This window comes from Triticum urartu, chromosome 4, assembly GCF_003073215.2.
Source record: "Triticum urartu cultivar G1812 chromosome 4, Tu2.1, whole genome shotgun sequence".
NCBI lineage: Eukaryota > Viridiplantae > Streptophyta > Magnoliopsida > Poales > Poaceae > Triticum > Triticum urartu.
The window spans coordinates 13,815,562-13,885,366 of NC_053025.1; the positions used below are offsets into that span (position 1 = coordinate 13,815,562).

Consider the following 69,805-nt stretch of genomic DNA (forward strand, 5'->3'; position numbering starts at 1 on the left):
AGATCCTAATACAATGTTCATGCTCAAAGCTGGCACTAAATAACAATTATTGAGATTTAAAACTAATCCCGTAGGTAAATGTAGAGGTAGCATGCCGACGGCGATCACATCGACCTTGGAACCATTCCCGACGCGCATCGTCACCTCGTCCTTCGCCAGTCTCCGCTTATTCTGCAGCTCCTGCTTTGAGTTACAAATGTGAGCAACCGCACCGGTATCAAATACCCAGGAACTACTACGAGTACTGGTAAGGTACACATCAATTACATGTATATCACATATACCTTTCGTGATGCCGGCCTTCTTGTCCGCTAAGTATTTGGGGCAGTTCCGCTTCTAGTGACCACTTCCCTTGCAATAAAAACACTCAGTCTCGGGCTTGGGTCCATTCTTTGGCTTCTTCCCGGCAGCTTGCTTACCGGGCGCGGCAACTCCCTTGTCGTCCTTCTTGAAGTTCTTCGTACCCTTGCCTTTCTTGAACTTAGTGGTTTTATTCACCATCAACACTTGATGTTCCTTTTTGACTTCTACCTCTGCTGATTTCAGCATTGCAAATACTCCAGGAATGGTCTTTTCCATCCCCTGCATATTGAAGTTCATCACAAAGCTCTTGTAGCTCGGTGGAAGCGACTGAAGGATTCTGTCAATGACCGCGTCATCCGGGAGATTAACTCCCAGCTAAGTCAAGCGGTTATGCAACCCAGACATTTTGAGTATGTGCTCGCTGACAGAACTATTTTCCTCCATCTTACAGCTGAAGAACTTGTCGGAGACTTCATATCTCTCGACCCGGGCATGAGCTTGAAAAACCATTTTCAGCTCTTCGAACATCTCATATGCTCCGTGTCTCTCAAAATGCTTTTGGAGCCCCGGTTCTAAGCTGTAAAGCATGCCACACTAAACGAGGGAGTAATCATCAGCACGTGTCTGCCAAGCGTTCATAACGTCTTGGTTCTGTGGGATGGGTGCGTCACCTAGCGGTGCTTCTAGGACATAATCTTTCTTGGCAGCTATGAGGATGATCCTCAGGTTCCGGACCCAGTCCGTATAGTTGCTACCATCGTCTTTCAGCTTGGTTTTCTCTAGGAACGCGTTGAAGTTGAGGACAACGTGGGCCATTTGATCTACAAGACATATTGTAAAGATTTTAGACTAAGTTCATGATAATTAAGTTCATCTAATCAAATTATTAAATGAACTCCCACTCAGATAGACATCCCTCCAGTCATCTAAGTATAACATGATCCGAGTTAACTAGGCCGTGTCTGATCATCACGTGAGACGGACTAGTCAACATCGGTGAACATCTTCATGTTGATCGTATCTTCTATACGACTCATGCTCGACCTTTCGGTCTTCTGTGTTCTAAGGCCATGTCTGTACATGCTAGGCTCGTCAAGTCAACCTAAGTGTATTGCGTGTGTAAATCTGTCTTACACCCGTTGTATTCGAACGTTAGAATCTATCACACCCGATCATCACGTGGTGCTTCGAAACAACGAACCTTCGCAACGGTGCACAGTTAGGGGGAACAATTTCTTGAAATTATTACGAGGGATCATCTTATTTAAGCTACCGTCGTTCTAAGCAAATAAGATGTAAAACATGATAAACATCACATGCAATCAAATAGTGACATGATATGGCCAATATCATTTGCTCCTTTGATCTCCATCTTCGGGGCTCCATGATCATCGTTGTCACTGGCATGACACCATGATCGCCATCATCATGATCTCCATCATCGTGTCTTCTTGAAGTTGTCTCGTCATCTATTACTTCTACTACTATGGCTAACGCTTTAGCAATAAAGTAAAGTAATTACATGACGTTTATGTTGACACGCAGGTCATAAATAAATAAAGACAACTCCTATGGCTCCTGCCGGTTGTCATACTCATCGACATGCAAGTCGTGATTCCTATTACAAGAACATGATCAATCTCATACATCACATATATCATTCATCATTCATCACAACCTTTGGTCATATCACATCACAAAACACTTGCTGCAAAAACAAGTTAGACGTCCTCTAATTGTTTTTGCAAGTTTTTACGTGGCTGCTATAGGTTTCTAGCAAGAACGTTTCTTACCTATGCAAAACCACAACGTGAATTGCAATTTCTATTTACCCTTCATAAGGACCCCGTTCATTGAATCCGATCCGACTAAAGTGGGAGAGACAGACACCCGCCAGCCACCTTATGCAACTAGTGCATGTCAGTCGGTGGAACCGGTCTCACGTAAGCATACATGTAAGGTTGGTCCGGGCCGCTTCATCCCACGATGCCGCCGAATCAAGATAAGACTAGTAACGGCAAGCAAATTGACAATATCGACGCCCGCAACTACTTTGTGTTCTACTCGTGCATAGTAACTACGCATAGACCTAGCTCATGATGCCACTGTTGGGGAACGTAGCAGAATTTTAAAATTTTCTACGCATCACCAAGATCAATCTATGGAGTCATCTAGCAACGAGGGATAGAGGAGTGCATGTACATACCCTTGTAGATCACGAGCAGAAGCGTTCAAGAGAACGGGGTTGATGGAGTCGTACTCGACGTGATTCAAATCACCGATGACCTAGTGCCGAACGGACGGCACCTCCGCGTTCAACACACGTATGGTTGGGAGACGTCTCCTCCTTCTTGATCCAGCAAGGGGGAAGGAGAGGTTGATGAAGATCCAGCAGCACGACGGCGTGGTGGTGGAAGCGCTGGGAGACGGAGGAGTGTCACGGGAGGGAGAGGGAGAGGCCAGGGGCTTGGGTGCGCAGCCCTCCCTCCCCCCCACTATATATAGGGTGCCTAGGGGGGGCGCCGGCCCTAGGAGATCCAATCTCCTAGGGGGGTGCCGGCCAAGGGGGTGCCTTGCCCCCCAAGGCAAGGGTGGCGGCCCCACCCCTAGGGTTTCTAACCCTAAGCGCAGGGGGAGGCCCAAGGGGGGCGCACCAGAGCACTAGGGGCTGGTTCCCCTCCCACTTCAGCCCATGGGGCCCTCCGGGATAGGTGGCCCCACCCGGTGGACCCTCGGGACCCTTCCGGTGGTCCCGGTACAATACTGGTGACCCTGAAACCTTCCCGATGGCCGAAACTGGACTTCCTATATATAAATCTTTATCTCCGGACCATTCCGGAACTCCTCGTGATGTCCGGGATCTCATCCGGGACTCCGAACAACTTTCGGGTTATCGTGTGCTAATATATCTACAACCCTAGCGTCATCGAACCTTAAGTGTGTAGACCCTATGGGTTCGGGAGACATGCAGACATGACCGAGAAGCCTCTCTGGTCAATAACCAATAGCGGGATCTGGATACCCATGTTGGCTCCCACAAGCTCCACGATGATCTTATCGGATGAACCATGATGTCGAGGATTCAATCAATCCGTATACAATTCCCTTTGTCAATCGGTATGTTACTTGCCCGAGACTCGATCGTCGGTATCCCAATACCTTGTTCAGTCTCGTTTCCGGCAAGTCACTTTACTCGTACCGTAATGCATGATCCCGTGATCAATCACTTGATCACTTTGAGCTCATTATGATGATGCATTACCGAGTGGGCCCAGAGATACCTCTCCGTCATACGAAGTGACAAATCCCAGTCTCGATTCGTGCCAACCCAACAGACACTTTTGGAGATACCTGTAATGTACCTTTATAGTCACCCAGTTACGTTGTGACGTTTGGCACACCCAAGGCACTCCTACGGTATCCGGGAGTTGCACAATCTCATGGTCTAAGGAAATGATACTTGACATTTAGAAAAGCTACAACAAACGAACTACACGATCTTTGAGCTAAGCTTAGGATTGGGTCTTGTCCATCACATCATTCTCCTAATGATGTGATCCCATTATCAATGACATCTAATGTCCATAGTCAGGAAACAATGACTATCCTTTGATCAACGAGCTAGTCAACTAGAGGCTCACTAGGGACGTGTTGTGCTCTATGTATTCACACATGTATTACGATTTCCGGATAACACAATTATAGCATGAACAATAGACAATTATCATGAACAAAGAAATATAATAATAACCATTTTATTATTGCCTCTAGGGCATATTTCCAACAGTCTATGTATCCACACATGTATCAAGTTTCCGGTAAATACAATTCTAGCATGAATCATAAAGATTTATCATGACATAAGGAAATATGAAATAACAACTTTATTATTTCCTCTAGGGCATATTTCCTTCAGTCTCCCACTTGCACTAGAGTCAATAATCTAGATTACATAGTAATGAATCGAACACCCATGGAGTCTTGGTGTTGATCATGTTTTGCCCTTGGGAGAGGCTTAGTCAACAGGTCTGCCACATTCAGATCCGTGTGTACTTTGCAAATTTCTATGTCTCCATCCTTGACATAATCATGAATGGAGTTGAAGCGTCGCTTGATGTGCTTGGTTCTCTTGTGAAATCTGGGCTTCTTTGTGTTGGGGAACGTAGTAATTTCAAAAAAAATCCTACGCACACGCAAGATCATGGTGATGCATAGAAACGAGAGGGGAGAGTGTCGTCCATGTACCCTCGTAGACCGTTAAGCGGAAGCGTTATAACAACGCGGTTGATGTAGTCATACGTCTTCACGATCGACCAATCCTTAGCACCGAACGTACGGCACCTCCGCGTTCAGCACACGTTCAGCTCAGTGATGTCCCACGAACTCATGATCCAGTAGAGCTCGAGGGAGAGTTTCGTCAGCACGACGACATGGTGACGATGTTGATGAAGTTACCGTCGCAGGGCTTCTCCTAAGCACCACTACGATATAACCGAGGTGGATTGTGGTGGAGGGGGGCACCGCACACGGCTAAGAGATCAACAGATCAATTGTTGTGTCTCCAAGGGGTGCCCCTCCCCGTATATAAAGGAGGGAATGGAGGAGGGGGCGGCCAATGAGGAGGAGGTGCGCCCAAGGGGGGCAATCCTACTCCAAGTAGGATTCCCCCCTCTTTCCTAGTCCTAGTAGGAGAGGGGAAGGAAGGGTTGGAGAAGAAGAAGGAAAGGGGGGCTGGACCCCTAGTCCAATTCGGTTTGGGCTAGGGGGGGCGCCCCTAGCTGGCCGCCTCTCCTCTTCCTCCACTTGGGCCCATAAGGCCCAATAACCCCCCGGGAGGTTCCGGTAACCTCCCGGTTCTCCCGTATTTATCCGATAACCCCCGGAACTCATCCAGTGTCCGAATATAACCTTCCAATATACATCGATCTTTACGTCTCGACCATTTCGAGATTCCTCGTCATGTCCGTGATCATATCCGGTACTCTGAACTACCTTCGGTACATCAAAACACAAAAACTCATAATATCGATCGTCACAGAACTTTAAGCGTGCGGACCCTACGGGTTCGAGAACTATGTAGACATGACCGAGACACGTCTCCGGTCGATAACCAATGGCGGAACCTGGATGCTCATATTGGTTCCTACATATTCTACGAAGATCTTTATCGGTCAGACCGCATAACAACATACGTTGTTCCCTTTGTCATCAGTATGTTACTTGCCCGAGATTCGATCGTTGGTATCTCAATACCTAGTTCAATATTGTTACCGTCAAGTCTCTTTACTTGTTTCATAATGCAACATCCCGCAACTAACTCATTAGTCACACTGCTTGCAAGGCTTATAGTGATGTGCATTACCGAGAGGGCCCAGAGATACCTCTCCGACAATCGGAGTGACAAATCCTATTCTTGATCTATGCCAACTCCACGAACACCATCGGAGACACATGTAGAGCACCTTTATAATCACCCAGTTACGTTGTGATGTTTGGTAGCACACAAAGTGTTCCTCCGGTATTCGGGAGTTGCATAATCTCATAGTCATAGGAACATATATAAGTCATGAAGAAAGCAATAGCAGTAAACTTAAATGATCAAGTGCTAAGCTAACGAAATGGGTCAAGTCAATCACATCATTCTTCTCCTAATGATGTGATCTCGTTGATCAAATAACAACTCATGTCTATGGCTAGGAAACTTAACCATCTTTGATCAATGAGCTGGTCAAGTAGAGGCATACTAGTGACACTATGTTTGTCTATGTATTCACACATGTATTATGTTTCCGGTTAATACAATTCTAGCATGAATAATAAACATTAATCATGAAATAAGGAAATAAATAATAACTTTATTATTGCCTCTAGGGCATATTTCCTTCACTTTGCTATTGCAATTGCGCCAGTATTATCACAAAAGATTGTCATTGGACCCGACGCACTAGGTATTACACCTAGATCGGATATGAACTCCTTCATCCAGACTCCTTCATGTGCTGCTTCCGAAGCCGCAATGTATTCCGCTTCACACGTAGATCCCGCCACGACGCTCTGCTTGGAACTGCACCAACTGAAAGCTCCACCATTTAATAAAAATACGTATCCGCTTTGTGACTTAGAGTCATCCGGATCTGTGTGGAAGCTAGCATCGATGTAACCCTTTACGACGAGCTCTTCTTCACCTCCATAAATGAGAAACATGTCCTTGGTCCTTTTCAGGTACTTCAGGATGTTCTTGACCGCTGTCCAGTGATCCACTCCTGGATTACTTTGGTACCTCCCTGCCAAACTTATGGCAAGGCACACATCAGGTCTGGTACACAGCATGGCATACATTATAGAACCCATGGCTGAGGCATAGGGAATGACTTTCATTTTATCTATATCTTCTGCCGTGGTCGGGCTTTGAGTCTTACTCAATTTCACACCTTGTAACACAGGCAAGAACCCTTTATTTGACTGATCCATTTTGAACTTCTTCAAAACTTTATCAAGGTATGTGCTTTGTGAAAGTCCAATTAAGCATCTTGATCTATCTCTGTAGATCTTGATGCCCAATATGTAAGCAGCCTCACCGATGTCTTTCATTGAAAAATTCTTATTCAAGTATCCTTTTATGCTATCAAGAAATTCTATATCATTTCCGATCAACAATATGTCATCCACACATAATATCAGAAATGCTACAGAGCTCCCACTCACTTTCTTGTAAATACAGGCTTCACCATAAGTCTGTGTAAAACCAAATGCTTTGATCACCTCATCAAAGCGTAAGTTCCAACTCCAAGATGCTTGCACCAGTCCATAGATGGATCGCTGGAGCTTGCACACTTTGTTAGCACCTTTAGGATCTACAAAACCTTCTGGTTGCATCATATACAACTCTTCTTTAAGAAATCCATTAAGGAATGCAGTTTTGACGTCCATTTGCCAAATTTCATAATCATAAAATGCGGCAATTGCTAACATGATTCGGACAGACTTAAGCATCGCTACAGGTGAGAAAGTCTCATCGTAGTCAACCCCTTGAACTTGTCGAAAACCTTTTGTGACGAGTCGAGCTTTGTAGACAGTAATGTTACCATCAGCATCTGTCTTCCTCTTGAAGATCCATTTATTCTCAATGGCTTGCCGATCATCGGGAAAGTCCACCAAAGTCCACACTTTGTTCTCATACATGGATCCTATCTCAGATTTCATGGTCGCGAGCCATTTGTCAGAATCTGGGCTTGTCACAGCTTCTTCATAGTTCGTAGGTTCATCGTTGTCCAACAACATGATGTCTAGTACATGATTACCGTACCACTCTAGTGCGGATCGTACTCTGTTTGACCTATGAGGTTCGGTAGTAACTTGATCTGAAGTTTCATGATCATCATCATTAGCTCCCTCTTTGTTTGGTGTAGGCATTACGGGAACTGACTTCTCTGATGTACTCCTTGGCCGCTTTGTCCTCAGCCTCGGCTAACGCCTTCTTGAGGGCCGCCACCTCGGTCGTGGCCCCTAATAAAACTCATGCCACTTTAGTCAGCACGAAACATTATCCTTCCTCAATTTACGCGCAGGTCACTGCATACTTTGGCTGTCCTCCAGCTACTTCTTCATGAGGCGGAGCTCTTCTTCGGCCCGCTCCAGGCTCTGCTTCAGGCCGGAGACCTCCACAATATGAGCGGCAGCAGCCAGCAGTGACACCTGTTTATTCACATAGACATCTTATGTTAGACTCATGCGAAAATTATTTTGATCCTCTGTTCGGCCTTTTCTTTCCGAACACCGAACAGAGCATCAGGGGCTACTGTCTACACTGTGATATCCTTTCTACAATTACATTACTTACCTCAAAGCCTGTTAAAAGGCTAGCACAGGCTTCAGTCAGTCCGCTTTTTACGGACTGAACCTTCTCGACTACCGTGCCCATAAGGACACGGTGCTCATCCACAATGGAAGCGCCTTGCAGCGCTTCCAGCAGATTATCCGGTGCCCCGGGTTGGACAGGGGTCACTGGCGGAATATGCTACCCTCTTCTTTCGAAGGAGGTTGCGTGCCGGATTCGGGAGCCGCATCGGTCTCCGGAATCGAGTCCGGCTGAGGGCCGGACCGAACACGACCCTCCTCGCCACCAGTCTCCCTGGGGATCGGCTCCCGCTGGTGTCCGGCGACGGAGGCATCGCCTTATGGCACCTCCTGAGCCTCTCCCCGGCCCGAGAAAGTCCTTCAGGACAACACCTCCGCGTTGTCCTTGGCCTTGGGGGAGTCAGCGGGCGGCAGTGATACACTGACCATCTCCTTTGAATCTAGCGAACCCTCTGTCGAGGATCGCAAGGAGCTGTCGCGAGCTGGACTGTGATGGCATAATTTAAACATATTAATATTACAAAATGGAAAGGCCAGGCATTTGGGCGTCCATAAGGTTTTTGGTACTTACGAGGCGGCCCGAGGCTTGGTCCGGGGCATCCGCTCTGGACTGCTATCGACATCCCACGCAGATTCATCCACAAGGGAGCCCTTCCCCTCTTGGGGGCCTTCGCCTCCAAATTTGGGGAGGCCCCCCTTTTCTTCCTTCCCCCTCTAGGGGGGAGTCGCTTTCTTCCTCCTCCTCGTCGTCATCTTCGGCGGCCGAAGAGCGAGTCCCGTCTTTGGACGTCACGTCCGAAGCGCCTTTTCGGCGAAGGCCACTCCGGCCCCCCTTGGCCGTTTTCTTGGCCTTCTTCTCTGGCACGTCATAAGGCGCCGGAAACAACATCTTCATCAGAAGCGGGGTCTCTTGGTCTTCGGGCAGCGGAGCCGGACAGTTAGTCTGCCCCGCTATGTCGATCCAGGCCTGAAAAAATTGATAGGAAAGCTTAGACTCCTTCTCAGAATATGTCAGTAAAGGCCATACCTTGAAAACATGAAAGAACTTATCGAATTAGCCTGGTGTTTTAAGCTGAGCCCGCGATCCTCGGTCGTAGGCGGTGGTGTCTCGCTGGCCTTGAAGAGCACTTTCCAGATGTCTTCGTGCGTCGTGCCGAAGAGCTCTAGCAGCGTCTGGTGCTTGGCCGGATCGAACTCCCACAAATAGCAAGTCCGGCGTTGGCACGGAAGGATCCGGCGAATGAGCATAACCTGAATCACGTTGACAAGTTTTATTCTCTTGGTTATCATGTTCTGGACGCACGTCTGGAGCCCAGCTAGCTCGCTCAAAGAACCCCAGGTTAGGCCCTTCTCTTGCCAGGAGATGAGCCGCAGCGGAGCTTTGGATCAAAATTCGGGGGTCGCCGCCCAGTTGGTGTCGCGCGGCTCGGTGATGTAGAACCACTCCGACTGCCACCCCTTCACCATCTCCACAAAGGAGCCTTCGGGCCATGTGACGTTGGGCATCTTTCCCACCATGGCACCTCCGCACTCTCCTTGTTGGCCTCTCACCACCTTCTACTTTACATTAAAGGCCTCGCAAACGACTATAAATACTGAGATGTTGAGGATAAAGTTGGGGGCTAGATCATGAAAGTCCAGCCCGTAGTAAAACATCAGTCCGCAGACAAACGGGTGGAGAGGGAATCCTAGCCCGCGGACGAAATGTGTGAGAAACACAACCCTCACATGGGGCTCTGGGGTAGGGACGATCTGTCCCTCGTCCGGGAGACGGTGAGCGGTCTCCTTGGCCAGGTATCCGGCCTCTCGGAGCTCCTTGATGTCTTTCTTCTTAACAGAGGAAGCCATCCATTTGCCACCAGCTTCGGATCCGGACATGGTTGGAGTGCTTTCTCTGGCGGGGGAAGCTAGGGCTTGGGCGCTGGAGCTCAGGAATGGATGGGCAGAGGAAGGAGAAGGCAGGGGTTAGTGAGGGTGAATCCTTATCCCCTTATAAAGGTCAAGAATGTCAAACGCCTTCCTACTTGCCATAAAACTCGCCTATTCCCAAGGGCTGTATAAACCGCACGGTTGGGTTACCCACGCCCGTATTGATGAGAATCCCGTAATAAGGGGACACGATCTCTGCTTTGACAAGACGTGCCAATGGCAACCGCGTCTCGGAACGTGGAGCGGCAGACGAAAAACAGTTTGAAATTATGACCGAACAGCTGTGATGTCATGTTATGAAAAGTTGTCAGCAGATTGGACTCGTGTAAAACTATATTCTCTCTGCGGTTGTGTGTTGTGTGTGTTACAGGTCCGGACACGTCGATACGTCCGAAGACTGTTGTGGAGTTCGGAAGGAGGAACCCGCCTTGCAATGCCGAAGACAGACCTATGCGCCGGATACCTTGTCATTGAAGCCAGGTTCAGGGGCTACTGAGGGAATCCTGGACTAAGGGGTCCTCGGGCGTCCGGCCTGTTAGCCATGGGCTGGACTGATGGGCTGTGCAGATACGAAGACCGAAGACTACACACCTGTCCGGATGGGACTCTCCTTGGTGTGAAAGGCAAGCTTGGCGACTAAATATGTAGATTCCTTTCTTTGTAACCGACCTTGTGTAACCCTAGATCCTCCCGGTGTCTATATAAACCGGAGGACTTAGTTCGGAGGAGAGACATTATCATAGCCATACAAGCTAGACCTCTATGGTTTAGCCATTACGATCTCATGGTAGATCAACTCTTGTAATACTCATATTCATCAAGATCAATCAAGCAGGATGTAGGGTATTACCTCCATAGAGAGGGCCCGAACCTGGGTAAAACATTGTGTCCCCTGTCTCCTGTTACCATCGACCTTAGACACACAGTTCGGGACCCCCTACCCGAGATCCGTCGGTTTTGACACCGACATGAACCACAGAACCCCCTAAGCGTCCACCACGCTAGCTTTGAGATACAACCAATGTTGACCATAACTATATTCACTTCACTTCACTCGCATCTAGTTGCCCTTTTTTGTTCATGGTGATGCCATGGAAATGGAACACATTTTTTTTATTTGCTATTTATATAAAAAAGAGTGTAACCAAAAAGGGGTAAGTGCATCGATTCAGACTTAATACTTTGCGAACCATTTCAATACTATATAATAGTTTTACCAGTCACATTAAAACGCCAGGAGCGTGTCTCTTTGACTAATATTTAGCCCTAACTGAGCCGATTGCAAATTCTTTTTTTTACGTGAAACACCATGCATTCCATTAACTAGTGGGTCCGGTAATATTACCAGCCACAACACCACTTACATTTTGGGGGAGATCAGTAAGCCAAATACATTGGCTGTCGATCATAGCCCTCGAAGCATAACCAGCTAGTGGTGAGCAGGGATATTACAAAGACGAGAACAAGCATCAATCAATCTTACAATCTATGAAGTCCATTTGTAGCTTGAACTTAGCTTCTCGGAAGAGGATGCCAAGAGGCGCACGGTCCGAGGTTACTGACCCCAACGCAAGCTTCGGCGAGAGGCGGTTCGTGATGAAAATAACTCAGCCCATACTAAACTCTTCAGCAAAGCCTGATAGCATTCATCATGGCCAAAGTCTTTTTGTTTTTTGACCTGGGTTGTAAGTTTTTTTTAACAGGATTGCAAGTTTTCTAGAAAAGAAAAAGGACCACCTCAAACAAAAAAAAGAAGGACTATCAGGGCCAGGCCAAAACCCACTGGCCGCCCGAACGCCCTGCCGCAGCCCGGCCCTGCGAAAAGCCCAAACGTTCTGCGTCCGGGTTGGGGTTTTTGTGCAATTATTAAACCAGACCTGCGCCCCCCGCTCCTCTCCTCTCGCCCACGCCCGCCACCGCCGAAGAAGCTGCCATGGCGGCCGGCGACACGGGCGCGCCCGCGGCGGGCGGAGCGGGGAAGGACGGCGAGCCCGAGTCGCCGCGGGGGCCGGACCCCGATCACCACGCTCCGGTGTCGCCGGGCGCTTCCGAAGAGGAAGAGGGCGCCAGCGGCGCGGTCGAGGCGGGGCAGGACGACGGCGCGCCCGACCCGGAGGAGGGCGGCGACGCCACGGAGGACGATATGGACGAGGAGGAGGAGGAGGGGGACGAGGACGAGGAGGACGCCCCGACGCACCTGCCGTTCGCGCCCGCGGAGGAAGAGGTACGCGGCCTCGCCTCGCCTCCCACCCATCTCCACGCCTAGCGTCCCCTCTGCGGCGCGCGCGACGAGGGTTTTTGCGTCGCTCGTGCGGTCTCCATTTCCCTCGCGCTCTCGCGAGCATTCCGTCGAGCAGTTGGTGTGCGCTTCGAGGGGCGACCGCTGTTGTTCGAAAAACTAGGCGATTCCGTGCCTCAGGGTGAGCGAGGACAGCCCACACGGCACGTTGTGCTCGATGCTGGTTGAATCCTCCTCCATCCATGGGACAGAGGGTGAATTCCTTCCTGGGGAACATCCATCTTGCATTTCCTTTGCTATTGTGATTTGTGGGCCATGCAATTTGCATTTACTGCTGAGAACTGCCACTATGTTTACATGCCCAAATCTGTTATTACAACTGGAGTTTAACTGTTGTGGAGCAATTGTTTCTAGATGATGTCAATTTGCATTTACAGCTGAGTACCGTGAATATGGCACTCGAATGTACTCCCTCTACATAGTTATTACAACTGGAGTTTACTTAGTACCAAGCAACTGCTTATCGTGAACATGGAAGTTTAATGTACATAGTTTTCTCAATTGGTGTTTAATTACCCTGTTTAGTTGCTTTGTCATCAATATTTTCATTTAGATGCCTTGCCAGGAAGACATAAATAGTTGCCATACATGCTCCCTTGGAATTATAGTAATATCGTGTTGTCTTAATGTTCAATCTTCTGGTTGTAATTATCTGCAGTCACTTGAGGAGACAACTACAGTTGATCCAAGCTATACCATCTCTCTTATAAGGCAACTAATACCTAATGGATCCAGTGTGGAGAAAGAGTTCAGGTGAGTGGTACTTTCAGATTTCCCCTCATTAAGTTTGTTTAGCAATGAAGGCTGTTATTAAAACGACCTGGTTGTCCTAATAATGTCTACCTCATGCAAAAAGTGACAAGCAGGGTCTTCCAGAAGAAAGGAGTGTCAGTCCTAAGGATCAGTTGGAAGAGTGTGGTTGTATTCTGTGGGATCTTGCGGCTAGTGAACCTCAAGCAGAACTTATGGTATTTATCTGCATCATTCTCTTGTATAAGGATGTATTTCTTCTATAGGTTTGTCATAAACAGAAGGCGGACCGTTTTGCTATATGAAACTTGTTTATTGCTGCTCAATTTTTTACTGAGCAAGATACTAGCAAGCAGGAAGTGTGAGAGATTTTGATTGCCTTATCTGCACTGGCTTTAGACATTGTTTGGATGTCCTGGATTTTAATACGATGTGGTTGGCTTGTTAGATCAATTAGGAGTAGATAAGCAAAAAATTAAGGTGGATAACTGTAATTGTTTCATTCTTTTAGTTTTGTAGCTCCTTTGTGCTTATATTTTATCTTCCTGGCCCTGAATTTTAGTTCTCTATCAGTTTATTGTAGCAAATTCTTTAGTATAATTTGCGAACCATATAAATTATTGCTGGTGATAGCTACTTGTAGTGTGAATGCTTATGTCATAATAACATGCTAATTCTAACAAACATTTTAAATCGAAGAATGGCCAGGTTGCAGTAAGTCAAAAGTATTTCTCCTAAATCCTAATTGATCTAAGAGCAAATCAAGTGTTCAAAGGAACTACAAAAGGAAATTAAGGCATAATCGACAGAATTATCCACCTTTCTTTATACCTTAGTAATTGTGCATCTTCTGCTGCTAACAACACATTATATTTAACCCTTGTAGATTAATAACCTTGTGATTGAAGTGCTTTTGGAAAACCTTTGTATGGCAAATTCTTCTAGGGTGAAGGTGAAATGAAATTTTCCTCTACTGCTACCTCCTCTCTTTTTGCTAAGCATGTATTAAAGTATCTTGTTTCTTTGAATCTTTTGTCCCTGCAGGAAATTTGTCTTGGAATCATGGGAAACTTAGCCTGTCATGAATCTGTAGTTGCTGCAATCTCTTTGAAAAAAGGTTTAATTGCAACTGTCGTGGAGCAATTGTTTCTAGATGATGTCAAATGCCTTTCTGAAACATTCAGGTTGGGTATCTTTGGGATTAAGTTTTTTTTTGCCGGACTCAAAGTTATTATTTAGAACCATTTATTTATTTATCAGCTGTTTGACAAGCTGTTTACTATTCTAGCATTGCAAGATATTTCATCCCGTGAAATTTAAGTCTTATCATGTGAAATAGATCTTGGTAGTTCAGCTCAGCACACACACGATTACCATGTTGATATATTATTTATGTTCTTGAATTTGTGCATTTTGTATTGGTCAGATACCCATTCAATTTTACCAAATAACTATGCAAATGCCCACATGCAAAACTACACATCCTTACATCACATGTTACATGCATACCTACATTTGGACATACCCAATCAATCACAAGTTGTTGAACTTGTGGATGAAAATGCTTGAACATACAGCAGTTTTGCAAAAATATAACCATTTTCAACTGTGTTAGTAGGTTATGTACTTATGTTATTAATCATTTGGGGGATGGGAGCTAAGTAAATTTAGATTTTGTTTTTCTTGATAATTTAATTTTCTATTTGTCGATGTTCAAAACTTGGAGAAGCTGCTTTCTAATTGTTCTGAGTTGTAGACAATGAGAACTGAGAAGTTCCATCTATGCTCTGTTCTTTTTTGCTTATTTTGACTTGTGTTGCTGTCTGTAAAAAAAAAATCTTACACCCCGAGATAGTTGGAATGAGTATTGTTGCTAAATTTCATCAGTGGTGCATCCTCACACAGTTTTTCTTAGACAGGTTGTTGGCTGCCATTCTTCGGTCCAGTGCATTTGTTTCTTGGGCTGAAGCTCTTTTACCTGATGAGATTCTTTCACGTATTCTACGGATAGTTGGGAAGACAGATAATTCTACATTACTTGAAAAGGTATTGTACTGAATTCGTATATGCAACTTGTTGTGACTGCGTATTTACTGAATTTGTATATGCAACTTGTTGTGACTAATCCGTAGAGTTGGTCCTCACAACTTTAGTGACTTCTGTTCTTTTTAAATTGAATTTTGACATATATGGACACATTATATTTCTTTTGTAGGACTTGTGTAACATAAATTGTTTTAATCATCTTAGCTCATTCTTCTATACGTGATGGTTAGGCATGTGTTTGCTTGCTTAACTCTTTTATCAGTTCACCATATCCTGAGGTAGTTTCAAGAAGGTCGTCATCGAATTGTTTCTATGGACTGTTTCATCTTCCCAAACACTTAGTTGTATGGTCCAGTCTTACTCATTGCTACCATATCCATGTTATCCGAACAATGTAGAATTATCCTTGTTCAGAATGAGGTCCTGTTTTTTTCTTCTGTGAAAATTCTTCTCTTAGGAGAATATCTGAACTTTTTTGACTGCATTTTGGCAACAGTTGACTTGAGAAACATGTGACTTCAGATTGCAATTTTATCAAACTTTTAGCTGCAGAGGTCTTATGGTCTTTGAACTAGCATCTATTTGCTTATCGTTCTACATAACAAGTTTCATACAATTATACTGTAAAACTAATGTTGCCTATTGTTATGTGTTGTATGATTCGGTTGAAATTGTCAGCCCAGCCGAACTATCGCAACTACTTTCATCTTATTATACTATGGTTCAGCTGAAAAATTTCCATTCCTTTATATTTGCATGTGTTCAACTGTTTGGTTATTTCTTATGTGAATTACTGGTCGCAGATCATTGACTTCCTATCAACTGTCATTGATAATCAAGATGTGAATGCTATGCTTATCCAGCCCTTGCTTAAACTGGGTTTAGTTGACCGTGTTATTGGGTTACTAACAACTGAGCTTGAAAGATCACCGGATGAGAAGCTAGACAGGTATGTTGAACTAACTTGAAATTCGGCAAGATTTTCATTTTATAAAAGTTATCTGTTACAGATTTTGAACTATTATTGTTCAAGGTATCATGGAAGCTTCTCCTATGTACTCCCTCCATTCCAAAATGCAAGGTGTATTAATTTTGAGAGAAGTCAAACGTATCTAGGTTTGGTCAAATAGAAAAGCGTTTGACCTTTTGAAAACTAATACACTTTACATTTTAGATTGGAGGGAGTATTTGGTAAACTTTCTGTAGTTTAAGAACAAATCATAGGAAAAACACCTAAGGGCCTATTTGGATATGTGGCATTCAGTTCGATTATGGGCTGAATGCTGAAGCTTCCAAAACAGTTGTGTAAGGAACCCTCAAGGATTTGAATCCTCCATAGTCCCGTTTAAAGTCATTGTTTCAAAGAGATCCTTAAAGCTTCATAGATTTTTTTTTATATATATTTCATGTCTTCTAGGCAAAGTTTAGGTCCTTAACCTGTCTTCTGAGATGCGGCCATTTGTTGTTTTCCAATAATATGGTCTGAGCATTTTAAATTTCTTATTACATTCCCACTTCCTAGTTTTAATTTAATAGGACTGTAGCTGCATTTCTCTGTCACTACGATAACCCTTCTTAGTTTTTGAATTTTGAATTAAGAACCTGGGACAGTAATGGATTTACCTTACCTTTTTCTTAACACGTTTCAGATCGGGTTCTCTTGATTTGGTCCTTCACTTCATGGAAGAATTATCAGTCATACACTGTGTTTCAAAGGCAATGACATCGAATGACCGGCTGATTAAAGTGCTAGTTAACATGATCAAGTCGCCAGATAAAGTTGAGGTGAGCATGTTTGCCACCGCTACCATTTCATATATTTGTTCATCAGCCCGATCGAATTCTGGTTCATACATTTTGGAAGAAATGCATTATGTTGTTGCCTCCTTGGTACCGAATTGTTAGCTTGACCAACTCATAACTCTTAACAAGCAACCTGTTCTGATTTTTGATTGTCAGTAAGTCATGACATTTTTTTTTCCGGAAATTTGAAGAAACATTCCTTGCCTCTTCCATTTGTACATTTGGCAAACTTCACCTTGCATTAATTCTTTTGAGTCCTCACCCTACAACCTCAATGGTGACCTAGGATGTTTCACTTGAAAGATGTGTAGATTCAGATGTAGGAATGCAAGTCAAGCATGGTAATTGTATTCTTATTCACAAACTCTTCTTCAGGTTGCAGGCTATTGTGCTTCGGTGGTGATCGTAATATCAAATATTTTGACAGATGGAAAGCATTTGATGCCTATGATATCCCGTGGTAGGCACATTTTTTCTTAGCACTTACCGTATTTTCTAAGCAACTATCGTATTTGCTAAGCAGTGCACTGCATGACTTGAAATCGATGTTTCCATTTAGTGCCATTACAGTGATCCAGTCTCTCAATTGTTTCAGATTTACCGTTCCTGGAGGGCCTACTTGAAGTTCTTCCAGTGGTCCCTGATGATGACCAAGCTCGATATGCACTTTGGAGTATCTTATCGCGTGTTCTGGCACAAGTGCAAGGAACTGAGTTGAACTCCTTGTCCCTCAACCGGTTTGCGTCTCTGTTTTCAGGCAAGTTCGGCCTCATCAAACATGACCTCGAGAGTCAGGTGGTTGATGAAGAGAAGTTAACACCTGAGGATGCTCTCCTGAAGGGATGGATATCGAGATGTGTATCCTTTAAAACAATAGTATATACAAGTTGTCCTTCATGGAAATCTAGATCTTAATAAGCTACATTTACAAACAAACTAACATGATGGCAATCGCATTGTTTTTCCTATGCTACAAAATATCCGTAACAGCTCATGGCAATCTCCTTCTTCATGGAGAGATGGATCGAGGAGAAGTCCTCCCGGGGCAACAAAGACGCCATTGACAATGCTCGGGAGGTGCTGAGCTACTGCCAGAAGGTGCTCCGCTAACTGGAAACCCCACTCCACTGACAAGCTTGCTGCGGTTTTGTGATCAACGCTGCTGACCTGAGAGAGAATGCGGTATGTTGGCCGCTGGGATTTTGGAACTGGAATGTCGTTTCAGACGACTGCAACCTGTAAAGAAAATCGGCAAACGAAGATTAACTAGGGGCATGGGTGGGGATATGCGAGTTTTGGGTGGAACAAAGAAATATGCATTAATTAACACGACAAACATTGGCTTAAGCACACATTTACTTTTGCCTTGATACCTGTAATATGGGTCTGTGTCATTGTATACAAAAATGGAGGGAGTATATTTCATACCAATTTTAGAATCCACTCCAACCTCTTAAAATAATTCTTTGTTTTTCCTGTGATGCAATCATCAAATAAACTCAAATCCTTTAGAATTCGAGCGGGCATGACATTTCTGTTCTAATAATCCTATTATGAATCAGAGAGGCCCTTGAGTTTTTGTTCTGTTTCAAGTGAAGCAGTACCTTTTTTTTCTGAGCGGTGAGTGAAGCAGTACTAGTTAGTCTTTTTAGCCCATGATGAAAGCCCGTACCACAAATATTGACGCGTTTCACCGTCTTTTTTGAGGGCGACGCGTTTCACCGTCTGAGCCCAGCTTGGAGGCCCGTATCACAACTGCCACCTGCAAGACCGAGAATCGCAACCGCGAGCCCGAGAAAAAAAGAGTGGAGGTAAAATGGAGGGACGCCCCCGCGGCGGCGGCCGGACCGCCATGGACTACTCGCTGGCGGCGCTGAAGCTGTTCGCCTCGCAGCTGGCGGGATCCACGACCGCCCCCTCCTCGGAGGGCTCCTCCCCGGCGCAGATGCTCTTCGGCATCCGCTTCCAGCGCGCCTGGATCCAGGTCCCGTCTTCTTCCCCGTCCCTTCCTTCTTTTGCTGGGAGCCCTTGCCCTGACGGCTCGCTGCGGCAGGCAGGGCGTGGTGGTGCGCGCGGACTACAGCGTCGGCGACGGGAGGCTGTTCGTGGATGACGGCTCCTGCGTCACCGAGCTCATGCTCCGGCCCGAGGATGCCAAGGGCCAGCCCTGGCGCCCAGGTTCCCCCAATCTCTCTTATTTTGTCTCGCCTTCTCCGTTTCTCAGATATGATTGATGATGTGTCTGTTGACCAACTTTGCTTGTGCCGCGACATTGCCCATGTAGTACTCCCTCCGTTCCAAATTACTCGTCGTGGTTTTAGTTCAACTCCGTTCAAATTTGAACTAAAACCACGACGAGTAATTTGGAACGGAGGGACTACTAGTTTTGCTGCTGTTGCTCAGTAATATTAGCTGTATTATTTCCCCTGAAAAAAAGCGGTATCATGTACGAAACTGCATGCCAAGACAACCTAGAATTTACTTGGGAACCCCCTCGGGATGATCGATGCAAGAGTCGAACAATCCCAGCCACCATCAAAATACCCTGCAGGTGTACTCTTTGCAGTAGAGGCTCTTTACCACAAGATGGCCTCATGAAGTAATTCATTCATTATTATCAGACCTGGTAAAAATGCTACAGTGGTACTTGGTGGCACTCCCCCCGTACCGAGATGTTCTAACTTTTTCTCTGAATCGGATGTATATAGGCGTGTTTTAGTGTGTTTGTTCACCCGTGTCAGTCCGCATGCAGTCCATACAAAACATCCAAAACGTCTTATAATTTGGAACGGAGGCGGTGACTTTTTTTTGATTGTTTTTACAATGCCTTTACTCTGTTCGTGTTCTGGGGGGCCCGACCGACCGCCTCTTTTCTTTTGCAAGCTAATTCATGATTTTCTTTACTCTAGCTGATTGATGGCTCTATTTTATGCTGCAGGGATGTATGTGCTGATTATTGGGGCATATATTGCTCCCCAGTCTACTGAAAGTCTGCCAATGGTCAAGGTTCCGTCTCCCTCTCTTACTCTATTTATGCATCCTTGCTTATTCCTATCCACGTACTGTGAAGAATTTGAGGTTCTCTGTTGGTGCCTTGTTTATTACTCCCTCCGTCCTGAACTTCAGTTTCTGCGACAAGTAATTCGGGAGAGGGATTATTTGATGCAAACTTCAGTTCTGGAACCATTTGTTTGCTTGAGCCGACACCTGGAGTTTCAGAGTCTGCCTGACTAATGGTTATACAAAAAGGAAATAGTAATGCATGTTAGTATTCATTTACAATTTAGTAGTCTCACTCGTGGGAGTGGTTCATCCTTTACGTTCAATTAATAGCACCCATGATTTTGGGCCTGGCATCCTTCTTGCAACTCATCATTTGAATGTATTGAGGATAACAGAAAGTTTAGTAATGTCATCACATGCTGTCGTAGTGTTGTAATCAGCATGGTATCATATTATTACAAGAGCTATCTAATGTATGGATGGGTAATCTTGACATGTAATGTTTCCCCCTAGATTAAGTGGGAGGCATTTTTTTGGATTCCTTTTTTGTTTGACCCCCTAGATTATCATTAGATTATGTGTTCAGTCTCCAGTCAATTGCCACTTTACCATGGCTTACCAATGCAAATCAAAATGAAAGCTTTTGTGTGAAGTAATATCCTGCATCACGGTGCATGTTGTCGGCTACATCTCATACTCGAGCATCCCTGGACTTGATCGTTGCAGGTGCACAAGATAGTGGATCTCTCTGGGCACCCGGACCGTGAAGCGATGTGGTACATGGAAGTGGCCGAGGCATACAACTTCTTCTACAAGGCTGACGCCTCCGGTGCCGGCTCACCGCCATGAGCACTCCTTGGTCTCTCCCGACGATCCGTTTCAGTGCAGCACTCTCTTACATTGCTGCCATTGTCGTAGATTGCTGCTGGTAACTCACCTCAGAGAATGCTCTGCTTTCCTTTTGTTGTGGAGGTCGGCAGTCCATATAGGCTTAGACTTACTTTAGGCTCGCTCATTTCTGAAGCAAAACAACCAGAATCGAGTTCATCACTCAGAGCTCGGTTTTCGGACGATGCTTGCATGCCCAAACAAGCATTGCTCTTTGGAATCTCCCTCTTTTTGCCCCCAAAAGAAGGAACCCCCCGTACCATGAACAGAGTCTTGATTTTGCACAAAGCGTCACAGAAATGCATCTCAGATTCTCAGTACGCTAGTTTCTGAGATAAAATAATTGAGTAAGCACCCATCAGCATGCTATGGCTCATTCTTCTCACTAATTGTTCAAGCCAGTGATTGAAGCTCATATAGAAGAACTAAAGAAACAACCAAACTTTGCCTCGCATTAAAAAAATCAATATGTTTCTTTTAGGAGCATATATGATCAAGTGAACATAAAATACAACCAGATAATGGGTAATTGAATCCACAGACAAAATAAGATACAACCAAATAATGTTGAGGATATCGCTTATCGTTAGTGTTTCGGTCGGCCAGGGATTAGAGATTAATCAGCAATCGGCCTATTAATCGATTTTATCGGTCGATAATTAATCGGCATTTTTTTGCAACTAAAAGTTTCGTAGCACTAAAATATGATATATTCAAAATAAACAAATACTATTAGACAAAAGTGTTACGTTGATTACTTGGCTTTGAATACTTTTACAGTGACAATAAAAGCAGGACAAGAATACATATTTGATAACAAGGTTGAAAAAACACAAATAAATATAGTTTTGCACACAAAATACTAGAAATAGGCTCGGTTTATCGATAGATTCCTGATAAATCACTTGTCAAAGTGATAAATTGACCCAAACGCTAAACGGTAAAGATATGTCATAATCTTATCGGTTACCCCCTGAGTAGTGACTAGCAGAACGCCCGTGCGCTGCTACGGGCTATGCATATATAAATTAATTAAACAAATGATTAAGGTTAGCTATAAGGTCAAAACTCATTTGTTCTCAAAGGTCCGGACATGTTCGGACATCAAATGAACGCTTAGTAGGCTCTTCAAAATTTAACCGTATGGATAGTCTAGGCTGCTCCAAATTTAGACTTTATATGGGGGAAAATGCGGTTGTTCAGACTATCCCCCATGTTATCTCCAACACATGGGCCCAACACAAAAAACCCCACCCCACAACGTATCGCCCCCTTTTTCTCTCGGACCCTTCCTTTCTCACTCGGTTTCCCGCCGTAATGGGACATTTCTCGCTGGAGCCTCCTTTAAAATCAAATGACACCCACCTCATCTTCCTCATGCGTTGCAACAAAGATAATTTTTTTCATATTTATTATATAATAAAGTGGATTAAACTAACACATACTATTGACACAAAATAATAAGTAACTATAGAGATCAGTCTCAAAGGTCCATTCAACTTCGCAAATGCACACTGACATGGGAGGTAAGTGGCAACCTGAATGTATTCCTAGTCGCCAATAAGCTCCACCTCCAGCCCAGATACCATTCATTGATAGAAGGGATAATTGATATTCTTCTCTTCTTCGTCCTTCCCCACATCTTCTACTCCTAGTCTCTTCGCCAACCCGTTTCGTTGACACCAACATCAGCGCGTTTGTCAGTGACGCCTCATCTTCTTTTTCTTCCTCCTTCCTCGCCAGTTTTAATTCTCATTCCTACTTATTTTTTATAATACTCTTTCTTTCTTGTTTCACTTTATATTTTTGGAACACTCTTTACATCTCCAACACCATGGACCACTTGGCCGCTTTAGTTCTTTTTTCCTTCTTATTCATGAAACACTCGCTTTCAACTATAGCATGAACCACCTCGCCAATCTAATGTCGTGTTGTACTCATCTGCGAACGTTTCGAAAACCGTCAACATGTGGACATCCTGCAAAGGATGGTCGTCATCCATCTTGGTGAACGCTAGGTCGTCCATGTCGCGGGCGCATGGTGTCCGTTGTCCATGCTGCCAAGTGGTGCTCGACCATGTCGCTGAGAGCCTGTTGATTGTCCTTGCCGACGAGCGCTTTTAAAATGATTCAACGCGATGAACTGCTTGCTTAATTAATTACATAAATAATTAACAACCTACCTAATTCTTCGCACGCCTGATTAACTGCCAACCAAATCGACTAATTACCCGTCTAATTGGAAAAAATCTCTACTTCTAATTATCTGTAGGCATAATTAAGTGTCTACCTAAACCATTAGTTACATTAATGACTTGGTTTCAAAATTGATTGGATGCAAAAAATAATTTCTATTTAAATGGACCTAATTATTTGCATACATAATTAACCATCTAGTTAATTAATTACATTAATGGTTTTATTTCCAAATTGATTCAGCGCTCGATTTACAAAATATTATCGCATGAATGGCTGCTACGAATGATGACGACTACCAAGTATTTTAGGACACATTTCCTTAACCAATTTCTTGACATTTAGTGGACACACTTGATTTGAGAATGTAGTATGTGTGTTTCTGTGTATTAATGACAAGAAATATAATATGACCGTGTCCACGAACACATGTACGTGGTGGTATGACGACACGCCTCCTGTCATGGCCGTCCTTGACATCGTGATGCACGCCGTGGCATTCTCGAGTATCACGCAAGTGTTAGGCCCGGCCACGACATCCTCCATCGTATCGCGCATGGCGTCATCCGTAGGGGCGCGTAGATGCGTACACCCACAAGTAAAATATATGTTCTTTTGTTGTTTAGGAAACTTGTGATAGTCAATTAATAGTGGAGATAATAATAATGATATAGTGCGCAGAATTAATGGTTTGTTATTTAGGAATATCTCATTTTGTTTTGGAAGGTTATCGAGGAAAATATTACGTCTATATTTTAGGAAGATAATCTCAAATATATGGTGCGAGTTCTGAATTGTTAATTACCTATTTATTTACGTGATTGAAATGAATCAGAACCTAAACTACAGATTCCATAAAGGGATTTGTTTACAATGCGTTACAGATTCTGTTACAAAAATCCCGTTACAGATTCCATAATAAATTAGTTAGGTCCATAACGGGATTTGTTTACAATGCGTTAAGATTTACGTGTTAGTTTTCTTAATAAAGAAATGCACTGATATAGGAATCGATTGATTCGAGTAAGGAAAGATAGATCCGTGATCTTTTGTATGTTAGGAAATTACTGGTTTGCAAGGAAAGAGTGAAGAGAAAAAGAACCAATGCGACCACGTATAGATTCCATAATAAATTAATTAGGTCCATAACGGGATTTGTTTACAATGTGTTAAAATTTACGTGTTAGTTTTCTTAATAAAGAAATGCACTGATGTAGGGAGCGATTGATTCGGGTAAGGAAAGATAGATTCATGATCTTTTGTATGTTAGGACATTATTGGTTTGCAAGGAAAGAGTAGAGAGAAAAAGAACCAGTACGAGGGGGTGGTGGGAGGCGGGACGAATAAAAACCGGATAAAATTGGAAGGTGGGAGGGGGCGAGTAAAAACCGACGAAAAAAACCAACGAAATTAGGAGGTGGGAGGGAGGACGAAAAAAACCCAGGAGAGGTGGGAGGAGGACGAAAATAAACCGTACGAGGCTACCAACTGCTTCATTAGGAGTAGAGATAAAGCGGACGATAAATCACTGAATCGGGAGATTTTTTGAACAATGTACAACCAATGCCATACACCTCAATATTCTTTCCGAAGCCAGCCAGCTACCAGACTCATCTTCGTTGTGCCACCATGGCTTCACTTGCAATGGAAAACATAGAGAAACTCAACCACTAAAGTACCTACAAGACATTTAGAAGACCAGACCTCATTTAACCCGCGCAATAGTAGGCCACCACGTGCCACAAAGATTGGCAAAAATGGGGCATCACCCTGGTATAGGCAAGTGGTCGGTCAGTATCGTGAGACCAAGCCGATGATCTTGCTCACAAAGTCTCAGAAGAAGAGGTTGTTGAACAAGACGATGGTTTCCCCAACGATGCACATCGAGCAACACCGACGGACAACAAAAGAAACAACATGCCTTCATGAGAAGAACATCGGCCGCCACCGCCACCTCCTAGCACACCGGGGGTTGCGGGGCGGGCTGATCCGGGGGAGAAACACGTACGTAGCGGCGCAAGATCTGGGAGTAGTGTCCAGGAGGATCCGGGTTAAGACTTAAGAATAAGCAAAGATAAATGAATGGGGCGATCCACCATTGGACAATGGATGAAGATCCGGTCGACATATATAATTCGTAAACGGAAGAGCAATGCTACATCTACGTAAGAAATGTTATGTGATTGATAGAGGCTTACTAACAGTATCGTAGATGTGACCCTAAAAAAACAGTATCGTAGGTGTAGGGTTCCTGTTGGTTATATTCCACCTCCGCCGTTAGGTTAATCACCCGTGCGGTAGAAGCTCTCGGACATGTAGGAGTAGATTCCAAGGAGAAAACCTCCTCCAACTCCAAGTATCTAGTCCAAGCACAGCCTCCATCACGCATGCATGCAGCTTTGCCAGCACTTGACCACCATCATGCCTATTTAAGCTTGCACTCTTGGCGTGAACAATCCTACTACCAGACTCTCTCTCTCTCTCACACAGAGAGAGAGAGGTTCCAACCAAGCCGACCGACCATGCCGCAGACGACCATAGCGGCCAAGGAGGTGGAGAAGGTGGTCACCGCCGACGAAGAGACAACAGATATCGTCGTCCATAGGGTGCCGTACGGGGACCCGCCAGCGGTCCGGGCGCTGGACACGAGCGAGCTTGGCACGTGGTCCCTGTACCGCGCCCTCATCGGCGAGTTCACGGCCTCCCTCATCCTCCTCTACGTGAGCATCGCCACCGTCATCGGGTACAGGAACCAGTCCTCCGCCGCCGACGAGCGGTGCACCGGCGTCGGCTACCTCGGCGTCGCCTGGTCCTTCGGCGCCACCGTCTCCGTCCTCGTCTACTCCACCAGCGGCGTCTCAGGCAGGCACACCTAGCAACATACAGATACGTGCAAGTTGTTGCGACGGTTGATTATATTTCGCCTCCCGCCCCGGCCGTGTGCAATGCAGGTGGGCACATAAACCCGGCGGTGACGTTCGCGCTCTTCATGGCCGGGAAGGTGACGCTGGTGCGCGCGGTGCTGTACGTGGCGGCGCAGTGCCTCGGCGCCGTCGTCGGCGTGGGCGTCGTCAAGGGGATCATGAAGCACCCCTACGACGACCTGGGGGGCGGCGCCAACGCGGTGGCCGGGGGGTACTCGCTCGGGGCGGCCCTTGGCGCGGAGACCTTGGGCACCTTCGTCCTCGCCTACGCCGTCTTCTCCGCCACCGACCCCAAGCGCACCGCCCGCGACGCCTTCGTCCCCGTACGTACCAGACGCCTTCTCCTCTCACTCACTCACTCTCAGCTAGCTAGCTAGCTCGTGGTGATCACGGCCGGAAGTGCCTATATACTATGTATATGATGGTTTGTCGTCGATTAACTGCATGCAGCTGGTGGCGGCGCTCCCGATCGGCATGGCGGTGTTCGTGGTGCACCTGGCCACCATCCCGATCACCGGCACGGGCATCAACCCGGCGAGGAGCCTGGGCGCCGCCGTGCTGTACAACCAGCACGAAACCTGGAAGCAACACGTACGTACGTGGGACCCATTAATTGCTGTTGTTAGAAAATTAATGAGATTAAAATAAAGTGTCCCTTTGATGATCTGCATGCAGTGGATCTTCTGGGTCGGGCCTTTCACCGGCGCGGCCATGGCGGCGTTCTACCACAAGATCGTGCTGCGCGACGGGGCTGTGGTGAAGGAGTCGCTGGCGGCGATGGGCTCCTTCAAGAGGAACAGCTCCACTGCTTGAAGATCGATCGTGGAGATCGAGGAGACCATGCATGCGCATGCGTATAACAGTACGTACTATTGCTTCGTCGCTACAAGTGGGTCCCATGCCATGTCGGTGCCACTTCAGCCGTATACGATGCTATATGTGTCGACGCATTTTACGTCTACGAATGAGATTAGCACTGTATTTACGCGTTCGTGCCAAGTTTTAGAATCGGTTTGACATATTTTTCAAGTTCAGACACTAGAGTGAACATCCATAATAAGTTTAATCATCATTGGTGTATTTACCTCTTTTTCATCCGTGTAATGAGAATAAAAACTTGTTGGTCCCTTTTACTACCTCTCTTGGCCCTGTAACGTACGGAATCTTGCTATAGTACCGTTGGTTAATTAAGCGTGTCTTGATGTGTGTTGTTTGTTAACATGTGAGATCACTGCTGCAGGATGCAAATAGTTTTAAATTACTTTCACTGACATAGTTTTAAACCGCCGTCTTATGTGAAGGTGTGCGATAGGGGGTCCACCGCACAAGACCCAGACTAATCATCTGCGATTGCTCCTCAGACCACACACGAAGACACTAAAGTGCACGTGTGTGATCGGGAGAGCTATCTGGGACAAGCTGTATGAGACTTGCTAAACATCCCACACAATTTGCTTAAACAAAATGTTTGCATTAGTATGGTATATCATGCACGATGCGGCCTAAAAACACTTGTGCGATAGCTAGGGCTATCTATCACCCGCGCTTTTCAAACGCTTGCGGCTGGCAACATATCGCAAACAGTTGTCTAGGAGACTAGGACGGCATCACGATCTGCAAATCCACCAGATTACCCTCCCTATAGGGTTTTTTAGCGTGTAACAAGGGCACTCCCGAGAGATATCGGGACCGTGAGATGTTAAGTTAATCAGCGGAGGAAAAAATGGTCAAATGATAGCGAGAATTCAGATGTTTGGGCCTTTCACCGTCTGAGCCCAGTTTGGAAGCCCGCGTATCGTGTATGGATGTGGAGCCCTACCCTACCTTGCCTAAAAAAAAAGAACATCCGCGCAACTGCGACCAGCACGAATCGCAACCGCGAGTAAAATGGAGGGGCGCCCCCGCGGCGGCGGCGGCGGCGGCCGGACGGCGATGGACTACTCGCTGGCGGCGCTGAAGCTGTTGGCCTCGCAGCTGGCGGGCTCCACCACGGCCCCCTCCTCCGAGGACTCCTCCCCGGCGCAGATGCTCTTCGGCATCCGCTTCCAGCGCGCCTGGATCCAGGTCCCCGACCCCGACCCATCCCACATCTTCTCCCCGCCATTCCCCGTTCCCCTGCTCGGAGCCCTGACGACTTGCAGCGGCAGGCAGGGCGTGATCGTGCGCGTGGACTACAGCACCGGCGACAACGGGAGCCTGTTCGTGGATGACGGCTCCTGCGTCACCGAGTTCATGCTCCGGTCCGAGGATGCCAAGGGCCAGCCCTGGCGCCCAGGTTCTCCCAACCTTCTTCGATCCCCTCTGCTTATGCTCCGTTTCTTAGATATGTTGTTTCTGAAGATCAACTTTGCCTGTGCGACATAATCAAATTGCACGTGTTGTTTTGCTGCTGTAGTGCTGTTGATGCGAAACTGCTTGCAAAAATAAGTGTGGAAAACCTAGAAATTACCACAAGACAAGATGCCCCATGAGTTAAATTAATTATCAGACCTGGCAAAGTGGTACATACAGTAGTATTTTTATTGTTTGCATTTTGCAATGCTTTTACTCTGTTCGTGCTCTGCTTCTTTTTCAGGCTAGTTCATGATTTGTTTACTGACGGCCCTATCTTATGCTGTAGGGATGTATGTGCTGATTATTGGGGCATATATTGCGCCAGAGTCTACCGAAAATCTGCCAGCGGTCAAGGTTCCATCTCCCTCCCTTACACTCTTTGCCCATCCTTGTCTGCTTACATTCATATCTGTATCCATATACTGAAATTTTGAGGTTTTCTGTTGGTGCTTTCTATATTGTTTGAGGTGAAGTTCAGTTTTGAAACCATTTGAATACTTGAGCCAACACCTGGAGTTCCAGGCTGCCTGTCTAATGATTATGCAAATAGAAAGAATAATAGTAATGTCTGCTCGTAGTACACTAGTACTCATGTACAGTTTAGTAGTCTCACTCGTGGGAGTGGACGAGGCGTTCATCCTTTTAACTTCAACAACACTCATGATTTTGGGCCAAAAATTACAGTTTTTGTCTTAAGTGCACACTTCAGCAGTTGCTTACTGTTTGTATGCTCAGTGCTTACCACACCTGAGATTTCACAGAGAAGCCGTTATATCTTGCATCACGGTGCATGCTGTCAGATACATCTCTTACCTCCTGGATTTGATCGTCGCAGGTGCACAAGATAGTGGATCTCTCGACGCAGCCGGACCGTGAAGCGATGTGGTACATGGAAGTCGCTGAGGCTTACAACTTCTTCTACGAGGCCGATGCCTATGGTGTCGGCTCACCGTCATGAGCACTCTTAACTCCTTGCTCCCTCCTGATGATTCGTGTCAGTGTAGCACTCTTAGCATTGCTGCCACTCTGTACCCGTGCTCGTTACCTTGTTGTAGATCGCCCGCTGGTAACTCAGAGAGGCCCTTTTGGTGCTTCGAATTGTTTTAGGGTTATCTCAGATGAACGTAGGAGCACGTCCAAATTCCAACAGCGAGAAATTTGACTGGAATCTCTCAACATTTTCATGCGACTGATTCGTGACATCTCCTGCAGTCTCGTGTAGTCGTGTTGGGCCGCCGCTAGTGGTTCTGTTGATGACTTAACTTAATGTCTCATGCATCAGGATTCGCCCTGGTTGCATCAATTTGGTGAACACGTTATGGTTTGAGTTCACTACACTTATGAGATCAGTAATTTGGGAAAAGAAACCTAGTATCAAATCGGGCGTCCCTGGAAATATTTTTGTTGTCAGACCCAATCGTTTCATTAATATTTAGCAAACTAATCTATAAGACTCTTGCAAAAACTATTTCAATTAATACTAGATTTTGACTGTAAGTCTGAAGCAAACATTTTTTTAGCAACTGGCAGGAGCTCTCCCTTTTTTCATATAAGAACAAGAAGATAATTGACCTGTTTATAAAAGGAAAATTGGCCAAAAACTAATACATACCCACACACACGCCAGCCCCGAGGTTGCGCCCCAAGCGAACTGACTACTTTGCCGCCCAAGCAACTGGATATGACACCCTATCAAACGACCCAGAGCTACCGCTCTGGCATACAAACCTCAAGAACACACGCACCGGCCTCGAGGTTGTGTACCAGATGAGCTGATGACTCTATCACCCAGGCAACTAGAGTCGACACCCTACTACATGATTCGGAGCCGCTGCTTTGTCTTCCACACCAACCACGAGGCCGCATGTCTGATAGAAGACCATACCTCTAAGGTGATGGTATCGAAAACCGCCAGTGTCCTCGGTAGGGTGGAGAGCACGACTGGATGTACCAGAAGGGATCACACACGAGGTTTTTACCTAGGTTCGGGCCGTCATGGCTTGAGGTAACACCCTATCTCTTGCTTTGCTTTTGATTAATGGTAAAAACGCCTCGTGTGAGGGGTGTTACAGATAGGATGTGGTAATAGCTACCGAGGTGTTGATGATAAGTCAGATGATCCTCGATCTACTTAGCGGTAGGCTTTACAGATTTCCTAATCGACCCCGACTCAGAGTTGACCAAAGGAACCTTGGCTTGCATGCCAAGATGATGACTATCCTCCCCGGTATAATGTATCGTCAGTAGCTCCTCCGAACTTGTCTGAAGTTTTGGAATCAGTCCTCCTCGAAGACGAAATACAGGCGGGCTCCTCTTGTGTTATGTGATTGGATCAACCCGGCTTCTGGTTCGTCTACCTTCAATAGTGGCACTTGCAAATTTTTGAACAGTTACTTCACACAAGACTTTATAACACATTGAGTGTGATCGAAACGCCACAATCAATATTCTCCTCCGCTCTTTGTTGGGACGATAACTATTGGGATATTCACATGAAGGTTCTACACAACTTTGTGTGTCTTGTAGGCTGCCAGGGAGGAACCTAAATAATAACGACAACATAATACTTTATATGAAAATACCGACAACATACTAACGATGTAATCTCTCAGTAATTCATAAAGAACCAATGCAACTATAACACATAAATATAAACTTAATTACGAAAATGAAAAATATCATAATAATATCTTATTATTGTCTCCTGTGCATATTTTCAACAAGGATAGCTTGATACTTCTAGTATATTTTGAAGTAATATACTATGTTTTGCGGAACCCAAGCTTGCCTATGCCAGTAGCCGAGTGGTCGGAGCACATCGAAGCCTCCTAACCATCCCGGATTTCACACCTTCCATCTTATTAAGAAACCACAGGGTGTTGCTCTAGTTGTTGTTTTTACGCTTGTCTAACTCAACCATGCCCTGGAAAAGTAAAAAAAATGACACATCTGACAGCCGGGGCATCAGTGCATCAAGGAAAGGCTAAACTAAACGACAGTCTCAGCTAAGGTGGAAAGTGGAAGTGAACAATCCGAAATATCCGATATTCATATTTGAGAAAACGCCTGTATCAATCAAATCAGACAAAAAAAAAGCCACCTGGATAAGGCCACCATTTGTTGTAGCCCTGGTTGAACGTCCCGAACACAAACGACGCGCGCGCGCATCAACAGTCGTCTTCGCGGGCGCGTATACGGCCGACGGGATTTCTCTACCACATTTCCCTCTCCCGCGCTCGCTGTCGCCGGAGAAGAAGAAGAAGGATAGCTCGGTGACGACGTGACGGCGACGGCGACGGGACCACCAGCTGTCGACAAGCCGTGGAATGAGCTCACCAACTCACTCCCCGGAGGCCCCGCCGGCCAGTTGGTACGTGCGGACGACAAAGGAGCAATCGCCAGCCCCCGACCCGCCTGCGCCGTCGGATCGGGCGTCGGACGGCCCGGATGCCCCTCCGCGGGAGGCCGGACAGCCACCAGCCCAACCACTGGATAGCATTTCCCTCTTCCCGCCTCCCCCTCCGCCCTCCACCTCGCCATTGCCGTCGCCCTCCGAGCCGGCCCAAAAAAACACGGGGCGGGTGCGCTTCATGCCCCCGCGGAGCGCGCGCCCATGGCGTCCGTGCCCGCCTCCTGCCCGCGCCCGCCGCAGGCCGCCGTCCGCCACCTCCTCCCGCTGCCGCTCCAGCTCCAGCTCGTCTGCCGCCTGCGGAGGCTGCCGCTCCCGCAGCTAGGCCTCTCCGCCGCCGCGCGGAGGGGAGAGGCGCTCCCGCGGGCCGCGGAGGGGGGCGACGGGCGGGCCGCGGCCAAGGAGGAGGAGGTGGATGAGGAGGACGAGGAGGAGGATGTGGGAGGGAGGGAGGCGGGCGAGGACGACGGGGCTCGGGAGGCGGAGGGCGCGGGGGCGGCGAGGGGCTCCGGGCGGTTCGCCGCCGACTACATCTCGCTTGGCATCAGGGAGCCCGTCTACGAGGTAGGTCCCCGGCCAACTCCGGCCGGCCAGAAATTGAATTGTTGCAATCACACATTGCCATTGCCACATGAAAATCATCATCATCCACCAGGAATGCCCACATCTGCTCTGAAACACTACCTCCATGCCCTCTTCCTGCAAAATTGTTCTGAAAGTGTTTCAGACTGCCACAGTCTGTAAAAACAAGCATTCCGTGCCTCTAGTCTAGAAGGAAATACAGTAATTTGGTCATTCTGAATTTCTGACCACAAATATTTTTTCTTGAGCACGCATCAAAAGCGTGTCATTGCGTGTCGTGACCGAAAAATATGAAGGAGCAGTGTGTACTTTTGTTCTCCTATAGTTCAAATCAAGAGTTGGTATGCTAGTTTGATGACATGTTTTCCGAAAGGGTGGGTGGGCTTGGGATGGGGTATGCACAATACAAGGTTTGGAGCTTACCATCATGCAAGATGCAAACTAAACCCCACCTCACCATCGAAACTCTACTCAGGTGGTAGAAGTGAAAGCTAATGGAAGCGTGTCTACCGAAAAAATAAGCCGCCGGCAGCTACTGAAATCAAGTGGTATGTAAAATCAGTGTGTTTCCAATGCTCTGTACTACAACGCATTAACTTCATCATGTTCACCAATCATACTTGCTCGAACTCTCCATATGATTGCATAAACTCCATATACCACTACTACACATTACTTTGATTTTGGCTGGTTATAATTGTAAAATATTCTTGATACGGATGCTTAACATTCTTCTTTGTTGTTTTTAAGTGCTTGCACGTGATCTCATTTTACTCTTGTGCTGCCAGGCCTCCGCCTACGAGATACAAGAAGCGTTGACCCGTCACTATGGCTAATGAATTCAATGCCTTCCCTGCTGGTAACAGGAAACTTTCCAATATTTAACTATATAGGTCTCCCTCTGTTTGCTGTATTCTTGTCCTCTGCATCTTTTCAGTTGTAAAAACAATAGATGCCGGGCGACAGACGACCTACTCCTAAGACAGCATAATTGTTTCCTTTTCTCCAAAAGTCAAAACCACCTGGTGTCTTTATAGTAGATCATGGATTTCACAAATACATGTACTTTAACAGATTGGAAAATAAGAAAATAAAGTTAAGTTCACTGCAATTTCTGTCAGACTCATAACATCAGCTGAAGTTGTGCTTAGTTATATGTTTCAGGAACCTTCACTATGACTGATTAAATGCTAATAGGCACTACTTGATTGCTTTGTATAAAAGATGGCTATATGACGGTTTATATGTAGCATGTAAACTCGTGTTTCACCATTTATTGTAGGTACGTGAACAGGCCATATTACTCAACCTTGGTTCCTTGCGAGCAATTGCTATGCATGAACGTGTCCTTATATTCAATTATAACAGGTCAGTTTGTATGTTTGTTCAGAAAAAGACCTACTGGCATTGGTGAACTTGTCATCGTTTGTGCTACAAACTTATCAGTTATTTTCTCTAACATGAGTAGCCCAGGAGGAAAGGTCTTTTTAGAGCTATTACGACCTCGGTTAAATCCAAGGAACATCAATGGTGGGCCTGCAATGCCTTTTCAACTTGAGGTAATAAATATATAGATACTATATTCATCTGCATTTGCAGTCTAAATGGTGTTAATTTGACAACGTGTTGCCTTGGCTATATGTTTTCTTCACTACCTATATCCTTAGAAAATAGAAACTTGGGAAGTTTTCTGTCTCTTGAGGTTTACTGATTTGAACTCACCCAGTATTTGGGAGCCTCAGCATTCGTAAAAGAGCTGCTTATTTCTGTTCATATCTATATCATATTTTTCCCAATGAATCATGTCGAACAGTTAAGTATTTTTAATTTAAAAGTAGCATAGCATCGTTACAAGTTGATTGTTCATCCTGAGTCCCCTTATCCAGTAAGTCGAATCTTGAAGAATAACTATACGGATATCATCCATGGTTTCCTAAATTCTTTATGGTTGTAGTGTACCCGTTTAATCTTCTTACATTCAGTTCAGTTAATAAAGTGGTAATAAGACATGATCTATTGTGGCCTTTCCATTTGAATTTGACAATATTTCATGCCATGCTTGCATTTTTCACAGAATTTGGGAGTACCGGTCTGTCAGACATTGGAGCGAGATGATATAATCTTTCATTGTGTTTTCATTATGTTCAGGTTGTTGAAGCTGCATTGCTTTCTAGAATACAAAGGCTGGAACGAAGATTAATGCATGTTGAACCTCGTGTGAGTACCTGAAAAGTCATGTCTCCTTAAGGTGTCTATGGTCTTCACATCAGTTGATATGCTTGTACAGAACCATATACGATGTTGTTCGCTTTCTTGGCGCACATTCATTTTAAGGGTAATCTGTAGTCTGTTCCTCAATAGATAACTTCGATCACTTCTGGACTGTTGTTCCCTTTCCCTATTTCCTAGTTTAGCTTACACAATTTCATGCCGTGCCTTAACACCTGAGAGCCTTTTGGTCTCTTACAAGTGTCCAACTCCGGTGCAAATCCTCCTCCCTATAATACCTCTGCCAACTGAACTCGCCGGATGACTGCTACTTGCTAGCAATCAGTTTCAGCCGTCTAGTTGCCTGACCATAGTACTAAGTATTCTTTTGTAAATTGCCAGCAAGCTGAGATAGGACAAGTGCTATGTTGCTCACTGGGGCCCTGTTTGAACTTAATACCGTATCTGTGGTCAGGTCGCTGACTCTGCATCTTATTTTACACCCAAACAGTAGGGAAGAGCCTTGCCATGCTGGCTCTGCAGTTTCATTGTGATGAACTGGCGATCTTGTTATGGTGGAATGGAAAGTAGTGAAACACCTTAGGATAAGTTTTCCTTTTATTCCCTATGGACTGAAGCAAAGCCACTACTCCTCACGTTGTGATGGTTTAATATGACGCAAATTGATCAGAGACCGTCAATCAAGCAGCTGCATTTATGACAAATGCATCCTATTGTAATACCTAAAAAAGATAGTTAACATTGTTCTGGGTATCTGGGATTTCATCTCAGGTGGCTACATTGCTTGAAGTTCTACCAAATCGGTTGACAGGTGATGTTTTGGAGCAGCTTCGTCTAAGCAAACAATCATTGGTATTACAGCTGCCCTGAGAATCATCTCCTAGATTCATTTGGTAAATTAATTTAATTTTGCTTCTATATTCATCTGTCAAGGTCGAGCTGGGTTCACGGGCAGGTGATCTTAAACAAATGCTCATCGATCTCCTTGAAGATCCCCATGAAATTCGTCGAATATGCATTATGGGGAGAAATTGTACACTAGATAAAGTGAGTGATGATATGGAATGTTCTGTTCCATTAGAAAAGCAAGTTGCCGAAGGTACAGCTGAAATTTATCATTACGACTTTGCATCTTCTGCTCCTTCAGTATGTTACTCTACCATCTAATTACTTGGGCAATATCGTATGAAAAGCAATAGATTAATTTTTTGGATTACGGAGGTAGTTTTAGCTGGCAAAGTACAAATGCATTTGTGATATTTTTATGAAGAAATGAAACAAATGAAAAGGAAGGCCCACTGATGAAGATGAAATGAAAGCAACTGAAAGTATTTTCGTTATGTTTATGTGGAGCAGCTTGGAGTTTTGAGAAGGAATGTTTTTTTTTTAAATTTGGTTATGTGGCTCCGAGTATTTCATCAGTAGTCACCTAATTGGTGTTCACTTGAATTTATTGGCAACTTTTGATCTCAACAGAGGAAGAGGAAGAAATTGAGATGCTATTGGAAAATTACCTTCAAAGGTGAGCTCTGCAACAAATTATTGTGTTTCATGTTGCTTCCTTGTGGTTTGCATTTTCATTAAGGTGTGCATTTTTACTGTCAGATGTGAATCATGCCATGGTCAAGCAGAGAGGCTTCTTGATTCTGCAAGAGAAATGGAAGATTCAATTGCAGTGAACTTAAGGTTTGTGCATTTTGATTAAGTTTGTTTTGGGTTCTACGCATAAGCAAGAATGTCGTGCCTTGAAGAACTGGGTTGAGGTCAATATAAAATGACTTAACCAGTATAAGTTGGTGGCTCCTACGTCTCTGACAACAGATGTATCAAACGATTCTGAGGATTACAGGATCTCGTATTTTGGTGCCGTTAAATATATGTAGCCAACTTGCTCATAAACCATGACATGACGTTTTCCCTTGCCACAGTTCCCGACGACTAGAAGTAAGCAGAGTGGAGTTGCTTCTTCAGGTCGGAACATTTTGCGTCGCTGTAGGAGCATTAATCGCAGGTATACAAATCTGAGCATTTCACAACTTTGGGTACTTTCTTATTCACCAGAAGGTGGTTATTTTCCTACATGGCACTCCTAAACAATGCTGTTTATACCTGGCTAAATCACCGTGTTTCTTCATGTAGGGATATTCGGCATGAACCTCAAATCGTACCTGGAGAACAACACGGTATAGCATCGCACCCCTCAGATTTTATTCCGCTTTCAGTGACAGACACGTGCCGGCACTAGCCGTTGGATTCGTACCCGATGTAGCGTATGCCCGTCTTTTTTGACAGTTGGTTTGTTTTGGAGCAGTGGGCATTTTGGGCGACGACTGGTGGAATAGCAGTGGGAGCAGTAGCCGGGTTTTTCATCATGTACAAGTACCTAAAGGATAGGAAGATATTGTAGACACCATGCACCATATGCGGAATCACCTAGAAATCTAGAACTGTAAATAAAGCGGTTTTGATCTCTTCTGGAGGCACGTATGGATCCATGACATGACATTGTTTTGGTGTGCTGGTGGATGCTTACACATACCAACTTGGGAGAAAGTGTTTTTCTGATACTGATACACACGCCATACCAAGGAGCAAGTATTTTTCTGCTACTTTGCTGGGAATGTCATCCCCTTATTGAGCTGAGAAGGGAAAAAATCTGGAACTTCTATTGATGTTACTGATGATGTTGGAAATTCATGTAACATGTCCAGAATCCATTTTTGCTCCGCCTTGACGGTGTTTTTCTTTTTTTCCTCCTACCGTGCTCATGGTTGCCGTTTTCCTGCTCATGTTTTTCAGAATCTATTTTTCCTATCATCCAAAACCCGCAACAGCGGTACTCTCTTCGCCGCAAAATATATGGAGTCTTTAACTGATAATTATTACTATGTTAGTACATAGTAAATCACAACATGAGTAAATATTTTTGAAAGTGAATCTAGTGACAATTGTGAACACCATTGATTTTGTGACTCGACCTCCCCATTTTTTTATACAAAGACGACACGCGTTTCCCTCTCGAATCTCAATGATACGTTCTCTCAAAACAAAATGATGGGCAAAGGAAGACGAGATTGCGTGTTCCTGCGGGCTCACGGCAGCCGTCGGATCGGCCATCGACGTCGCAGGATTTTTCCCGTAACCGTCACGTCCAGTTCCGCGCAAAGTGCCCCCGAAGCGCGCGGCTGCACGGCTTCTCCGCGCGACACGTATCCACCTAGTAGTACTACATACCATCTCCAACCGCCGATGTCGTCGTCGTCCCCGCGGCCGGCGGCGCAGCGCCGGCGCCTGCACCCGGCCGCCTACCTCTCCGCGGCGGCCGCCCTCCTGGCCCTCGTCGCCGCGGCCTTCTCCCGCGCCCTCGCCCCCCGCTTCCCCAGCCCGCCCGACGCCCGCCGCTGCCGCCCCGACCCCGAGGGCTCCTGGTCCGCCGGCGTCTTCCTCGGCGACTCCCCGTTCGCCCTCAAGCCCATCGAACACGTACCTCAACGGCCCCAATTCCCCCCCTAGGCGCGTCGTCGTCGTCGCTCGTGGCGTTAATTTTGGCTTTCCGTGTGGTTCGCGTGCGTGCAGTGGGGAATCTCGGCGGACGCGGACGCGGGCGCGGCGTGGCCCGTCGCGAATCCGGCGGTGACGTGCGCGGACGTGGCGGAGGCCGGGTCCCCCAGCAGCTTCGTCGCCAGCCCCTTCCTCTTCCTCCAGGTTGGAACTACCAAACATCTGGACACCGAGAGGTGAAATCAGCAGTGGTACTTGTGAATTGTGATTCGTACCCTGCCGGCCATCTTTCATGTGAATTTTGACAACGACCATGATCGATTCCTGTTCTTGCCCTGATGGACGTGAAGCTAAATTCTCCTCAGGGTGATGCCATCTACATGTTTTTCGAGACGAAGAACCCCGTAACATCGCAAGGCGACATTGCCGCTGCCGTGAGCAAGGACGCCGGCGCGACATGGCAGCAGCTGGGCGTGGTGCTAGATGAGGAGTGGCATCTCTCCTACCCATACGTGTTCAGCTACAATAGCAAGGCAAATATCCCACTCGCAGCTGCTTATTTTATTTGTAACCAACAAGTTCATGTTGTAATCATTCTCACATGCGCTTCTTTGCTTGCCTATTGGCTCCACAGGTCTATATGATGCCTGAAAGTAGCAAGAACGGAGATCTCCGGTTGTATCGTGCATTAGATTTCCCCCTTAATTGGACACTGGAAAAGGTCCTTCTGGAGAAGCCACTTGTGGATTCAGTCATCATAAATTTCAGGGGTTCGTATTGGCTCCTTGGGTCAGATTTAAGTTCTTATGGTGCGAAGCAGAATGGAGAGCTCAGTATCTGGTATAGCAGCTCTCCTCTTGCTCCTTGGAATCCACACAGGCATAATACAATCGGTAGCATGGATAACGGGTCGAGTTTTAGAAATGGAGGCAGGCCATTCGTTTATGACGGCGATCTCTATCGTATAGGCAAACAGAGTGGTGGTGTGTCTGGCCATAGTATTAAAGTGTTCAGAGTAGAAATCCTAACAGCAAATGAATACAAGGAAATTGAGGTCCCATTTGTCTTTGACAAGCCCCGCAAGGGTCGAAATGCATGGAACGGTGCACGATCCCATCACCTTGATGTTCAATGGCTTCCATCAAGTCAACTCTGGATTGGGGTAATGGATGGTGATAGAGTGCCCTCAAACGATTCAGTTCACCGCCTGACCATAGGGTACATGTTTTATGGAGTCACTCTGTTACTAGTTCTTCTGCTTGGTGGGCTTATTGGTGCAATTAGATGCACGATACCACTCAGATGGTATGTTCCACATACTGAGAAACGGGGTGACTTGTTACATGGAAAGCAGCAGTTCTTTCTGAAGTATAAGCTAAGCTCGCTGTTTTCCAGTTTGAACAAGTTGGGTTCTCTTCTTGGTGGGAGAATCAACTACAGAACTTGGAAGGGACGGGTTTATGTTGTGCTAGTAATACTAGTCTTAATTTTTCTAACTTGTCTTGGAACTCACTGCATATATGGTGGCAATGGTGCTGAAGAGCCATATCCAATCAAGGGTAGGTACTCGCAGTTCACGCTGTTAACTATGACATATGATGCCCGTCTTTGGAATCTGAAGATGTTTGTGGAGCATTACTCCAAATGTGCATCAGTGAGGGAGATTGTGGTTATCTGGAATAAAGGTCGCCCGCCAGTGCAAAATGAATTGAAGTCGGCTGTTCCTGTCAGGGTCAGAGTTGAAGATAAGAACACTCTGAACAATAGATTCAACATAGATGAAAAAATTCACACAAGAGCTGTTATGGAGCTCGATGATGATATCATGATGGCATGTGACGACTTAGAGCGTGGGTTCAAGGTATGGAGGGAGCACCCTAATAGGATTGTTGGGTACTACCCACGCCTCGCTGAAGGTACTCCACTGGAATACCGCAATGAGAGGTATGCTCGGCAACAAGGAGGTTATAACATGGTACTGACTGGAGCAGCATTCATGGATCATGGCTTGGCCTTTGAGAGGTATTGGAGCAAGAAGGCTGAGGTAGGAAGGAAGATGGTAGACAGTTTCTTCAATTGTGAGGATGTCCTTCTAAATTTTCTGTTTGCAAATGCAAGCTCAATGAGCACGGTGGAGTATGTAAAGCCAGCTTGGGCAATTGATATGTCTAAGTTTTCAGGAGTAGCCATTAGTCGAAACACACAAGCACATTATCATGTTAGGAGCAAATGCCTTGCTAAATTTTCAGAAGTCTATGGGAACTTATCTGCTAAAAGATTCTTTAGCAGTCGAGGTGATGGCTGGGATGTATAGTAACAGAGATAACTGGATACCTTTTTCTTGAGATTTGCATAGTCTGATTGGCTAAGTTTCCAAGTTGGTAGTTCAGGATGATTAGTGCAACACTGAAGTGACCGTTTGCATACAGTTAAGTATATTATCCCATTTCTATACGTCTCCAAAGATAACATATTTTATCGCATCTATGGTCCCACCTGTATATATTACTGGATACACTTTTTACCTTTTCAGTTGTTAATCAGAGTTGTATCGGGTTTGCAAACTGTAATTTGTCACTGTCAGTGTGCATGCAACTGCTACCATGGTTCAGAATGAATAGTTTGTTTTTTCATTTCAGATTACCAGATGTTGTTGGAAATGTTTTACATTTGCCATTTGCAGTCACAAGCTGTATTGCATGAAGAATACTATTGGATAAAAGAGGTATTTCTGTGTCGAAATATCACGCTCCATTCGGATTGGTATATATGTACTTCACATTTTCATGATGTGAACCAATGATCAATAACAATTATGAAGCAGAATCAGCTTCTTTTCCTACTACTTTTCCTTGGTAAATGAACCAAGAAGACTAAATCTACATTTATCAACTTCATCCAAAGGCCGCTTCGTCAACTTATGTATGCCACAGGTTTGATAATAATCAAACAACCATCAAGAATCAGGAAAAGCCACCGCTTGAATCAAAACTTGCAGTTCTTCTTCAGGTAAACCACCACTTCTTGCTGCAACAAGTGCAGTAAAAGGGTCAATGTTTTGATTCTCAATCTAATAATTCTGCTGTAGTTTCAGGATAGATGAGATGTACAGTTAACTTACAATCAAGCAAAGGATGGCGCAGCCGGCAGCCCCAGGGAAAAGTGCATACCAAAGTTGTAAGTGGTGAAACTTCGGACCATCAATAAACAGGAGAGGCAAGCTCGCAGCTGCAGTTATCATAAAAAGAGGTGAGCTCAAAATATTTCTTTGCTGCATTTTGTAGCTGAAAAAAAGAAGGCACATATAAATAAGAGTTAAGTAAGACAAATTCAGTATTTCTGTTGAGGGTTTACCTGGAGGGTGCGAAGAGCCTGTGATGGTCATGAATGCTATGGATGCAGAAAGAGCTGCACCCCTTGCTAGCCATCCGGGCCCGAACAACGAAAGGGCTAGCACACCGATGGCCGCACAACCAATCTGAGCGACGAACATGTTATATTTCTGCAAGAATTTCCACCTGAAAGCGTTAGTATTGGTTATCCAGATCTCTCTTTTCACTGTAAGGCACATGAAAAAACTAGTATAACATGGCCTTTTACTACACTAAAAATTTCAGGAATCATCACAATTTATGGTCTGTTGATGACTTGAGAAATCAATCACAGTGGGCTGAGACTTGAACAAAGTTCATAGTGTTCTAGTAGTATATATGCTTGATACCAACCGCTTATGAGCTTATGGATGGAGCACTTGAAGAATATTAATTTGCATAGTTCATTGGCTGGAAATTTTGTTTCAAAAATTAACATGAACTGATATGTTGAGTTACAGCCACTCTTGTGCATTCTGTAGTTACGAATATACTACTATTCTACCAACTCTCGGAGATGTACCCTAGTAAGAAACGGTTAGATGCATTATGCACATAGATTTTCTTTGAAGGTAATCAGTGCATGCACTAGGTCATTGTAAATCTGCCCTAGGTTGTTCGTAGCTGTGTGTGATACAAATATATAAATAAAAAATTGGTGTTGACTTGTAAGGTAGGAACCTTGGCAGGTGGTGAGTCTGGAGCGGTGAAGAGCACGGCGCAGACGGCCCCCAGTGGTGCAATTGTCAATGACACTCCCTTGAAGGCCATCATTTGGTCCATCCTTCCCAGCACCGCCATCGCCAAGAAGGCGCCTGCATCATCATAATTTCAGCTTGAGCATGACCGGACAATATCTCAAACCGGAGGCCTTATTCCTGATGAAAAATTATTGGTAATACTGCTAATGAAACTCTATGGCTTTGCAAATAAAGATGCTCTCAAATGGTTAAAATCTTTGTGTGGCAAGTGCCATTGAAGAGAGGAAACCCATATCCGGCAACACCTATCTGACACGAACGGCCGGGAAGAGAGCATGAAGATCCGGGAACACCACACCACACCACACCACACACCAGCCAAGCGGAGAGAGAGCATCGAAGCTTAAGAACTCGGACGGACTCACCAGCGGAAGGCCAGAGGACGTCGCTGGCGCTGACGCCGCGGGGCGACGCCGGCGTGACATTGGCCGCCGCCGCGGCGACGACGACGGCCCGTGGCTCTCGTCTCCTCGTCCTCTCGCTTAATAGGCCTGCGGCGTTGCCGGTGGCCTTGCGCGAGAGGAGATGCGCCTGCCTGCTGCTGCCGCCGCCGCCATTGACGTGCAGGAGGAAGACAGGTGAAGAGGAGGGCGCGTGGGACGCCGCTGCCAGACACCGCGATCCTCCTCTTGCCAGGACGTTGCTGCTGGTGCAGCCAATGCCGGGCCGCACTGCCATGCTTTTGTCCCTCTCTCTCCACCCACCCCCTCTCTCTACCCTTCTTCCTGGTTGGTTCCTCTCTCTCTCTCTCCTGGAGGCCCGAGAAGGACAAGGTATTTAAACGAGTAAGATAAGGTGCGAGAGGAGGAGGAGGAGGGGGATGGGGTCGGGGGAGGAAAGATGGATGGCCTCTTGGGTGCGCGAGGAGAGGGAGGGAGACGAGCTGCCGAGAGACTAGTCGGGGGAGAAAGAGCTCTTCGGCGGCGTGGAGAGTCGCTGCCTAGCTAGCTAGAAACGGCGAGATATATATACATACTGACTGTCATGCGTGCGCGCGCTTTTTACTTATCTTATTCCAAGTGGATCTCTCTGGGGCTGGGGCTGGGGCTGGGTCTGAGTAGGCCGCCGATTGGATCGCCGGGAAGGAAGGTCTGGGATCCGCTGGCTGGTAGTACTTGGTCATCGCTCTGGCTCCGCCAACCGATTCCATCCATATGCTAACCGTCCGTTCGTCAGTGGTGGCATATCTCCACGTGCGGTGCGGCACGCATGGGCCAATCGAAATGAAACCCCAGGCGGTTTTCATGCTGGGTTTACCCTTGAAATGGTGACCGCCGGGTCCGTTCGTTCGTTAAATGGCCAGTCCGAGAACGTTCCTAAAGAGATAGTAGTACAATGAAAGGATCTTCTAATAAGTTTCTTTTTACCCCCACGTATAAAATTTGGTCAGAGTCAAACTACACAAAGTTTGATCAAATTTACATCAAGAAATACGAATGTCTATAATACCAAAAAACTGTATAGTATGAAAATATATCGACTTCATATTGTAAATGATGATATTTTCTAATATGAAGTTAGTCAAACTTCTATAAAGTTTGACTTTGACCAAACTTTATATGACTAAAAAGAAATGGAGGAAGCATCTAAATGTAAGACGTCTTTGCAGTTTAACCAAATTAAACTGCAAAAACATCTTACATTCAGGACAGAGCGGTAAAATTTGGGTGGCCGATAGATTGTCTCTGCACTTCTTGCACTACATGTTGGCATGTCCTAGAAGTAAAGACTGATTACCGCAGTAGTATGATGGGGGTAGGTCTGTGGTGATATTTTGGCATGTGCCAAAGCTCAAGCTCAGTACTATTCTGTCGTTGCATTATTGGTTGCATCTGCAACAGAGATGTGGTGATGGCATCGCTGCCTGCCAGCGCCAAGCCTAACATGCGCATTAGTATACCTTTGTTTTTATTATATACTGTATAAAATAAACTATGCACGCAGTTTAACTTTTTATTTTATTAGGGTGCATTATAATTATTTATACTAGGTAAACTGTTGACTAGAACAAATTTGCATGTGCATTTTCGGGGATCCAAAGCCTGACTCCTGTTAAATCAAAGAACCTAATTAAAGCTGTAGCCATTCGAGCTCGAGGGTCCAAGCGAACCACTTGGAAGAAAAAGAATATTGAACAACAGAAGCAGCACAGTGTCAACCTCAAGAGGGCGGCTCTTGGTACCAACCAAAGATCCAGCCACTTTTTGGTTGCTGTGCCTGCCACCCAGTAAACAAGTCCACAAGTCGTCGGCATCCCGTTTACATCGTACCCTGGCGAGCGAGCAACGCCGTCGGTCAGGGTTGGTTCGCACGCAAGTAATTCGAGTATGGTAGATAGTCAAAAGATGAAAGATCGAGCAAGTATAGTGAACGCCGTATCACATCAACTTGGAAATGGAAACTGTTTTTCAAATTTTCAGAAAAGATGTGCACCTTTCCAAACTATAAGGCGCACTTGATTTATATTCACGTTCTCCGCTGTATAGTCTCGACAACAGTTTTCACGTCCTTTATTGTCCGGGCTTCACTGCTCAATCTCGCCCCTCCTTGGCTCTCTAGTGTTTGGCCCTCTTGCCGAGAATCTTCGTTCGACGGCTCCTAGAGCTGCGTTCCAGGGCTTTGTTCGGGAGCACCTGTTCTCCTTCGATGCCCCCTCTAGCTTTGATGTCCCGATCGCTCTGGCTATCCGCCTTCCTTCGGTTCGACTGCTGCAACCTCGGTGCTCACCAGTGCACTCAAATTCCGGATTGGCTCGCCGAGAGCCGATTGTCGCGTCCCCCCTATGGCGATTTCATCTTCCAAAGACATCAGAAACAACTACAAAGATATACTGATCAAGCGTCCATAGATACAATGATCAATTACTTACAAGCAACATAAAATTAAAAGAAACTGAGAAACAACCCCATGCGGCAGATACATGGTGCAATCAAGACATGGCACATGCCAAAGACATCACAAGTAACTGCCAACACAAACTTGAGCTTGATCCGTCGAGATCTTCGTCCGCCGAAGCAGTCATCACCAAAAAAGCAACATTGATCTTGTGGGAGACACCAAAGTAAAAGGAGTAAGCCCTAGTCCACTCCCGAATGATGAAAACCTGGGTACAATGACAACCGTCTTCGTCGCCGAAAAGGCTACAACCTTCTTGTCCCGGATTGAAAGAACGTAGCACTGTCCGTAGTCGGAGTGGTTCTGCAATAACCCGAATGAACACATGACAACAAGGTTATCAGGGAGGGACATCAACAATGAACAATCCACATTACACCACATGAGACTTGTCATTGCAATGGCATGGCCATGCAGAAAACGTGATATAGACCGAACCTCGTGGCGAGATCCGATCCGTCGTTGCGGCCCGACCTTTCACGACACTCCACCACCAATAGCAGTAACCTTTCGCCCGCGCACGCGATGTACACGATGTAGAGGGTTTGAACCTTGCGGCCCAGCACGAGAAAACCAATCTCGACGAAGGTACTCACGCGCAAAACAATTTCCACGAAGAGAAATCGCAACACAGAGGTTTTCTAAAGATCCCTCCAAAACTTGATACGGGTGTCTACCCTAAAAACACATCGTGTCTATTTCATAAAAATATAACCTGCCTTTTACATCCATGCACAATGGCTTTAAATAACTGACTTGAACCTGGCCTAAACCCCTCACGCACGCACTCAACTTTGGAAAGAAAATAAACTAGTATAAAATATAAGAGTCCAATCTTTTTACATCTCAATTGGATTTTCTAGCTAGTTTAACCCTGTACGCCATCTTTCTTTCTGGTGGGCCCCATCCTACATCCTGTAGAGATAAACAACTCCATGCATTAAGTCTCCTGCCCATATCTATCTTGTAAGCCTTCTTGCATGGCAGGAACAAATATAATATACATCGCCGTGCCTTGTATTTGTAGTTACCAAACATACATGATCTCTTTCCTTTTTTGCAACTCCAAAAAAAGACCTTCCATGCAAGAACGCATGCATCACTTTGCTTCATACTAGTCCATCGTATCAACTCCATGCTTGCTCCCCTAGTCAGCCCACGTGTAGTTTCATGATCAACAACAATTAGAGCTTTATCTTGAACAATACCAGTAGCATATTCGACCATAGGTGTAGACTTTGTTTTGTTAGCAGCGACCATCATAAATAAATTACACACGGTCATATCATCCTCTCCCCCTTGCAACGAAACCGTCCTCGGTTTCGAGTCGATTTGTTCAGCAAAATTCTTATCTATAGACTGCACCATGATTGTAGAAATTTTACCAGCTTGAACCTTCTTCTTCGTTGCTTCTCCCTCCTCTTTAATCTTTTCCTGATGTTCTTTCCTCCAAGCAATATAACGCTCCTCACCCATGGGCACGAGCATGCACTTCTTACCCTTCTTAATGGTATATCTGTGTGTTTGACCATCATACACAACATCGTGCTCTTTGTACCATGGCTTGCCCAGCAACAAGTGACACGAAACCATCGGTGCCGGAATCACATCGCACAAAACCTCACAAAAATAATTTCCCAACAAAAACGGTACCTTGGTTTGCTGCGTGACAGTGAGCTCTTCTTGGCCCCAACGAAACAAGTATGGTTGTGGACGTGGTGTCATTGGTAGATTCAGCTTCTCCACCATCTCGATGCTTGCAGCGTTGATCAAATTCATGTGATCGATCGTCATGGCACATGATCTCTCTCTCACCACCACACGCGTGTGAAAAAGCCCGGTCCAACGGCCTTCCTCCTCCAACTGAAATCCATAGCTTAACTTACTGAATGACGATGCCCTCACCATCTTCTCCATAGTGTCGTGAACAACCTGATGCTCTGATACCACCTGATATAGACCGAACCTCATGGCAAGATCTGATCCGTCATTGCGGCCAGACCTTTCACGACACTCCACCACCAATAGCAGTAACATCTCGCCCGCGCACGCGATGTACACGATGTAGAGGGTTTGAACCTTGCGGCCCAGCATGAGAAAACCAATCTCGACGAAGGTACTCACGTGCAAAACAATTTCCACGAAGAGAAATCGCAACACAGAGGTTTTCTAAACATCCCTCCAAAACTTGATACGGGTGTCTACCCTAAAAACACATCGTGTCTATTTCATAAAAATATAACCTGCCTTTTACATCCATGCACAATGGCTTTAAATAACTGACTTGAACCTGGCCTAAACCCCTCACGCACGCACTCAACTTTGGAAAGAAAATAAACTAGTATAAAATATAAGAGCCCAATCTTTTTACATCTCAGATTGGATTTTCTAGCTAGTTTAACCCTGTACACCATCTTTCTTTCTGGTGGGCCCCATCCTACATCCTATAGAGATAAACAACTCCATGCATTAAGTCTCCTGCCCGTATCTATCTTGTATGCCTTCTTGCATGGCAGGAACAAATATAATATACATCATCGTGCCTTGTATTTGTAGTTACCAAACATACATGATCTCTTTCCTTTTTTGCAACTCCAAGAAAAGACCTTCCATGCAAGAACGCATGCATCACTTTGCTTCATACTAGTCCACCGTATCAACTCCATGATTGCTCCCCTAGTCAGCCCACATGTAGTTTCATGATCAACAACAATTAGAGCTTTATCTTGAACAATACCAGTAGCATATTCGACCATAGGTGTAGACTTTGTTTTGTTAGCAGCGACCATCATAAATAAATTACACACGGTCATATCAAAACGCGCATTCAGGAAAGGAATGTGAAACAAATAGACATGATGAGATAGGTCGACACCACCACACAGTCCTCAAGAACAAAGCCGCCATCGACATCCGCCAGCACATACCAACTAGATAACCACCTTGTTGGAAATATGCCCTAGAGGCAATAATAAAATGGTTATTATTATATTTCCCTGTTCATGATAATTGTCTATTGTTCATGCTATAATTGTGTTATCCGGAAATCGTAATACATGTGTGAATACATAGACCACAACATGTCCCTAGTGAGCCTCTAGTTGACTAGCTCGTTGATCAATAGATGGTTACGGTTTCCTGACCATGGACATTGGATGTCATTGATAACGGGATCACATCATTAGGAGAATGATGTGATGGACAAGACCCAATCCTAATCATAGCACAAGATCGTGTAGTTCGTCTGGTAGAGCTTTTCTAAGTGTCAAGTATCATTTCCTTAGACCATGAGATTGTGCAACTCCCGGATACCGTAGGAGTGCTTTGGGTGTACCAAACGTCACAACGTAACACTACTAGGGAAAAGCCTAGCAGCAGCACGGGTTTTCGGCCTTTTAGTAGCGCGGGGGCCGGCGCTACTAATAAGACGCTACAGCTAACGTATAGCAGTAACGCTGGTCCACCCGCGCTACTGCTACACAAGTGTTGCAGCAGCACGCTTAAAGGAACCTCGCTGCTGCTAATAGCTATAGCGCGCTTCCCCTGCGCGCGCTACTGCTACAACCGCGCTGCTGCTAACTTTTCTCCACTCGCTACTGCTAATTTTAGTAGTTTTTTTGTTTTTTTTCGGCATATTTGTTTTGTATTTGAACAGGCTTTATAGAAGAATCTTTAGCACATACAAATTTCATCATGATACACATACAAATGCCTGCGAGACCACAAATGTAATCATAGCATATACATACAAATAGTCTCGTCATAATCATCATCCAACACAAAGTGGTATCTTGTCATCATCTCGAAAATAGCGATACATGCAAGTCTCGAATACTTGCAACTACAATGTTATCCATCTAAACAAAGGTATACGCGAGAAGAGCTATCACTATGAGTGAGAGCGGAACTATGCAGTACATGAGATGGCGGTTACGAGTCCTCTCTCGCGCTAGCGTGAACCTCAAGTAACTAGCTTCTCCTTCTTGTCTGCTTTTGAAGCCTTTATGGCTGGCGTCCGAGAACCCATTAACTTGCGCCTGACACTCATGCCACTCGTTGTACACCCCCAGAACCTTCCCTTTGTACACGACATAACAGTTCCATCTCGCCATCAAGAAACTAGGTACCTGTTAGAGATGCTTGTTCATGAAGAGGATGTACACTCATATATATGCAACAAAATATACTAGAGAACACCGAAAAAGAAAGGGTTAGCAACTAGATGCAACTAGGGATCGTGGACATCACAAAGTTGCATCGCTACAAATAGTATACAAGTTCAACCGACACATATCATCATCATCGGCATCATAAATCACTAGAAGTTCCATCCTTCCATATCATCGAGGATGGACCCTAGCTTCTTGAACGGCGTGAGGTCTAGACGTTGCATGTCTATGCGAGTTCGTACATCAGCTCGCGATATAGGGCCGTGGTGGAACATCCCCTTCTCATCGACGACTTCTTTCATGATGATCGTCGCAATGTCGCTTTGGATGCGAAAGAAGTCATCTCTAAGTTTATAATCCGCTTCTCCATGAGATTCTAGCCACTTGTGGATATGATCATCATTTCTGCTTCTCATGCGAAGCTTTTGGTGATCCGTGTTGAACTGAATCATGAGATGGAGGATGTAGAATCCATCCTTCTTGCTTGGTTTTGGGACTTGGATGCAGGAGAAGTTAGTTTTATGCGCGAAACCCATCTTCTTGTTCCTTTGTTTCCTGATCTGCATGTGGCCACCTCTAAAGCTGAAGCCTTGGAGAGCATCATCTAGAATATTCATTATGTGGGTGTAGTCTTTTTTTCTCGTAGTCTCTGGAAGGGTCAAAATACACGGCGTGGGAGACTTGCGGATAAAGAACGATAAGGACGGCGCGCCCGTTGCCGCGGGGAAAAGACACCTCAAATTATTCCCCATAGAGAGAGAAGGAATGATTGAAATGTATGAAAGGGTTGTTCGAAACTGACTTACTTTGGATGATAAGGCACGAGGACAATTTCGGCATGACCTTTGCTAAAAAATGGACATATCGAGCGCCTGAAATTCACCGGAACGGAAATGAATCAACATTCCGGCGTAACATAGGCAACTCGGATCATTTACCAAAACATGACATGTCCAAAACATGACATATCCACATATCACATGTCCAGTTCAAATTTGCATATAAATTCAGCAAATTTGGAACCTATCTAAATTCATAACTAAATAGATAACCTAATTAACATAACTAAAACCTAAGTAAATTAACCCTAGCTAGCAGAGAGAGAGATGGGGGGTGGTTTACAGAGGGTGCAAGGTGAGGAGGCAGGCCCGACGACGGCCGAGGTTGGGAGGGGAGGAAGCAGAGGAGGGAGGCGAGGGCCGACGGGTCGGGGGCGAGCGCCGGCGCCGGGGGCGAGCGCGCCTGGGTCGGGGGCGGCGGGGTCGGGGGCGAGCGCGCCGGGGTCGGGCGCGGCGGGGTCGGGGGCGGCGGGGTTGGGGGCGAGCGCGCCGAGGTCGGGGGCGGGCGCGGCGGTGCGACGGGGTCGGGGAAGAGAGAGTGGGGATTTGGGGGAAAAGAGGCGGGATGAAGCAGGGAGAGGGAGAATTTTGGGTTAAGTGGACGTAGCAGTAGCGCGTTTTCACGAAACGCGCTACTACTATTACGAGCAGCTATAGCGATTTTCTGCAGAAACCGCTACTGCTATCTTGACTAGCTGTAGCTCTTTTTCACTAAAGCGCTACTGCTATAACCAGTTTCCCTTTTTTCTTTTCCTCAGCATAATAGGAACATATATATTACATCATTGGACCCTTGCATAATAATGGCTAAGTGTGTATACAAAATAGGAACATATATATATTACATCATTGGACCCATGCATAATATTGGCTAATTAAGTGTGTATACAAAATAGGAACGTATATATATTACATCATTTGACCGATTCCTCAGCGCTGACGTTTTCGTTTTTGAGTCAGCTTGTTTCCCTTCTTGTTCGTCGAAGAATAATTGAGCCCCTCATTGTGACTTTGCCTTTTCCATGGAGTACGATTTTTCTTTGGTAATGTAGTATTGGTTCTTCTTTTGACGTATACTTCATCATCATCGTCATCTTCCCTCATTGGGTTGCCGTACTGATCATAGTCTTCCTCGTTGGCGACTCCATCCATTCCAATGATGTTTCTTTTGCCTTTCCTCACGACAACACGACTGGGATTGCATGGGTCGGTTATGAAGAAGCATTGTGTCACGTGCTTAGCTTGTACCCATGGCTCGTTTTTTGTGATAGCGTTCACGGTAGCGCTCTTGGCGTCGGGTATAGTCATGGTAGTGAAAATCCGGCTTTCTCTTTCGACATTCTTAGCCCATCTGACACGGAACATCGTCGTGTTGTGCAGTCCAGAGTAGTCAAGCTCCCAGATCTCCTCGACCCTTCCATAAAATCATTCAGTTGCGCCGTTGTCCCTGCCGGTCATGCATTCCATCGTCACCCCTGAGTTCTGATATTCATCACTGTCCGTATCTTTGGCCTTCGTGTAGAACGTGTATCCGTTGATATCATATGCCTGATAGGTTACGAGGTTGGGCGAGGGGCCATGTGCTAAGGCGTATATGAGCAATCCGTCCTTAGAGCCCTCCTCCGGGGGATTAGCAATAATATGCTCTTTGAACCAATGCAGGAAAGTGGAGTTGTGCTCTCTAGTAACTTCGGCGTCCTTCCTGCATACCCCCCGGTCACGATACTTCTTTGCGATAATTTCTTTGTGCAGTGCCACGAAAGGATCTACCTCGTCTAGGTGTTGTAGCACTACCAAGTTTGCTCTGTCAAAGTCGTTGCGTCGATTTGAGTATGCCACGTGTAGTTCCCTGCGACCGTTGCAGTGACCTTCTCCTTCGAGCCTCCCATCGTGCTTGTTAACGGGCAAACCAACACTAACACCAGGCGGCTGGTCTGCGCCATATAGAAAATTCTCACAGAAAGAGATGCACTCTTGTGTCAAATAGCCCTGGACGATGCTTCCATCCGGACGGGACATGTTACGAACGAATCCTTTGATGATCCCATTCATCCTCTCAAACGGCATCATGTTGTGCAGGAATGACGGCCCCAGGTCTATTATGTCATCCACAATATGGACACAGAGATGCACCATCACGTTAAAGAACGCGGGCGGGAAGTACATCTCAAGCTCATTCAGTATCACAACGATCTCTTCCTGTAGCCTTCGGAGCTGCTTCACACTGATCGACTTTCGAGAGATGACGTCAAAAAAGTTGCAGAGACCAATAAGTGTGTCACGGACGTGCTTGTCCATTATCCCTCTAAGGGCAACAGGTAATATCTGCGTCATCATCACATGACAGTCATGAGACTTCATCCCGCTGAACCTTTTCTTGTCCGTGTCTAGATATCTACTTATCTTGCCACAGTAACCGGAACTAACTTTGACTCTGGTAAGGCACTTAGAATTGATTGATCTCAGCCTGACTTAAGGTGAAGCAAGAAGGGGGGCAATAATCCTCATTCTTTATTTTCTTGCCCTTCTTCTCCCGTGCCTCTGTCTCCGTCTCTGTCTCGTCCGACATTTTACGGGGCGGCATGTGCAGATCTTCCCTGATTTTCAAATCTTGCAAGTCTTTTCTTGCCTTCGGCCCATCCTTGGTCTTATCCGGCATGTTCATCAGTGTTGCGAGCAAGCTCTCAAGGACATTCTTACAGATATGCATTTGATCAAGGCAATGAGGTGTATCGAGTTTGTGCCAGTACTCCAAGTCCCAGAACACAGACCTCGTCTTCCATACCTTCAGCAGCGGCTCCGGCGCCTTTCTCATCGTCTTTCCCGGCGCGGGGCACTCCTTCCAGTTTTTCAACAGCTCATCGATTTCGGCACCGCTCCGCTTACGTGGAGGTCCTCGATGCTCAGCGTGACCATTGAATAGATCTCCACGGTTTCTCCACGGGTCGTCCTGTTCGAGCCATCTTCGATGCCCCATGTACACGATTTTCCCAGACCCGCCATCTTTCCTTGACGTTAGCTGCTGAGACATCGTATCATCCATGCACCGCATGCATCCGCAATATCCATGGCACACCTGGCCTGCCACATATCCATAACCAAGATAGTCGTGCACTGTCATGATCAGCGCGGCTCTCATGTTGAAATACTCGCCTTTGCTGGCGTCCCATGTCTTGGCCGGTGTTTTCCATAACGTGTCTAACTCCTCCTGAAGTAGCCCCAGATACAAATTAATATTATTTCCTGGTTGTTTCGGCCCTTCAATAAGCATGCCCATGTGAATGTACTTCGATTTCATGCACAACCAGGAGGGGAGGTTGTACATCCATACAAACACGGGCCATGTGCTATGGTTGGTGCTCTGGTTGCCAAACGGATTCATGCCATCGGTACACGTGCCGAGCACGATGTTCCTTGCATCACATTCAAAATACCGATAGAAGCTGTTCAACGCTCTCCACTGGCTTCCATCCTTGACGTGTCTCAGCTTTGGATCATCTCCATCGTCGGGCTTCTTCCTCTCCGCGTGCCAGCGCATTAGCTTTGCTTCCTTAGGATCTACAAAATACCTCTGGAGACGGGGAGTGATCGGTAAGTACTCCCTCCGGTCCTTTTTACTCCGCACATTAGCTTTGACTGAAGTCAAAGTTTGCTAAGTTTAACCAAATTTATATTAGAAAATATTAACATCTATAACATCTAATAAATATAATATGAAGATATATTCCGAGATGGATCTATTAATAAATGTGTTGTTATGTGAATGTTAATAATTTTTTGTATAAACTTGGTCAAAGTTGGATGAGGTTGACTTCAGACAAACCTAATGTGCAGAGTAAAAAGGACCGGAGGGAGTACCATACCACTTTCTGGGAACATTTCTTCCCGGCCTTCTTGTATCGAGTGATGGGGAACGTTGCAGAAAACAAAAAAAATTCCTACGTTTTCACCAAGATCCATCTATGAGTTCATCTAGCAACGAGTGATCAGAGAGTGCATCTACATACCCTTGTAGATTGCTAAGCGGAAGCGTTCAAGTGAACTGGGTTGATGGAGTCGTACTTGTCGTGATTCAAATCACCGATGATCCTAGTGCCGAATGGACGACACCTCCATGTTCAACACACGTACAGCCCGGTGACGTCTCCTTCGCCTTGATCCAGCAAGGGGAGAAGGAGAGGTTGGGGAAGACTCCATCCAGCAGCAGCACGACGGCGTGGTGGTGGTGGAGGAGCGTGGTACTCCAGCAGGGCTTCGCCAAGCACCGCAAGAGACGAGGAGGGAGAGGGGTAGGGCTGCGCCAAGAAGGAGAGGAACTCGTGTCTATGGCAGCCCAAAACCTCCAGTATATATAGGGGGAGGGGAGGGGCTGCGCCCCCACCTAGGTTTCCACCCCTAGGGGTGGCGGCCAGCCCTAGATCCCATCTAGGGGGGCGGCCAAGGGGGGAGAGAGGGGGGCGCACCACTAGGTGGGCCTTAGGCCCATCTGAGCCTAGGGTTTGCCCCCTTCCACTCTCCCTTGCGCCTTGGGCCTTGGTGGGGGGACGCACCAGCCCACCTGGGGCTGGTCCCCTCCCACACTTGGCCCATGCAGCCCTCCGGGGCTAGTGGCCCCACTTGGTGGACCACCGGGACCCTCCCGGTGGTCCCGGTACATTACCGATAAAACCCGAAACTTTTCCGGCGACCAAAACATGACTTCCCATATATAAATCTTTACCTCCGGACCATTCCGAAACTCCTCGTGACGTCCGGGATCTCATCCGGGACTCCGAACAACATTCGGTAACCACATATATCTATTCCCTATAACCCTAGCGTCATCGAACCTTAAGTGTGTAGACCCTACGGGTTCAGGAGTCATGCAGACATGGCCAAGATAACTCTCCGGCCAATAACCAACAACGGGATCTGGATACCCATGTTGGCTCCCACATGTTCCACGATGATCTCATCAGATGAACCACGATGTCGAGGATTCAATCAATCCCGTATACAATTCCCTTTGTCTAGCGGTACGATACTTGCCCGAGATTCGATCGTCGGTATCCCGATACCTTGTTCAATCTCGTTACCGGCAAGTCTCTTTACTCGTTCCGTAACACATCATCCCGTGATAAACTCCTTGGTCACATTGTGCACATTATGATGATGTCCTACCGAGTGGGCCCAGAGATACCTCTCCGTTTACACGGAGTGACAAATCCCAGTCTTGATTCGTGCCAACCCAACAGACACTTTCGGAGATACCTGTAGTGTACCTTTATAGCCACCCAGTTACATTGTGACGTTTGGCACACCCAAAGCACTCCTACGGTATCCGGGAGTTGCACAATCTCATGGTCTAAGGAAATGATACTTGACATTAGAAAAGCTTTAGCATACGAACTACATGATCTTGTGCTAGGCTTAGGTTTGGGTCTTGTCCATCACATCATTCTCCTAATGATGTGATCCCGTTATCAACGACATCCAATGTCCATGGTCAGGAAACCGTAACCATCTATTGATCAACGAGCTAGTTGACTAGAGGCTTACTAGGGACATGGTGTTGTCTATGTATCCACACATGTATCTGAGTTTCCTATCAATACAATTCTAGCATGGATAATAAACGATTATCATGAACAAGGAAATATAATAATAACCAATTTATTATTGCCTCTAGGGCATATTTCTAATAGTCTCCCACTTGCACTAGAGTCAATAATCTAGTTCACATTGATATGTGATTAACACTCATGGTCACATCCCCATGTGACTAACACCCAAAGAGTTCTGGGTTTGATCATGTTATGCTTGTGAGAGAGGTTTCAGCGGGTTTGCAACATTCATATCCGTATGTTCTTCGCAAATTTCTATGTCATCTTGTAGATGCAACTACTATGCTACATTTGGAGCCATTTCAAATAACTGTTCTACTTGGAGCTATTCTAAATTGTTGCTCCATTATACGTATCCGGTATCTCTACTCAGAGCTATCCGGATAGGTGTTAAGCTTGCATCGACGTAACTCTTTACGTCGAACTCTTTATCACCTCCATAACCGAGAAACATATCCTTATTCCTCTAAGGATAATTTAGACCGCTATCTGGTGATCTACTCCTAGATTACCTTTGTACCCTCTTGCCAGATATGTGGCAAGACACACATCAGGTGTGGTACTCAGCATGGCATACCGTATGGAGCCTATGACAAAAGCATAGGGGAGGACCTTCGTCCTTCCTCTTTCTTCTGCCATGGTCGAGCTCTAAGTCTTAACTTCATACCTTACAACTCAGGCAAGAACTCCTTCTTTGACTGATCCATCTTGAACACCTTCAAGATCATGTCAAGGTATGTGCTCATTTGAAAGTACCATTAAGCGTTTTGATCTATCCTTATAGATCTTGATGCTCAATGTTCAAGTAGCTTAATCCAGGCTTTCCATTGAAAAAACACTTTCCAAATAACCCTATATGCTTTCCAGAGATTCTACGTCATTTCTGATCAACAACATATATTCATCAGAAATTGTATAGTGCTCCCACTCACTTCTTTGGAAATACAAGTTTCTCATAAACTTTGTATACACCCAAAAACTTTGATCATCTCATCAAAGCATACATTCCAACTCCGAGATGCTTACTCCAGTCCTTAGAAGGATTGCTGGAGCTTTGCATACTTGTTAGCATCTTTCAGGATTGACAAAACCTTCCGATTGTATCACATACAACCTTTCCTCAAGAAAATCGTCGAGGAAACAATGTTTTGACATCCTATCTGCAAGATTTCATAAATAATGCAGTAATCGCTAATATAATTCCAACAGACTCTTAGCATCACTACGAGTGAGAAAGTCTCATCGTAGTCAACTCTTTGAACTTGTCAGAAAACATCTTAACGACAAGTCGAGCTTTCTTAATGGTGATACTTACCATCATTGTCCGTCTTCCTTTTAAAATCCATATGTACCTAACAGCCTTACGACCATCAAGTAGTTCTTCCAAAGTCTACACTTTGTTTTCATATATGGATCCTCTCTCGGATTATATGGAATCCAGACCCACCATCGCTTCTCCATAGCTCGTAGGTTCATTGTTGTCTAGCAACATGACTTCCAAGACAGGATTACGTACCATTTTGAAGTAGTACGCATCCTTGTCATCCCACGAGGTTTGGTAGTGACTTGATCTGAAGTTTCATGATCGCTATCATAAGCTTCCACTTCAATTGGTGTAGGTGCCACAGGAACAACTCCCTGTGCCCTGCCACACACTAGTTGAAGAGACGGTTCAATAACCTCATCAAGTCTCCACCATCCTCCCACTCAATTCTTTCAAGAGAAACTTTTCCTCGAGAAAGGACCCGATTCTAGAAACAATCCCTTATTGCTTTCGGATCTGAGACAGGAGGTATACCCAACTATTTTGGGTGTCCTATGAAGATGCATTTATCCGCTTTGGGTTCGAGCTTATCAGCCTGAAACTTTTTCACATAAGCGTCGCAGCCCCAAACTTTTAAGAAATGACAGCTTAGGTTTCTCTAAACCATAGTTCATACGGTGTCATCTCATCAGAATTACGTGGTGCCCCATTTAAAGTGAATGTGGTTGTCTCTAATGCCTAACCCATAAACTATCGTGGTAATTCGATAAGAGACATCATGGTATGCATCATATCCAATAGGGTGCAGTTATGATGTCCGGACACACCATCACACTATGGTGTTCCAGGCTGTATTAGTTGTGAAACAATTTCCACAATGTCTTAATACTGTGCCAAACTCGTAATTCAGATATTCATCTCTATGATCATATCATAGATATTTTATCCTCTTGTCATGACGATCTCTCACCTTCACCCTGAAATTACTTGAACCTTTCAATAATTCAGACTCATGATTCATCAACTAAATGTACTCAACACTCAAATCATTTGTGAAGTAAGAACATAACGATATCCACTACACGCCTCAGCACTCATTGGACTGCACACATCAAAATGTATTACTTCCAACAAGTTGCTTTCTAGTTCCATTTTACTGAAAACGAGGCTTTCAGTCATCTTGCCCATGTGGTATGATTTGCATGTCTCAAGTGATTCAAAATCAAGTGAGTCCAAACGGTCCATTTGCATGGAGTTTCTTCATGCATATACACCAATAGACATGGTTCGCATGTCTCAAACTTTTCAAAAATGAGTGAGCCCAAAGATCCATCAACATGGAGCTTCTTCATGCGTTTTATACCGATATGACTTACGTGGCAGTGCCACAAGTAGGTGGTACTATCATTACTATCTTATATCTTTTGGCATGAACATGTGTATCACTACGATCGAGATTCAATAAACCATTCATTTTAGGTGCAAGACCATTGAAGGTATTATTCAAATAAACAGAGTAACCATTATTCTCCTTAAATGAATAACCGTATTGTGATAGACATAATCCAATCATGTCTATGCTCAATGCAAACACCAATCTCGATGGTAGAGGGAGCGTGCGATACTTGATCACATCAAGCTTGGGAAAAACTTCCAACACATATCGCCAGCTCACCTTTAGCTAGTCTCCGTTTACTCCGCAACCTTTTATTTCGAGTTTACTAACATTTAGCAACCGAACCGGTATCTAATACCATGGTGCTACTAGGAGTACTAGTAAAGTACACATTAACACAATGTATATCCAATATACTTTTATTGACCTTGCCAGCCTTTTCATCTACCAAGTATCTAGGGTAATTCTGCTCCAGTGGCTGTTCCCCTTATCACAGAAGCACTTAGTCTCGGGTTTGGGTTCAACCTTGGGTTTCTTCACTAGAGCAGCAGCTGATTTGCTGTTTCATGAAGTATCCCTTTTTGCCCTTGCCCTTCTTGAAACTAGTGGTTTCACCAACAATTGATGCTCCTTCTTGATTTCTACTTTTGTGGTGTCAAACATCGTGAATATCTCAAGGATCATCATATATGTCCCTGATATATTATAGTTCATCACGAAGCTCTAGCAGCTTGGTTGTAATGACTTCGGAGAAACATCACTATCTCATCTGGAAGATCAACTCCCACTCGATTCAAATGATTTTTGTACTCAGACAATCTTGAGCACAAGCTCTACAATTGAGCTTTTTTCTCCCTTAGTTTGCAGGCTAAGAAAATCGTCGGAGGTCTTATACCTCTTGACGTGGGCACGAGCCTGAAATTCCAATTTCAGCCCTCGAAACATCTCATATGTTTCACGGCGTTTCAAAACGTCTTCGGTGCCTCAACTCTAAACCGTTTAACTGAACTATCACGTAGTTATCAAAAATGTGTATGTCAGATGTTCGCAACATCCACAGACGACGTTCGAGGTTCAGCACACTGAGCGGTGAATTAAGGACATAAGCCTTCTATGAAGCAATGAGGACAATCCTCAGTTTACGGACCTAGTCCGCATAATTGCTACTATCAACTTTCAACTAAATTTTCTCTAGGAACATATCTAAACAGTAGAACTAAAGCGCGAGCCACGACATAATTTGTGAAGACCTTTTGACTATGTTCAGGATAATTAAGTTCATCTTATGAACTCCCACTCAGATAGACATCCCTCTAGTCATCTAAGTAATTACATGATCCGAGTCAACTAGGCCGTGTCCGATCATCACGTGAGACGGACTAGTCATCATCGGTGAACATCTTCATGTTGATCGTATCTACCATACGACTCATGCTCGACCTTTCGGTCTTCCGTGTTCCGAGGCCATGTCTGTACATGCTAGGCTCGTCAAGTTAACCTAAGTGTTTCGCATGTGTTCCGAGGCCATGTCTGTACATGCTAGGCTCGTCAACACCCGTTGTATTCGAACGTAAGAATCTATCACACCCGATCATCACGTGGTGCTTCGAAACGACGAACTTTCGCAACGGTGCACAGTTAGGGATAACACTTCTCTTGAAATTTTAGTGAGGGATCATCTTATTTAAGCTACCTTCGTTCTAAGCAAATAAGATGTATAAACATGATAAACATCACATGCAATCAAATAGTGACATGATATGGCCAATATCATATTGCTCCTTTTGATCTCCATCTTCGGGGCTCCATGATCATCATCGTCACCGGCATGACACCATGATCTCCATCATCATGATCTCCATCATTGTGTCTCCATGAAGTTGTCTCGCCAACTCATTACTTCTACTACTATGGCTACCAGTTAGCAATAAAGTAAAGTAATTACATGGCGTTGTTCAATGACACGTAGGTCATACAATAAATAAAGACAACTCCTATGGCTCCTCCCGGTTGTCATACTCATCGACATGCAAGTCGTGATTCCTATTACAAGAACATGATCAATCTCATATATCACATATCATTCATCACATTCTTATTGGCCATATCACATCACATAGCATACCCTGCAAAAACAAGTTAGATGCCCTCTAATTGTTGTTTGCATGTTTTACGTGGTTGCTATGGGTTTCTAGCAAGAACGTTTCTTACCTACGCAAAAACCACAACGTGATATGCCAATTGCTATTTACCCTTCATAAGGACCCTTTTCATCGAATCCGATCCGACTAAAGTGGGAGAGACAGACACCCGCTAGCCACCTTATGCAACTAGTGCATGTCAGTCGGTGGAACCAGTCTCACGTAAGAGTACGTGTAAGGTCGGTCCGGGCCGCTTCATCCCACAATGCCGCTGAATCAAGATTGGACTAGTAACAGTAAGCATATTGAACAAAATCAACGCCCACAACTACTTTGTGTTCTTCTCGTGCATAGAAACTACGCATAGACCTAGCTCATGATGCCACTGATGGGGAACGTTGCAGAAAACAAAATTTTTTCCTACGTTTTCACCAAGATCCATCTATGAGTTCATCTAGCAACGAGTGATCAGAGAGTGCATCTACATACCCTTGTAGATCGCTAAGCGGAAGCGTTCAAGTGAACGGGGTTGATGGAGTCGTACTCGTCGTGATTCAAATCACCGATGATCCTAGTGCCGAACAGACGGCACCTCCGTGTTCAACACACGTACAGCCCGGTGACGTCTCCTTCGCCTTGATCCAGCAAGGGGAGAAGGAGAGGTTGGGGAAGACTCCATCCAGCAGCAGCACGACGGCGTGGTGGTGGTGGAGGAGCGTGGTATTCCAGCAGGGCTTCGCCAAGCACCACAAGAGATGAGGAGGAAGAGGGGTAGGGCTGCGCCAAGAAGGAGAGGAACTCGTGCCTATGGCAGCCCAAAACCTCAAGTATATATAGGGGGAGGGGAGGGGCTGCGCCCCCACCTAGGTTTCCACCCCTAGGGGTGGCGGCCAGCCCTAGATCCCATCTAGGGGGGGCAAGGGGGGAGAGAGGGGGGCGCACCACTAGGTGGGCCTTAGGGTTACCGCATACTAATATCTCTATAACCCTAGCGTCACCGAACCTTAAGTGTGTAGACCCTACGGGTTCGGGAGACATGCAGACATGAACGAGATGACTCTCCGGTCAATAACCAACAGCGGGATCTGGATACCCATGTTGGCTCCCACATGTTCCACGATGATCTCATCGGATGAACCACGATGTCAAGGACTTAATCAATCCCGTATACAATTCCCTTTGTCTATCGGTACGACACTTGCCCGAGATTCGATCGTCGGTATCCCGATACCTTGTTCAATCTCGTTACCGGCAAGTCTCTTTACTCGTTCCGTAACACATCATCCCGTGATCAACTCCTTGATCACATTGTGCACATTATGATGATGTCCTACCGAGTGGGCCCAGAGATACCTCTCCGTTTACACGGAGTGACAAATCCCAGTCTCGATTCATGCCAACCCAACAGACACTTTTGGAGATACCTGTAGTGTACCTTTATAGCCACCCAGTTACGTTGTGACATTTGGCACACCCAAAGCATTCCTACGGTATCCGGGAGTTGCACAATCTCATGGTCTAAGGAAATGATACTTGACATTAGAAAAGCTTTAGCATACGAACTACATGATCTTGTGCTAGGCTTAGGTTTGGGTCTTGTCCATCACATCATTCTCCTAATGATGTGATCCCGTTATCAACGACATCCAATATCCATGGTCAGGAAACCGTAACCATCTATTGATCAACGAGCTAGTTGACTAGAGGCTTACTAGGGACATGGTGTTGTCTATGTATCCACACATGTATCTGAGTTTCCTATCAATACAATTCTAGCATGGATAATAAACGATTATCATGAACAAGGAAATATAATAATAACCAATTTATTATTGCCTCTAGGGCATATTTCCAACATCGAGAAGCATTGCACACCGGACAACTTGTTTTTTCTGCGTGCTCCTTCCGATAAATTATGCAATCGTTGATGCATGCATGGTATCTAACATGTGGCAGATCAAGAGGGCACACGATCTTCTTGGCCTCATCAACACTACTAGGACATAGATTACCCTCGGGGAGAACATCCTTTAGGTACTTGAGATGCTCATCGAGGCTAGTGTCGGTCCATTTGTTTTTAGCCTTCGTCTTCAGCACTTGGAGCGTGAAACTCAAGCGGGTCACCTCAGGATTGCAACCATCATACAATGGAGTGTTCGAGTCTACCACCAGTTGCTCTAGCTTAGCCTCCTCTCTAGAAGCAGCTCTCTCAGTACTCGTCTCCTTGCGAAGCAATGCTTGAACATGAGGGTCCCGCACGATTGAACTTAGTACCTACGAACTCTGCTGCGTGGAGTCCATGTCGTTCTCTCCGCCGCCATGTCCGGCCCCTTCTCCGCCGCCATGTCCGGCCTCTTCCCCGCCGCCATTATCGATCATCTCTTCGTCTTGCCCCGTGTCATCATTGCCTGCCCCGTCGGCATCCTCAACATCGTCATCCTCATCTTCAGTTATCCACCGAGTATAGCCATCCATGAAACCAGTCATGAGCAGGTGCGCTTCGACACGACCATCGACATGGGGGTCAAGCCAAACTATTCCTTTGCATTTTTGACACGGACATAAAACCTCTGTCAGGTTATTTTCCTTCATGTCCTACACCGCCGACCGCAACCACCTGTCCACCATCGTTCCACTGACCATCGTCAACTCTGCACGGTAATAATAAACAAATTGATTATAAAAATGCGTGCATTCATCAAAGTCATACAAAAATTTGGCATGACCTTCCTTAAAAATAGGACATATATAGATCTAGAGTTTGCCCGGAATTCGCCGAAACGGAAATAAATCGACATTTCGGCAAAACATAGGCAACTCAAATGCACAATTTGGCGTCAACTCATGCCACACACACAATTTCCATAAAAATATCACACACATGCATAAACATATTTCCATTTTGCAAAAGCATGAAATATTAATCACACCTCTATCTCGAGATCGAGCACACGGTGGAGATGATGATGTAGGGAGGTCAAAAGTGCACAAAGCTCTTCTTGACAAAGAAAGATCTAGTTAGGGGGCAAATAGGTCACTTAACTAAATGCTACATGTACCTAGCTAGCTAATTTGGGAGGAGACAACTTCAACTAGTGGAGGGGGGAGGAAAAAGAGAAAGGAGATGAATTAATGGAGGTGGTGTAGTTATAGCTAGGAGTAATGAAGAGAGAGAAAGGTAGGTAGAAGAGGGAGAGTAATGGGGGGAGAAGTATTGAGGAAGAAGAAGAGTGAGAGAGGGAGGATGTGGGAGGTAGGGGAAAGGGAGGAGAGGAGATGGGGAGGGGAGGTGGAAAAGGTGGTGGGTGCTGCGTCTTAGCAGTAGCACGGGAGAGAAAGCGCGCTGCTGCTAAGAGCGTAGCAACAACACGCTTTCCTGTCACACGCTACTGCTAAATGGGCCAACCCTGTGCACAATTTAAAAATTAGCAGCAGCGAGGTGACAAAAAAGCGCGCTGCTACTATGGCATTAGCAGCAGCGGGCTCCCTGGCACCGCGCTACTGGTAAACTTATGTCGTTGTGTATTGTCGGTGGATTTTTGTAGCAGCACGGTTTAAGCGTCATGCGCTACTGCTAAGTTTGCACTAGTAGCGAGCTTTCCGTAGCCGCGCTGCTACTACTTAGCAGCAGCGCCTGTTTTTATGCCGCGCTGCAGCTAAGATTCTGTGTATAAGGTTTTCCCTAGTAGTGTAACTGGGTGGCTATAAAGGTGCACTACATGTATCTCCGAAAGTGTCTGTTGGGTTGGCATGAATCAAGACTGGGATTTGTCACTCCGTATGACGGAAAGGTATCTCTGGGACCACTCGGTAATGCATCATCATAATGAGCTCAGTGTGACTAAGTAGTTGGTCATGGGATCATGCATTACGGAACGAGTAAAGTGACTTGCCGGTAACGAGATTGAACGAGGTATTGGGATACCGATGATCGAATCTTGGGCAACTAACATACCGATTGACAAAAGGAATTGTATACGGGATTGCTTGAATCCTGGACATCGTGGTTCATCCGATGAGATCATCGTGGAACATGTGGGAGCCAACATGGGTATCCAGATCCCGCTGTTGGTTATTGGCCGGAGAGTTGTCTCGGTCATGTCTGCATGGTTCCCGAACCCGTAGGGTCTACACACTTAAGGTTCGATGACGCTAGGGTTATTAGGAAGACTTGTATGTGATTACCGAATGTTGTTCGGAGTCTTGGATGAGATCCTGGACATCACGAGGAGTTCCGGAATGGTCCGAAGGTGAAGATTTATATGTAGGAAGTTGTCATACGGTCACCGGAAAGGTTCGGGGGCATATCGGTATTGTATCGGGGCCACCGGAGGGGTTCCGGGGGTCCACAGAGAGGGGCCACCTCTCTCGGAGGGCCTAATGGGCTGTAGAGGAAAGGGAACCAGCCCTACATGGGCTGGGTGTTGGGGAACGTAGCAGAAATTCAAAATTTTCCTACGTGTCACCAAGATCTATCTATGGAGAAACCAGCAACGAAGGGAAGGAGAGTGCATCTACATACCCTTGTAGATTGCTAAGCGGAAGCGTTCAAGAGAACGGGGTTGAAGGAGTCGTACTCGTCGTGATCCAAATCACCGGAGATCCTAGTGCCGAACAGACGGCACCTCTGCGTTCAACACACGTACAGCTCGGTGACGTCTCCCATGCCTTGATCCAGCAAGGAGAGAGGGAGAGGTTGAGGAAGACTCCATCCAGCAGCAGCACGACGGCGTGGTGGTGGTGGAGGAGCGTGGTACTCCAGCAGGGCTTCGCCAAGTACCGCAAGATATGAGGAGAAAGAGAGGTAGGGCTGCACCAACAGGGAGAGGAACTCATGTGTATTGGGCAGCCCAAACCTCAACTATATATAGGGGAAGGGGAGGGACTGCGCCCCCACCTAGGGTTCCCTCCCTAGGGGTGGTGGCAGCCCCTTAGATCCCATCTAGGGGCGGCCAAGGGGAGGGGAGAGGGGGAGGCGCACCAGGGTGGGCCTTAGGGCCCATCTGCCCTAGGGTTTGCCCCCTTCCCCTCTTCCTTGCGCCTTGGGCCTTGGTGGGGGGGGGGGGCGCACCAGCCCACCTGGGGCTGGTCCCCTCCCACACTTGGCCCATGCAGCCCTCCGGGGCTTGTGGCCCCACTTGGTGGACCCCCGGGACCCTCCCGGTGGTCCCGGTACGTTACCGATAAAACCCGAAACTTTTCCTGTGACCAAAACAGGACTTCCCATATATAAATCTTTACCTCCGGACCATTCCGGAACTCCTCGTGACGTCCGGGATCTCATCTGGGACTCCGAACAACATTCGGTAACCACATACAAACTTCCTTTATAACCCTAGCGTCATCGAACCTTAAGTGTGTAGACCCTACGGGTTCGGGAACCATGCAGACATGACCGAGACGTTCTCCGGTCAATAACCAACAGCGGGATCTGGATACCCATGTTGGCTCCCACATGCTCTACAATGATCTCATCGGATGAACCACGATGTCAAGGACTTAATCAATCCCGTATACAATTCCCTTTGTCTATCGGTACGATACTTGCCCGAGATTCGATCGTCGGTATCCCGATACCTTGTTCAATCTCGTTACCGGCAAGTCTCTTTACTCGTTCCGTAACACATCATCCCGTGATCAACTCCTTGGTCACATTGTGCACATTATGATGATGTCCTACCGAGTGGGCCCAGAGATACCTCTCCGTTTACACGGAGTGACAAATCCCAGTCTCGATTCGTGCCAACCCAACAGACACTTTTGAAGATACCTGTAGTGTACCTTTATAGCCACCCAGTTACGTTGTGACGTTTGGCACACCCAAAGCATTCCTATGGTATCCGGGAGTTGCACAATCTCATGGTCTAAGGAAATGATACCTGACATTAGAAAAGCTTTAGCATACGAACTACATGATCTTGTGCTAGGCTTAGGTTTGGGTCTTGTCCATCACATCATTCTCCTAATGATGTGATCCCGTTATCAACGACATCCAATGTCCATGGTCAGGAAACCGTAACCATCTATTGATCAACGAGCTAGTTGACTAGAGGCTTACTAGGGACATGGTGTTGTCTATGTATCCACACATGTATCTGAGTTTCCTATCAATACAATTCTAGCATGGATAATAAACGATTATCATGAACAAGGAAATATAATAATAATCAATTTATTATTGCCTCTAGGGCATATTTCCAACAGTCTCCCACTTGCACTAGAGTCAATAATCCAGTTCACATCGATATGTGATTAACACTCAAGGTCACATCCCCATGTGACTAACACCCAAAGAGTTTACTAGAGTCAATAATCTAGTTCACATTACCATGTGATTAACACTCGATGAGTTCTGGGTTTGATCATGTTATGCTTGTGAGAGATGTTATAGTCAACAGGTCTGAATCTTTCAGATCCGTGTGTGCTTTACAAATCTCTTTGTCATCTCCTAGATGCAGCTACCACATTCTATTTGGAGCTATTCCAAATAACTATTCTACTATACGAATCCAGTTTACTACTTAGAATAATCTGGATTAGTGTCAAAGTTTTCATTGGCGTAACCCTTTACGACGAACTCTTTACCACCTCCATAATCGAGAAAATTCCTTAGTCCACTAGTTACTAAGGATAACTTTGACCGCTGTCCTGTGATCCATTCTTGGATCACTCTTGTACCCCTTGACTGACTCATGGCAAGGCACACTTCAGGTGCAGTATACAGCATAGCATACTGTAGAGCCTACGTCTAAAGCATAGGGGACGACCTTCGTCCTTTCTCTCTATTCTGCCGCGGTCAGGTTTCGAGTCTTACTCAATGTTCACACCTTATAACACAGCCAAGAACTCCTTCTTTGCCGATCCATTTTGAACTCCTTCAAAATCTTGTCACGGTATGTATTCATTTGAAAGTACTATTAAGCGTTTTGATCTATCCTTATAGATCTTAATGCTCAATACTCAAGTAGCCTAATCCAGGTTTTCCATTGAAAAACACTTTTCAAATAACCCTATATGCTTTCCAGAAATTCAACATCATTTCCGATCAACAATATGTTAACAACATATATTCATCAGAAATTCTATAGTGCTCCCACTCACTTCTTTGGAAATACAAGTTTCTCATAAACTTTGTATAAACCCAAAAAATCTTTGATCATCATCAAAGCACACATTCCAACTCCGAGATGCTCACTCCAGTCCTTAGAAGGATTGCTGGAGCTTTGCATACTTATTAGCATCTTTCAGGATTGACAAAACCTTCCGGTTGTATCACATACAACCTTTCTTCAAGAAAATCGTCGAGGAAACAATGTTTTGACATCCTATCTGCAAGATTTCATAAATAATGCAGTAATCGCTAACATAATTCCAACAGACTCTTAGCATTGCTACGAGTGAGAAAGTCTCATCGCAGTCAACTCCTTGAACTTGTCGGAAAACATCTTAACGACAAGTCGAGCTTTCTTAATGGTGATACTTACCATCATTGTCCGTCTTCCTTTTAAAATCCATATGTACCTAACAGCCTTACGACCATCAAGTAGTTCTTCCAAAGTCTACACTTTGTTTTCATACATGGATCCTCTCTCGGATTATATGGCCTCGAGCCATTTTGGAATCCAGGCCCACCACCGCTTCTCCATAGCTCGTAGGTTCATTGTTGTCTAGCAACATGACTTCCAAGACAGGATTACGTACCACTCTGAAGTAGCACGCATCCTTGTCATCCCACGAGGTTTGGTAGTGACTTGATCTGAAGTTTCATGATCACTATCATAAGCTTCCACTTCAATTGGTGTAGGTGCCACAGGAACAACTCCCTGTGCCCTGCCACACACTAGTTGAAGAGACAGTTCAATAACCTCATCAAGTCTCCACCATCCTCCCACTCAATTCTTTCAAGAGAAACTTTTCCCTCGAGAGAGGACCCGATTCTAGAAACAATCCCTTATTGCTTTCGGATCTGAGATAGGAGGTATACCCAACTGTTTGGGTGTCCTATGAAGATGCATTTATCCGCTTTGGGTTCGAGCTTATCAGCCTGAAACTTTTCACATAAGCGTCGCAGCCCCAAACTTTTAAGAAATGACAGCTTAGGTTTCTCTAAACCATAGTTCATACGGTGTCATCTCATCGGAATTACGTGGTGCCCTATTTTAAAGTGAATGTGGTTATCTCTAATGCCTAACCCATAAACTATCATGGTAATTCGATAAGAGACATCATGGTATGCATCATATCCAATAGGGTGCAGTTATGATGTTCGGACACACCATCACACTATGGTGTTCCAGGCTGTATTAGTTGTGAAACAATTTCCACAATGTCTTAATTCTGTGCCAAACTCGTAATTCAGATATTCATCTCTATGATCATATCATAGATATTTTATCCTCTTGCCACGATGATCTTTCAACTTCATCCTGAAATTACTTGAACCTTTCAATAATTTAGACTCATGATTCATCAAGTAAATATACCCAACATCTACTCAAATCATCTGTGAAGCAAGAACATAACGATATCCACTACATGCCTCATCACTCATTGGACTGCACACATCAAAATGTATTACTTCCAACAAGTTGCTTTCTAGTTCCATTTTACTGAAAACGAGGCTTTCAGTCATCTTGCCCATGTGGTATGATTTGCATGTCTCAAGTGATTCAAAATCAAGTGAGTCCAAACGGTCCATTTGCATGGAGTTTCTTCATGCATATACACCAATAGACATGGTTCGCATGCCTCAAACTTTTCAAAAACGAGTGAGCCCAAAGATCCATCAACATGGAGCTTCTTCATGCGTTTTATTCCGATATGACTTACGTGGCAGTGCCACAAGTAGGTGGTACTATCATTACTATCTTTTGGCATGAACATATGTATCACTACGATCGAGATTCAATAATCCATTCATTTTAGGTGTAAGACCATTGAAGGTATTATTCAAATAAACAGAGTAACCATTATTTTCCTTAAATGAATAACTGTATTGCGATAGACATAATCCAATCATGTCTATGCTCAATGCAAACACCAATCTCGATGGTAGAGGGAGCATACGATATTTGATCAACCTTGGAAATACTTCCAACACATATCGTCATCTCACCTTTAGCTAGTCTCTGTAGCTTTCATTTCGAGTTACTAACACTTAGCAACCGAACCGGTATCTAATACCCTGGTGCTACTAGTAAAGTACACATTAACATAATGTATATCCAATATACTTCTATCGACCTTGCCAGCCTTCTTATCTACCAAGTATCTAGGGTAATTCTGCTCCAGTGGCTGTTCCCCTTATTACAGAA

General features: G+C 45.5%; 7 protein-coding genes across 9 annotated transcripts; 6 read left to right on the plus strand and 1 right to left on the minus strand.

The window, feature by feature from the left end:
• The first annotated feature begins 11,950 nt into the window (after positions 1-11,950).
• LOC125550269 (protein saal1) lies at positions 11,951-18,446 on the plus strand. Of its 2 annotated transcripts, XM_048713229.1 has the most exons (11): positions 11,953-12,313; positions 13,047-13,141; positions 13,245-13,356; positions 14,025-14,090; positions 14,183-14,322; positions 15,058-15,184; positions 15,988-16,133; positions 16,834-16,969; positions 17,363-17,447; positions 17,583-17,845; positions 17,978-18,446. In XM_048713229.1, exons 1-11 carry the CDS (start codon positions 12,023-12,025, stop codon positions 18,095-18,097), a joined length of 1,581 nt encoding a protein of 526 aa, XP_048569186.1. In that variant the 5' UTR covers positions 11,953-12,022; the 3' UTR covers positions 18,098-18,446. The 2 variants fall into 2 exon arrangements, 1 of the variants encoding a protein (XP_048569186.1); XR_007301558.1 differs by lacking the exon at positions 17,978-18,446 and having other exon boundaries at positions 11,951-12,313; positions 17,370-17,447.
• A 203-nt stretch (positions 18,447-18,649) lies between these two features.
• Positions 18,650-21,239, plus strand: LOC125550272. Its single transcript, XM_048713233.1, has 4 exons — positions 18,650-18,971; positions 19,045-19,165; positions 19,926-19,993; positions 20,717-21,239. Exons 1-4 carry the CDS (start codon positions 18,804-18,806, stop codon positions 20,837-20,839), a joined length of 480 nt encoding a protein of 159 aa, XP_048569190.1. The 5' UTR covers positions 18,650-18,803; the 3' UTR covers positions 20,840-21,239.
• A 4,341-nt stretch (positions 21,240-25,580) lies between these two features.
• Positions 25,581-26,825, plus strand: LOC125550270 (probable aquaporin PIP2-7). The gene is made up of 4 exons (XM_048713230.1): positions 25,581-25,935; positions 26,025-26,320; positions 26,448-26,588; positions 26,673-26,825. The coding sequence occupies exons 1-4, from the start codon at positions 25,596-25,598 to the stop codon at positions 26,808-26,810; spliced, it is 915 nt and encodes a 304-aa protein (XP_048569187.1). The 5' UTR covers positions 25,581-25,595; the 3' UTR covers positions 26,811-26,825.
• A 1,000-nt stretch (positions 26,826-27,825) lies between these two features.
• Positions 27,826-29,509, plus strand: LOC125550271. Its single transcript, XM_048713232.1, has 4 exons — positions 27,826-28,061; positions 28,149-28,272; positions 28,618-28,685; positions 29,167-29,509. Exons 1-4 carry the CDS (start codon positions 27,885-27,887, stop codon positions 29,287-29,289), a joined length of 492 nt encoding a protein of 163 aa, XP_048569189.1. The 5' UTR covers positions 27,826-27,884; the 3' UTR covers positions 29,290-29,509.
• A 2,333-nt stretch (positions 29,510-31,842) lies between these two features.
• LOC125550274 (magnesium transporter MRS2-A, chloroplastic) lies at positions 31,843-37,268 on the plus strand. Its single transcript, XM_048713235.1, has 13 exons — positions 31,843-32,304; positions 32,798-32,870; positions 33,111-33,181; positions 33,605-33,690; positions 33,791-33,881; positions 34,471-34,539; positions 35,323-35,403; positions 35,485-35,650; positions 36,028-36,073; positions 36,157-36,237; positions 36,480-36,562; positions 36,691-36,734; positions 36,863-37,268. The coding sequence occupies exons 1-13, from the start codon at positions 31,945-31,947 to the stop codon at positions 36,956-36,958; spliced, it is 1,347 nt and encodes a 448-aa protein (XP_048569192.1). The 5' UTR covers positions 31,843-31,944; the 3' UTR covers positions 36,959-37,268.
• Positions 37,269-37,735: 467 nt separating this feature from the next.
• Positions 37,736-40,872, plus strand: LOC125550273 (glucosamine inositolphosphorylceramide transferase 1-like). 2 transcript variants are annotated; one of them, XR_007301559.1, is made up of 5 exons: positions 37,736-38,034; positions 38,128-38,256; positions 38,418-38,585; positions 38,687-40,480; positions 40,692-40,872. XR_007301559.1 is itself a non-coding variant. In XM_048713234.1 (4 exons), exons 1-4 carry the CDS (start codon positions 37,801-37,803, stop codon positions 40,364-40,366), a joined length of 2,211 nt encoding a protein of 736 aa, XP_048569191.1. In that variant the 5' UTR covers positions 37,736-37,800; the 3' UTR covers positions 40,367-40,872. The 2 variants fall into 2 exon arrangements, 1 of the variants encoding a protein (XP_048569191.1); XM_048713234.1 differs by having other exon boundaries at positions 38,687-40,872.
• On the minus strand, positions 40,781-43,084 carry LOC125550275. The gene is made up of 5 exons (XM_048713236.1): positions 42,550-43,084; positions 42,105-42,238; positions 41,407-41,554; positions 41,174-41,280; positions 40,781-41,079 (listed from the first exon to the last, which is right to left on the minus strand). Exons 1-5 carry the CDS (start codon positions 42,860-42,862, stop codon positions 41,038-41,040), a joined length of 744 nt encoding a protein of 247 aa, XP_048569193.1. The 5' UTR covers positions 42,863-43,084; the 3' UTR covers positions 40,781-41,037.
• Between the last annotated feature and the right edge of the window lie 26,721 nt (positions 43,085-69,805).

Bases quoted from the DNA above. Each gene is read 5' to 3' on its own strand.
- LOC125550275 (XM_048713236.1), bottom strand. From the start codon at position 42,862: ATGGCAGTGCGGCCCGGCATTGGCTGCACCAGCAGCAACGTCCTGGCA. The intron at 42,239-42,549 runs GTGAGTCCGTCC...ATGATGATGCAG, and splicing joins CGTCCTCTGGCCTTCCGCTG to GCGCCTTCTTGGCGATGGCG. The intron at 41,281-41,406 runs GTAAACCCTCAA...TGATAACTGCAG, and splicing joins AGGCTCTTCGCACCCTCCAG to CTGCGAGCTTGCCTCTCCTG.
- LOC125550274 (XM_048713235.1), top strand. From the start codon at position 31,945: ATGGCGTCCGTGCCCGCCTCCTGCCCGCGCCCGCCGCAGGCCGCCGTC. The intron at 34,540-35,322 runs GTGAGTACCTGA...ATTTCATCTCAG, and splicing joins TAATGCATGTTGAACCTCGT to GTGGCTACATTGCTTGAAGT. The intron at 35,404-35,484 runs GTATTACAGCTG...TCATCTGTCAAG, and splicing joins GTCTAAGCAAACAATCATTG to GTCGAGCTGGGTTCACGGGC.
- LOC125550270 (XM_048713230.1), top strand. From the start codon at position 25,596: ATGCCGCAGACGACCATAGCGGCCAAGGAGGTGGAGAAGGTGGTCACC. The intron at 26,321-26,447 runs GTACGTACCAGA...AACTGCATGCAG, and splicing joins CCCGCGACGCCTTCGTCCCC to CTGGTGGCGGCGCTCCCGAT. The intron at 26,589-26,672 runs GTACGTACGTGG...ATCTGCATGCAG, and splicing joins ACGAAACCTGGAAGCAACAC to TGGATCTTCTGGGTCGGGCC.
- LOC125550271 (XM_048713232.1), top strand. From the start codon at position 27,885: ATGGAGGGGCGCCCCCGCGGCGGCGGCGGCGGCGGCCGGACGGCGATG. The intron at 28,062-28,148 runs GTCCCCGACCCC...AGCGGCAGGCAG, and splicing joins TCCAGCGCGCCTGGATCCAG to GGCGTGATCGTGCGCGTGGA. The intron at 28,273-28,617 runs GTTCTCCCAACC...CTTATGCTGTAG, and splicing joins GGGCCAGCCCTGGCGCCCAG to GGATGTATGTGCTGATTATT.
- LOC125550273 (XM_048713234.1), top strand. From the start codon at position 37,801: ATGTCGTCGTCGTCCCCGCGGCCGGCGGCGCAGCGCCGGCGCCTGCAC. The intron at 38,035-38,127 runs GTACCTCAACGG...GCGTGCGTGCAG, and splicing joins CCCTCAAGCCCATCGAACAC to TGGGGAATCTCGGCGGACGC. The intron at 38,586-38,686 runs GCAAATATCCCA...TTGGCTCCACAG, and splicing joins TGTTCAGCTACAATAGCAAG to GTCTATATGATGCCTGAAAG.
- LOC125550269 (XM_048713229.1), top strand. From the start codon at position 12,023: ATGGCGGCCGGCGACACGGGCGCGCCCGCGGCGGGCGGAGCGGGGAAG. The intron at 13,357-14,024 runs GTATTTATCTGC...TAACCCTTGTAG, and splicing joins AACCTCAAGCAGAACTTATG to ATTAATAACCTTGTGATTGA. The intron at 17,448-17,582 runs GTAGGCACATTT...CAATTGTTTCAG, and splicing joins GATGCCTATGATATCCCGTG to ATTTACCGTTCCTGGAGGGC.
- LOC125550272 (XM_048713233.1), top strand. From the start codon at position 18,804: ATGGAGGGACGCCCCCGCGGCGGCGGCCGGACCGCCATGGACTACTCG. The intron at 18,972-19,044 runs GTCCCGTCTTCT...TGCGGCAGGCAG, and splicing joins TCCAGCGCGCCTGGATCCAG to GGCGTGGTGGTGCGCGCGGA. The intron at 19,166-19,925 runs GTTCCCCCAATC...TTTATGCTGCAG, and splicing joins GGGCCAGCCCTGGCGCCCAG to GGATGTATGTGCTGATTATT.